This window comes from Triticum urartu, chromosome 1, assembly GCF_003073215.2.
Source record: "Triticum urartu cultivar G1812 chromosome 1, Tu2.1, whole genome shotgun sequence".
NCBI classification, from domain to species: domain Eukaryota; kingdom Viridiplantae; phylum Streptophyta; class Magnoliopsida; order Poales; family Poaceae; genus Triticum; species Triticum urartu.
This window is the reverse complement of record NC_053022.1, coordinates 370,065,692-370,137,780: the sequence shown is the minus strand read 5'-3', so window position 1 is coordinate 370,137,780 and position 72,089 is coordinate 370,065,692. Positions and strand designations below refer to the sequence as shown.

The window sequence follows — 72,089 nt, the reverse complement described above, 5'->3', positions numbered from 1 at the left end:
ACCGTGGCCGAGTAGGAGCGGCACGTGTTGAAGTAGAGGCGCCGACGTAGCATCTCACGCAGTCCCGTCTATATCGTGTACACGTACGTACGACCACACTGCAACATAGTAAATACGGCTACGTACGTACATATGGGCGGGGTCTCTAATGCGTACATCGACTAATCATGTTCATCAGAAGCCAACCAGCTGGGTCAGAACGGAGAAACTGCGACGTGTTCATGGGGAGGCAATAGAATGTGTCGTGTTCATCGGGAGGCAGCGGAATACGTCGTGTTCATCAGGAGCCAACCGGCTTGGATGGAACAGCCGATTGAAACGAGGCCTGGCATACCGCAGAACGGAGGAAACGGCCTTGTGTTCGATCGGCCACGGTTGAAACGGAATCCTGTTCATCGGGAGGGGTCTGGCGTACCGCAGAACGGAGGAAACAGACTTCTCTTCGACCTCCTACGATTGAAACGGGGTCCTATTGATCGGGAGGGGTGTGGGTGTAGTGTACCGCAAAACGGAGGAAACGGACTTGTGTTGGAGCACTACGGTCGAAACAGGGGTCCTGTTCATCGGGAGGGGTGTGGCGTACCGCAAAACGGGACTCCACGGGATACTGTTCATCTCCACCGTCGACCTCCTCCAGCCTCCACCTGCAATTGTTCATCCATGGGCTCCTGTTCATCCAGCCTCCACCGCTCGTCCACGGGCTACTTTTCATCCAGCCCTCCACCGGCTACTGTTCAACCACCCCTCCATGGGGTCCTGTTCATCCAGCCCTCCATGGGGTCCTATTTATCCACCCCCAACCGGCTCGATCGGGGTCCTGTTCATCCAGCGGCAACGGCCTCTACTACCATGGGGTCCTGTTCATCCACCCCCCACCGGGAACTGTTCATCCAACCCCCTCCCCCCCCAACAACGCTCACTGTTCATCAAGAGGCAGCATCGATCGGCTTCAGTTAGCAGCAGTAGCGAAGGAATCACTCGAGTTCAGTTAATAGCAAGGGATCGATCGGGGTTCAGTAACGTAGCTAGTGCAATCTTTCGGGTTTAGTTAGAGCCCAACGCCTTGCTCGGGTTCAGTTAGAGCGCAACGCCTTGCACACACGCGCGTACATGTATGAGAGAAACACGCAAACCTCCATGCATCGCTCATGCCCGACCACGCACCGTAACCGGGAACTCCTCGATATTTTCCTCGCCCTCGCTTCTACCAGGGTTTTTTCTGTCATGGACGGCCCAAAGAATGTCATGCAGCTGTGTCTCCAGCCCGCCCAGGATGAAAAGCCCATTTTTTGTCATAGAAGTAGGAGCCCACCACATCTATGATGATACTGGGTTTTGTCACAATTATCATCATAGAAGTGTCATAAGCATGTTCGGCCCAAAATGTCACGGATGTGTCTTTTTTTGTAGTGTCATCGTGAGTAAAAAAGGGTGGCTATGTCATTCAACTTAGTAAGATGTGCCACAACAGTTTTAGTTTCATAACCATGGAAAGGATCAGATTCAACCAAAGTAATTAACTCTGAGTTGACAAAGAATTCATAATCCTTATCATCAATAAAGATAGGTGAATTAGCAAACTTAGGATCATATTTCATTCTAGCATTCAGAGATTTTTCTTTATACTTGCATAATAGTTTCTCTAGATCATCTCTATCCTTACAAGCAAGAATATCTCTAGGTGTCTCCTCATTCATAACATAAACTTCCGGTACCTTAGGCAATTCATATCTAGGGAGGCTAGTTCTATAAGGTGTTTCACGAGTTTCAGTTTCAAGCTCATCATTAGATTCAACAACATCATGTTGTATTACTCTAGCAATTTGTTCATCAAGAAATCTCCAAATGGCACATCATTACCATCAATCAAGGTACTAGCATCATCATAAGTACCATTCAAAGTAGAAGTAGCATCATCAATAACTTGTGACATATCAGGATTAATAGCAAGTGGTGGTGTTGCAAGTTTACTTATAACAGAAGGTGAATCTAAAGCAGAACTGGATGGCAATTCCTTACCTCCCCTCGTTTTAGAGGGATAAATCTTGGTCTTAGCATACTTCAGATTCTTCATAGTGATAAATTGATAATAATCCCAAGTGACTCAACAAATATAGCTATGCTCCCCGGCAATGGCGCTAGAAAAAGGTCTTGATAACCCACAAGTATAGGGGATCACAACAGTTTTCGATGGTAGAGTATTCAACCCAAATTTATAGATTCGACACAAGGGGAGCCAAAGAATATTTGAAGGTATTAGCAGCTGAGTTGTTAATTCAACCACACCTGGAGATTAATTATCTACGGCAACGTGATCAGTAGCAAAGTAATATGATAGTTTTGATAGTAGTGATAGTAGCAATGGTAACGGTAACAGTGATAGCAATAATTTTGTAGCAAGTACAATTGTAACGATAGCAGTAGTAACTTAGCAAGAACAATAAAAGATAAATTCGTAGGCATTGGATCGGTGATTTGTTGGATGATATTCATCATGTGATAGTCATAACCTAGGGTGATGCGGCACTAGCTCCAGTTCATAAATATAATGTAGGCATGTATTCCGTAAATAGTCATACGTGCTCATGGAAATAACTTGCATGACATCTTTTATCCTACTCTCCTGTGGCAGCGGGCTCCAATTGGAAACTAAGGGAGATTAAGGCCTCCTTTTAATAGAGTACTGGAACAAACATTAACACATAGTGAATACATGAACTACTCAAACTACGGTCATCACCGAGAGTGGTCCTGACTATTGTCACTCCAGGGTTGCCGGATCATAACACGTAGTAGGTGACTATAACTTGCAAGATCGGATCTAGAACATGGATATAATGGTGATAACATAAACAGTTCAGATCTGAAATCATGGCACCCGAGCCCAAAGTGACAAGCATTAAGCATGGCAAAGTCGTAGCAACATCAATCTCAGAACACAGTGGATACTAGGGATCAAGCCCTAACAAAACTAACTAGATTACATGATGAATCTCATCCAACTCCTCACCGACCAGCGAGCCTACGAAGGAATTACTCACTCCCGGTGGGGAGCATCATGGAATTGGCGATGGAGAGGGTTGGTGATGACGTAGAACGAAGATCTCCCTCTTTGGAGCCCCAAACGGACTCCAGATCTAGCCTCCCGATGAAGAACAGGAGGTGACGGCGGCTCCATCTCGTGGATCATGATAATTCTTTCTCCCTGATTTTTTCTGGAAAAATAGGATTTTATAGCATCGGTTTCAGGGTCTGTGGGGCCACCAGGTGGGGACAACCCACCTGGGCGCGCCAGGAGGGGGGTGCGCCCTGGTGGGTTGTGCCCACCCAAGTGCCCCCCTCCGGTGGATCTTGGCTCCAGAAATTCTCTTTGTTGATATAAAAAATCCTCGCAAAGTTTTGTTCCATTCTGAGAACTTTTATTTCTGCACAAAAACAACACCATGGTAGTTCTGCTGAAAACAGCGTCAGTTTGGGATTAGTTTCATTCAAACCATGCAAATTAGAGTCCAAAACAAGAGGAAAAGCGTTAGGAAAGTAGATATGTTGGAGACATATCATTAGTCCCAAACAATGATATAAATTTGCTATAAAATGATTGTAAAACATCCAAGAATGATAATATAACATGATGGAACAATAAAAAATTATATATATGTTGGAGACGTATCAGCAGCCCCAAGCTTAATTCCTGCTCATCCTCGAGCAGGTAAATGATAAAAACATAATTTTGGATGTGGAATGTTGCCTAACATGTTCCTCACATATTCTTTTCTTTTGTAGTATGGACATATGGACAATTATATGGTTCAAAGCAATAGTCTAGTTTTGACATGAAGATTTCAATACTCAAGCATATCAACAAGCAACCATGTCTTTGAAATATCAACACTAAAGCAAGTTATCCCTAGCCCATCATGCTCAATCATTGATCCATTCATGAAATACACTCGCAGATTAGCTACATCCAATGCTCAAGTACGATCATAGTGCCCCTTAGTTGGTGCTTTATAAGAGAAGATGGAGACTCAAATAAAAATAAAAATTACATAAAGTAAATAGAAGGGGCCTTTGCAGAGGGAAGTAGGGACTTGTAGAGGTGTCTGAGCTCAAAGAAAAAATTGAGCGATAATTTTTTTTGAGAGGTATACTTTTCCCGTCAAAGAAAACGACTGAGTAGTTCCCAACACTTTCCATGCTAGATATATCATAGGCGATTCCCAAACAGAAAATAAAGTTTATTCGTTTTACCACCATTCTTTCACATTCCATGGCTAGCCTTATCCACGGGTGCCATCCATACCAACACTTTCCAAGGAATTTATTATTTGACTACATAAAGTAAATTTCTTTTTCATTTAGGGACTGGGCATCCCTATTACCGCCATACTCTCGTGCAATGACAAGTGAATAAACACTCATCTTGAGAATAACACATCTAGCATAGAAAATATTGGCCACCCCCTGCCGCTTCATGAGTGGTACGGGCACACAAAAAGGAAATTTATGTTGAAAATTAGAGATGGCACATACAAATTTGCTTAGAATGGCACAGAAATACCGCATATAGGTAGGTATGGTGGACTCATATGGCAAAATTGGGTTTAAGGATTTCGGATGCACACGTATATTTCTACTTAGTACAAATGGAGGCTAGCAAAATATTGAGAAGCAACCAACCAAGAGACAAAAAATCATGTAAGTGAGCATTAAGCATAACTGATACGTCTCCAACGTATCTATCATTTTTGATTGTTCCATGCTATTATATTATCTGTTTTGGATGTTTAATGGGCTTTAATTTACCTTTTTATATTATTTTTGGGACTAACCTACTAACCGAAGGCCCAGTGCAAATTGTTGTTTTTTGCCTATTTCGGTGTTTTGCAGAAAAGGAATATCAAACGGAATCCAAACGGAATGAAACCTTCGAGAGAGTTATTTTTGGAACAAACAGAGACTTGGAGTGGACATCAAGAAAGAAGCGAGGAGGCCACGAGGCAGGAGGGCGCACCCAGGGGGTAGGCGTGCCCCCCACCCTCGTGGGCCCCTCGCAACTCCACCAACGTACTTCTTCCTCCTATATATACCCATATACCCCGAAAACATCAAGGAGCACTACAAAACCCTATTTCCACCGCCGCAACCTTCTGTACCCATGAGATCCCATCTTGGGGCCTTTTCCGGCGCTCCGCCGGAGGGGGATTCGATCCCGGAGGGATTCTACATCAACACCATAGCCTCTCCGATGATGTGTGAATAGTTTACCACAGACCTTCGTGTCCATAGTTATTAGCTAGATGGCTTCTTCTCTCTCTTGGGATCTCAATACAAAGTTCTCCTCGATTCTCTTGGAGATCTATTCGATGTAATTCTTTTTGCGGTGTGTTTGTCGAGATCCGATGAAAAGTGGGTTTATGATCAAGATTATCTATGAAAAATATTTGGTTCTTCTATGAAATCTTTTATGCATGATTTAATATCTTTGCAAGTCTCTTCGAATTATTAGTTTGGTTTGGCCTACTAGATTGATCTTTCTTGCAATGGGAGAAGTGCTTAGCTTTGGGTTCAATCTTGCGGTGTCCTTTCCCAGTGACAACAGGGGCAGCAAGGCACGCATTGTATTGTTGCCATCAAGGATAAAAAGATGGGGTTTATATCATATTGCTTGAGTTTATCCCTCTACATCATGTCATCTTGCCTAATGCATTACTCTGTTCTTATGAACTTAATACTCTAGATGCATGCTGGATAGCGATCGATGTGTCGAGTAATAGTAGTAGATGCAGAATCGTTTCGGTCTACTTGTCGCGGACGTGATGCCTATATACATGATCATGCCTAGATATTCTCATAATTATTCGCTTTTCTATCAATTGCTCGACAGTAATTTGTTCACCCACCGTAGAATTCGCTATCTTGAGAGAATCCACTAGTGAAACCTATGGCCCCCAGGTCTATCTTCCATCATATTATTTTCATATCTATTTACTACTTATATCGTTGTTTATTTTGCAATCTTTACTTTCCAATCTATACCATAAAAATACCAAAAATATTTATCTTATTATCTCTATCAGATCTCACTTTCGTAAGTGACCGTGAAGGGATTGACAACCCCTTTACCGCGTTGGTTGCGAGGTTCTTGTTTGTTTGTGCAGGTACTAGGCGACTTGCGTGTTACCTCCTACTGGATTGATACCTTGGTTCTCAAAACTGAGGGAAATACTTACGCTACTTTGCTGCATCACCATTTCCTCTTCAAGGGAAAACCAACGCATGCTCAAGAGGAAGCAAGAAGGATTTCTGGCGCCGTTGCCGGTGAGGTTGCACCAAGTCAAGTCAAGACTTGATCTCCTAGCTTCTAGTCATCTCTGGCGCTGTCTACGCACAATTCAAGACATACCAAGTACCCATCACAAACTCTTGTCCCTCGCATTACATTATTTGCCTTTGCCTCTCATTTTCCTCTCCCCCACTTCTAAAACGATTTTTGAAAACCTTTGCCTTTTCTTCGCCTTCTTCCCGTATGTATCTTTGTTTGTGTTTCCATGTGCCTTCTATTTGCTTGCATCTTTGCTTACTAAAAATCTATTGATATGGATCCACTTAAAGTGTTCTACTTGGATCATCTTCGATCCTTATGCGCTCGTGCTGAATCCCCAACTAGCCTAGTTGATGGGAAATCTTTAGATGAGCATGCTCATTTTGTGCGTCACCGTTTGTCTGAAAAAGGGAGACTCTTATGGGATCAAATAAAAAGATTACTGTGTTATGCTTGGGATCTTTGTGAAATTTATGATTTTACTTGTTGCTCTAAGAACCCTAAAAAACACCTCCCTACCTATGTGAGTTTAATGATAATGAAATATTATCTTCTTATGCAAAGGGTGTTTATAGTTACTACAATATCGAACAAATTGAAGAATTTGTTGCTTTTAAGGGTGCTTATGAAGTTTCTTCTTTGATTGAAAAGTATGATATTACTCTTTACGAATCTGAAAATTTTGACATACTTAAATATTGCTATGAAAACTATGCTCATAATGTCTATGTCAAAGAATTTATTGAAAGAATGACCGTTGCTTGGGAAGAAAATAATGATATGCTTGAATCTATAGATAATTATGATTCCAATGATTTTATTGAAATATCCCTTGATGAACATGATGCTTGCTATTCTTGTGGCCATGATGCCAATATTTATGAAGATGAGTTTGCTATAGTTCCTTATGTTAAACATGAGATTGTTCCTATTGCACCCATACTTGATAGTTCCTTCGATGAAAAGCATGATTGCAATGATGTTATTATAAATTCTAATAATGTCAATTGTGCTAACAATATGCAAAACCCTTAGCTTGGGGATTCCAGTTTTGCTATGACCACTACTTGTTGCAATGATCATGATTGGGGTGATTCTTCTTATGATCTTGAAAATTTATTTAACCCCCATGATGAATATGAGATTGATAATAGTGTTTGCAATATTATTGAAAGTGGGTTTGGAAGAGTGTCAACTTTAGATCCCACATCTTTGGAGAATGTTCAATCTCATGTAATTTTTGATAAAATTTGGTTTGGAGACGTCATGACTTTAGTTAATGTTAATCCCACTATTTGGGAAGAGTGTCAACTTTGCATGCATGTGGGTCATGTTGAAAAGATTTTATGTTATAGCTATTTTGTTGAATTTTCTTATGATCCCACATGTAATTATTATGAGATATGGAAATATGGTTGTACAAATTTTCATGTTACTAAATTACCTCTCGTTATGTTGAGATTGCTATTATTTCTTTCCGCTTCCTTGCATATGCTAGTTTTTCCTTGCCTTGATAATTTGTTTGCCTATAAGATGCCTATGCATAGGAAGTATGTTAGACTTAGATGTGTTTTTCACATGTTTTATGATGCTCTCTTTGTGCTTCAATTCTTGTCTTTCATGTGAGCATCATTGAAATCTCAATGCCTAGCTAGGGGTGTTAAACGATAGCGCTTGTTGGGAGGCAACCCAATTTTATTTTTGTTTCTTGTTTTGTGTTCCTGTTTATTAATAAATAATTCATCTAGCTTCTTTTTATATATGGTTTTATGCTTTTAATTAGTGTTTGTGCCAAGTAGAACCGTTGGGGAGACTTGGGGGAAGTCTTTGCGATCTTGCTGTAAAAAAACAGAAACTTTAGCGCTCATGAGCTTTGCTGCCATTTTTTAATGGGGAGGGCGATTAGGTTGATTATTTTTGAAGATGATTAATAGACAAATTCCTCACGTCCACCAATTTATTTCAGAATTTTTGGGGTTACATAAGTATTCGAAACCTACAGATTACTACAGACTGTTCTGTTTTTGACAGATTCTGTTTTTCGTGTGTTGTTTGCTTATTCTGATGAATCTATGGCTAGTATCGGGAGGGGTATGAACCATAATAAGTTGGAATACAGTAGGTTTAACATCAATATAAATAAATAATGAGTTCATTACAGTACCTTGAAGTGGTGATTCGTTTTCTTATACTAACGGAGCTCATGAGATTTTCTGTTGAGTTTTGTGTTGTGAAGTTTTCAAGTTTTGGGTAAAGATTTGATGGATTTTGGAATAAGGAGTGGCAATAGAATAATCTTGGGGATGCCCAAGGCAACCCAAGGTAAAATTCGCGGACAACCAAAAGCCTAAGCTTGGGGATGCCCAGAAGGCATCCCCTCTTTCGTCTTCGTCTATCGGTAACTTTACTTGAGGCTATATTTTTATTCACCACATGATATGTGTTTTGCTTGGGGCGTCTTGTATGATTTGAGTCTTTGCTTTTTAGTTTACCACAATCATCCTTTCTGTACACACCTTTTGGAGAGACACACATGAATCGGAATTTATTAGAATATTCTATGTGCTTCACTTATATCTTTTGAGCTAGAAAATTTTGCTGTAGTGCTTCACTTATATCCTTTAAGAGCACGGCGGTGGTTTTATTTAACAGAAATTATTGATCTCTCATGCTTCACTTATATTATTCTGAGAGTCTTCTAGAACAGCATGGCAGTTTGCTTTGGCTATAAAATTAGTCCTAATATGATAGGCATCCAAGATGGGTATAATAAAAACTATCATAAAAAGTTCATTGAATACTATGAGAAGTTTGATACTTGATGATTGTTTTGAGATATGAAGATGGTGATATTAGAGTCATGCTAGTTGAGTAGTTCTGAATTTGAGAAATACTTGTTCTAAAGTTTGTGATTCCCGTAGCATGCACGTATGGTGAACCGTTGTGTGATGAAGTCGGAGCATGATTTATTTATTAATTGTCTTCCTTATGAGTGGTGGTCGGGGATGAGTGACGGTCTTTTCCTACCAATCTATCCCCCTAGGAGCATGCGCGTAGTACTTTGTTTTGATAACTAATAGATTTTTGCAATAAGTATGTGAGTTCTTTATGACTAATGTTGAGTCCATGGATTATACGCGCTCTCACCCTTCCACCATTGCTAGCCTCTCTAATACCGCACAACTTTTTCCGGTACCATAAACCCACCATATACCTTCCTCAAAACAACCACCATACCTACCTATTATGGCATTTCCATAGCCATTCCGAGATACATTGCCATGCAACTTACCACCGTTCTGTTTGTTATGACATGTTACATCATTGTCATATTGCTTTTCATGATCATGTAGTTGACATCGTATTTATGGCAAAGCCACCTTTATAATTCTTTCATACATGTCACTCTTGATTTATTGCACATCCCGGTACACCACCGGAGGCATTCACATGGAGTCATATTTTGTTCTAGTATCGAGTTGTAAGTAAATAAAAAGTGTGATGATCATCATTATTAGAGCATTGTCCCAAGTGAGGAAAGGATGATAGAGACTATGATTCCCCTACAAGTCGGGATGAGACTCCGGACGAAAAAAAGAGGCCATAAAAAAGAGAGGAAAATGCCCAAATAAAAAAATGAGAGAAAAAGAGAGAAGGGACAATGTTACTATCCTTTTACCACACTTGTGCTTCAAAGTAGCACCATGATCTTCATGATAGAGAGTCTCTTATGTTGTCACTTTCATATACTAGTGGGAATTTTACATTATAGAACTTGGCTTGTATATTCCAATGATGGGCTTCCTCAAATTGCCCTAGGTCTTCGTGAGCAACCGAGTTGGATGCACACCCACTTAGTTTCTTTTTGACCTTTCATACACTTATAGCTCTAGTGAATCTGTTGCATGGCAATCCCTACTCACTCACATTGATATCTATTGATGGGCATCTTCATAGCCCGTTGATATGCCTAGTTGATGTGAGACTATCTTCTCCTTTTTGTCTTCTCCACAACCACCATTCTATTCCACCTATAGTGCTATATCCATGGCTCACGCTCATGTATTGCGTGAAGATTGAAAAAGTTTGAGAACATCAAAAGTATGAAACAATTGCTTGGCTTGTCATCGGGGTTGTGCATGATTTAAATACTTTGTGTGGTGAAGATAGATCATAGCCAGACTATATGATTTTGTAGGGATAACTTTCTTTGGCCATGTTATTTTGAGAAGACATGATTGCTTTGTTAGTATGCTTGAAGTATTATTATTTTTATGTCAATATTAAACTTTTGTCTTGAATCTTTCGGATCTAAACATTCATGCCACAATAAAGAAAATTACATTGCCAATTATGCTAGGTAGCGTTCCACATCAAAAATTCTGTTTTTATCATTTACCTACTCGAGGACGCGCGGGAATTAAGCTTGGGGATGCTTGATACGTCTCCAACGTATCTATAATTTTTGATTGTTCCATGCTATTATATTATCTGTTTTGGATGTTTAATGGGCTTTAATTTACCTTTTTATATTATTTTTGGGACTAACCTACTAACCAAAGGCCCAGTGCAAATTGTTGTTTTTTGCCTATTTCGGTGTTTCGCAGAAAAGGAATATCAAACGGAATGAAACCTTCGGGAGAGTTATTTTTGGAACAAACGTGATCCAGGAGACTTGGAGTGGACGTCAAGAAAGAAGCGAGGAGGCCACGAGGCAGGAGGGGGCGCCCAGGGGGGTAGGTGCGTCCCCCACCCTCGTGGACCCTTCGTAGCTCCACCGACGTACTTCTTCCTCCTATATATACCCATATAGCCCGAAAACATCTAGGAGCACCACAAAACCCTATTTCCACTGCCGCATCCTTCTGTACCCGTGAGATCCCATCTTGGAGCCTTTTCAGGCGCTCCACCGGAGGGGGATTCGATCACGGAGGGCTTCTACATCAACACCATAGCCTCTCCGATGATGTGTGAGTAGTTTACCACAGACCTTTGGGTCCATAGTTATTAGCTAGATGGCTTCTTCTCTCTCTTTGGATCTCAATACAAAGTTCTCCTTGATTCTCTTGGAGATCTATTCGATGTAATTCTTTTTGCGGTGTGTTTCTCGTGATCCGATGAATTGTGGGTTTATGATCAAGATTATCTATGAACAATATTTGATTCTTCTCTGAAATCTTTTATGCATGATTTAATATCTTTGCAAGTCTCTTCGAATTATTAGTTCGGTGTGGCCTACTAGATTGATCTTTCTTGCAATGGGAGAAGTGCTTAGCTTTGGGTTCAATATTGTGGTGCCGTTTCCCAGTGAGAGCAGGGGCAGCAAGGGACGTATTGTATTGTTGCCATCGAGGATAAAAAGATGGGGTTTATATCATATTTCTTGAGTTTATCCCTCTACATTATGTCATCTTGCCTAATGCATTTCTCTGTTCTTATGAACTTAATACTCTAGATGCATGCTGGATAGCAGTCGATGTGTGGAGTAATAGTAGTAGATGCAGAATCATTTCGGTCTACTTGTCGCGGACGTGATGCCTATATACATGATCATGCCTAGATATTCTCATAATTATTCACTTTTCTATCAATTGCTCGACAGTAATTTGTTCACCCGCCGTAGAATTTGCTATCTTGAGAGAAGCCACTAGTGAAACCTATGGACCCGGGGTCTATCTTCCATCATATTATTTTCATATCTATTTACTATTTATATCGTTGTTTATTTTGTAATCTTTACTTTCCAATCTATACCATAAAAATACCAAAAATATTTATCTTATTATCTCTATCAGATCTCACTTTCGTAAGTGACTGTGAATGGATTGACAAGCCCTTTATCGCGTTGGTTGCGAGGTTCTTGTTTGTTTGTGCGGGTACTAGGCGACTTGCATGTTACCTCCTACTGGATTGATACCTTGGTTCTCAAAACTGAGGGAAATACTTACGCTACTTTGCTCTATCACCCTTTCCTCTTCAAGGGAAAACCAACGCATGCTCAAGAGGTCGCAATAACTAACACCGAATAATGCACCACTAGTAGGATGTAATTTCATTGCATAACTATTGATTTTCGTGCTTGCATAGGGAATCACAAACCTTAACACCAATATTCTTACTAAATCATAATTACTCAGCAACATGACTCACATATCATTATCATCATATCTCAAAACTATTACAAAGAATCAAGTTTATTTTGTCCAATGATCTTCATGAAAATTTTGATTATATCCCTGTTGAATATCTATCACTTTGGGACTAATTTCGTATGTTACTTTTGCTTTGGATAAGCTCAAAGAAATTTAAGTGAATAACATGAGCATAAAATTTTTCGTCTCCCAAAATAATATAAGTAAAGCATGAGAGAATTTCTTCAAAAATTTACTAACTCTCAAATAAATCTAATTGAATAATGAGAGAATTTCTTCAAAAATATTAAAGCACACCGTGCTCAACAAGATATAAGTGAAGCACTAGAGAAATTCCATAGCTCAAAATTTTAAGTGAAGCATCAAGAGCAATTCTAACAAATCATAGCCTAATTTTGGCTCTCTCAAGTAGGTGTGTCCAGCAAGGATACTTGTGACAAACTAAAAAGAAAAAAAAGCAAAGACTCGTACAATACAAGACACTCCAAGAAAAACTCATGATATGTGACGAATAAAAATATAGCTTCAAGTAAAATACTGATGGTCGTTAGAAGAAAGAGGGGATGCCACTCAGGGCATCCCCAAGCTTAGTTGCTTGTTCCTCCTTGGATATTATCTTGGGGTGCCATGGGGCATCCCCAAGCTTAGGCTCTTCTTACTCCTTATTCCTTCATCCATCTTGATCTCTCCCAAAACTTGAAAACTTCAATCACACAAAACTTAACAAAACCTTCGTGAGATCCGTTAGTATAAAAAAGCAAATCACTACTCTAAGTACTGTTGCAAACCCATTCATAAGTTATTTTTGCATTATATATACTATATTTAAACTTTACCATGGCTAATACCCCCCGACACAATCCATAGATTCATCAAAATAAGCACACAATGCAAACAAAACAGAATTTGTCAAAAACAGAACAGTCTGTAGTAATCTGAAAACTTCGGGTACTTCTTTAACTCCAAAAATTCTAAAAAATTAGGACAAAGTGGGACATGTGTATATCAATCTTGTGTTAAAAATTCAGAATTCTATCACGCTTCTGTGATTTTTAACAATTCTGCTACTGAAACACAAAGTTTTTGTTTTTCAACAAGATCAAATCAACTATCACCCAACATGATCCCAAAGGCTTTACTTGGCACAAACACTAATCAAAACATAATAAACACAATCATAACAGTAGCATAATTGTGCAAACACTCAAGAACAGAAAGAAAAAGGCAAAAATAAATTTTATTCATTGGGTTGCCTCCCAACAAGCGTTGTCGTTTTATGCCCCTAGCTAGGCATAATGCATAGTTTTAAGTGTTGTCATCTTTAGTTTTGGATCCATAGGATGACCTCATGATTGATTCATATGGTGGCTTAATTCTTGTTCTAGGGAAGCGTTCCATACCCTTTCTTAATGGAAATTGAAATTTAATATTACCTTCTTTCATATCAATCACGACACCTATAGTGCGTAGAAACGGTCTACCAAGTATAATTGGACAAGATGGATTGCAATCAATATCAAGAAATAAAGTCTATGGGCACATGATTTCTATTTGCAAGAATAAGAACATCATTAATTCTTCCCAAAGACTTTTTAATAGTAGAATCCGCCAAGTGCAAATTAAGAGAATATTCTTCAATATCGGTAAGACCAAGCACATCACATAAAGATTTCGGGATTGTGGAAACACTAGCACCCAAATCACATAAAGCAAAACACTCGTAATTTTTAATCTTGACTCTAATGGTAGGTTCCCATTCAACATGCAGTTTTCTAGGAATTGAAACTTCAAATTCCAACTTTTCTTCAAAAGCTTTCATCATAGCATCAACAATATGTTTAGTAAAAGCTTTATTTTGTTCATAAGCATGGGGTGAATTTATCATGGATTTCAACAAAAAATATAATCAATAAAGGAGCAACTATCATAATTGAAGTCTTTGTAATCCAAAAGAGTGGGCACATCACTAGTTAAGGTTTTGAGCTCTCAAAACCCACTTTTATCAAGATTTTCACCCTCTGAATTATTGAGACGTCTTCTAGATAAAGTTGACTCTTCTTCAGTCCATTTATCATCAATTTTAATCTTACTAAACAAAGAATCAATAGACGAAACACCAATCACTTTAAGATCTTCATCACTTTTATCTTCCCAAGAAATTGGCTTACCGACCATTTGATTCACTAAGGTAGCTTGTGCATCAGATATTTTTCCTAGCAAATTTCAGCATGAGCATACTTGGATTGAAGATTACAAACTTCTCTACTAATACCATCAAGTTGTTTTGTTATAGCATCCAACACAACAGAGTGTTCCTTAAGTTCTTTGGTAAAATATTTATTGTGCTCAAATCATGTAGTCATATATTCCTTAGTACTTTTCCTGATTTCAAGCAAAATATTGGGGTAAGGAACTTCATAATATTTTGTTTGAGGCATCATGACTACGCAAACAAGATTGCACACAAAAACAAATCTGACGAGAAAAAGGTGAACGAAAAAGAGGGTGAATAAAATGACAATTTTTTGTGAAGTGGGGGAGCTGAAAACGAGAGGCAAATGGCAAATTATGTAAATTGCAAGGAGATGAGATTTGTGACTAGGAACCTGATAGATATTGATGATGTCTCCCCGACAACGGCGCCAGAAATCCTTTCGTGATTGCTCGTGTCCGCGTCAATATCGAGGAAGGGACGATGCAGCACAGCTACGATAGGTATTTCCCTCATGAAAGCAAGGTTATCGAACTAGTAGGAGAACCAAGCAACACTATGTAAATAGTACCTGCACACAAAGAACAAATACTCGCACCCGACGCGTAAGAGGGGTTGTCAATCCCTCTCGGGTAAAAGATTGGTAAAGAGATAGTTTGGTAGATGCAAATAAACTAACGGCAAATAAAATTCAGCGAGGTATTTTTGGGTTTTTGGTAATATAGATCTGAGAATAAAATATGCAAATAAATAAAAAGGAAAATAGCAATATAGATATGAAAAGATATGATAAAGGATAGACCCGTGGGCCATAGATTTCACTAGTGGCTTCTCTCGAGAAAATAGCATACAGTCAGTAAACAAATTACTGTTGGGCAATTGATAGAACCTCAAATAATTACGGTAATATCCAGGCAATGATCATTATATAAGCATCACATCCAAGATCAGTAGACCGACTCTTGCCTGCATCTACTACTATTACTCCACACAACGACCATTATCCAGCATGCATCTAGTGTATTAAGTTCATGGAGAAATGGAGTAATGCAATAAGAACGATGACATGATATAGACGAGATCTATTCATGTAGGAATAGCCCCCATCTTGTTATCCTTAATAGAACCGATACATACGTGTCTTGCTGCCCCTTCTGTCACTGGGAAAGAACACCGTACGATCGAACCCATCACAAAGCACCTCTTCCCATGACAAGAAAAATCGATCTAGTCAGCCTAACTGAGCCAAAGATTCGAGGAACAAATACGAGGCTATAGGTAATCATGCATATAATAGATCAAATAAACTCATATAACATTCATGGATAAATAGATCTGATCATAAACTCAAAGTTCAACGGATCCCAACAAACACATCGCAAAAAGAGTTACATCAAATAGATCTCCAAGATACCATTGTATTGAGAATCAAAAAGAGAGAAGAAGCTATCTAGCTACTGCCTACGGACCCATAGGTCTACATTGAACTACTCACGCATCATCGGACAGGCACCAATGAGGATGATGAACCCCTCCGTGATGGTGTCTAGATTGGATCTCGTGATTCTGGAACTTGCAGCGGCTGGAATTGTATGTTTCATCGACTCCCTTAGGTTTCTGGAATATTTGGGTATTTATAGGGCAAAGAGGCGGTGCGGGAGGCCACTGAGGTGGGCACGACCCACCAGGGCAAGCCTGGGCCCCCAGGCGCGCCCAGGTGGGTTGTGCCCCCCTCGGGGCACCCCTCTGGTACTTCTTTGACCCAACACGTGTCTTCTGGTCTAGAAAAATTCTCCAAAAAGTTTTGCTGCATTTGGATTCCGTTTGGTACTGATATTCTGCAAAGTAAAAACCAGCAAAAATAGCAACTGGCACTGGGCACTATGTTAATAAGTTAGTCCCAAAAAATGATATAAGTTTCTACAAAAGGATTGTAAAACATCCAAGAATGATAATATAACAACATGGAACAATCAAAATTATAGATACATTGGAGACGTATCAGCATCCCCAAGCTTAATTCCTGCTCGTCCTCGAGTAGGTAAATGATAAAAACAGAATTTTTTATGTGGAATGTTGCCTAACATGTTCATCACATATTATTTTCTTTTATACTATGGACATATGGAATTTTATATGGTTCAAAGCAATAGTCTAGTTTTGACATGAAGATTTCAATACTCAAGCATATCAACAAGCAACCATGTCTTTGAAAATATCAACACTAAAGCAAGTTATCCCTAGCCCATCATGCTCAATCATTGATCCATTCATGAAACACACTTGCATATTAGCTACATCCAATGCTCAAGTACGATCATAGTACCCCTTAGTTGGTGCTTTATAAGAGAAGATGGATACTAAAATAAAAATAAAAATTGCATAAAGTAAATTGAAGGGCCCTTTGTAGAGGGAAGTCGGGATTTGTAGAGGTGCCAGAGCACAAAGCAAAAATTTAGAGATAATTTTTTTTGAGAGGTATACTTCTCCCGTCAATGAAAATGACTGAGTAGTTGCCAACGCTTTCCATGCTAGATATATCATAAGCGGTTCCCAAATAGAAAATAAACTTTATTCCTTTTTCCACAATTCTTTCACGTTCCATGGCTAGCCGTATCCACGGGTGCCGTCCATACCAACACTTTCCAAGGAATTTATTATTTGACAACATAAAGTAAATTTCTTTTTCATTTCGTGACTGGCCATCCCAATTACCGCCATACTCTCGTGCAATGACAAGTGAGTAAACACTCATCTTGAGAATAACACATCTAGCATAGAAAATATTGGCCACCCCCTGCCACTTCATGAGTGGTACAGGCACACGAAAAGGAAATTTATTTTGAAAATTAGAGATGGCACATACAAATTTGCTTAGAACGGAACGAAAATACCGCATATAGGTAGATATGGTGGACTCATATGCCAAAACTCTACTTCGTACAAATGGAGGCTAGCAAAAGATTGAGAGTTTGGTGGTGCAATAATTTGCCTACTTATGTTTTGGAGTTTGTTGACATCGCTGACTAGCCTCCTTATGTTGGAGTTTGTTGACATAAACAGTATGGTACTTATGTGTTTAATAGTGCACACAGAGTAACAGGTCCCTAGAAAAGAGGAGTTTGGTTCAAACGATGAAGATAATCTCCTACGTAGCGGTTAAGGTTATCACCGAAGATTATGTTGACAAGAGTGACCCCTCAAAAATTGCTGACGTGGAGCATTTGTTCGGTGCTTGTCCGAAGGAAGTGACTGCATCCGAGAAGAATGAAGATGAAATGAAGACGTAGCATTTATTTCGTTGTTTCTCTTCTCCTTATTGCGTCATAGGACCATCGTACTATTAAGGTGGGTGTAGAATTCGAAACTTTGATTCTCTGATGCTAAACCCAAATCCTATGTAAGTTGCGAGAGAAATCTCTTTGTGCTCCGAGCAAATACTTGCCAGCAAGAGACTGTGATCTTCTTCCCTGCGAGAGATTTGTCTTAGACCGAGGAGTTAGCATTACTTGTTCCTCAAGTAATGTTACCATTGCTCTTTGAAATCCTACCTTTGAGAATGTGTCGGTTGGCCATTGGCCGGACCGCGTGTCCAAAATGCTCATTCCCACCAGGGAAGGTTGTATCTATAAATAGCCACCCCGCGCCGGTTTTGTCCGGTGGCTGCTTTGTTTGATTCTGAGAAGATTTTTGAGAAACCCCCTCTCCAAGTGATTTGAGTTTAAAATCTACCGAGAGAAAACCCCTAGAGCCAAACAATTAGATAGTTGTTCAACATCACTCGAATCTAAGTCCAGTACGCCTTGCCTATTACTCTTGAGAGTTGCGAACTCTCTAGACGGTTAGGTGTCAATTTATTCAGAGACCAAGAGTGATTGTGGTTCTTGAAGAAGAAGTCTATAAAGGTTCGGAGATCGCCTCAAGTATCTACCACGAGTGATCGGCGTTTGTTGATGAACCAATTATCGAGGACAATAGGGCGAAGAGAGTTTATCTTCCGTGTTAAGTCACAACCCCTCCAACCAAACGTAGTCCTTGTGCAGAACGACGAACTAGTCTACCAAGTACCTTGTCACCATCAAGCATCACCAGTTACCTCTGTTCTCCTTCGTTACTTTCAAACATTTTCAATTATGTGATTTGTCTCGATGCTTGCTTTTAGTTTCCATTTGGTAGCTTGTATTTGCTTGTTGTACTATGTTTTCATTCACTCTGCTGCTGGGATCTCAGAGTTTTGAGATTTTTGAAAGAAAATTTAAAACTCCCATTCACCCCTCTATGGTAGACATACTTCATTCCTACAATTGGTATCAGAGCAAGGTACTCCTTGACTCTGCTCATTTTGGTCTAACAACCTTGGAGTTTAAGTATGTCTTCAGTGAGCTACAAGTGTATCTCAATATTCCCATCTTCTATGGGACGGACTATCCCTTCTGGAAAGAGAAGATGAAGATCCATCTTCGATCTATTAATGATGATATCTGGAATGTGGTGTAGTTCGGGTGCCCCCGGACTGCCTCTTTACTCTATAAATACCCCAATATTCCAGAAACCCTAGGGGAGTCGACGAAAATCAATTCTAGCCGCCGCAGAGTCTGGAACCACCAGATCCAATCTAGACACCATCACGGACGGGTTCACCACTTCTATTGGTGCCTCTCCGATGATGCGTGAGTAGTTCTTTGTAGACCTTCGGGTCTATAGTTAGTAGCTAGATGGCTTCCTCTCTCTCGTTTGATTCTCAATACAATGGTCTCTTGGAGATCCATATGATGTAACTCTTTTTTCACTGTGTTTGTTGGGATCGGATGAACTTTGAGTTTATGATCAGATCTATCTTTTTATCCATGAAAGTTATTTGAGTTTCTTTGATCTCCTATATGCATGATTGCTTATAGCCTCGTATTTCTTCTCCGATATTTGGGTTTTGTTTGGCCAACTTGATCTATTTATCTTGCAATGGGAAGAGGTGCTTTGTAGTGGGTTCGATCTTACGGTGCTTGATCCCAGTGACAGAAGGGGAACCGACACGTATGTATCGTTGCTACTAAGGATAAAATGATGGGGTCTATTTCTACATAAATAGATCTTGTCTACATCATGTCATCGTTCTTATTGCATGATGACCCACAAGTATAGGGGATGAATTGTAGCTCTTTTCGATAAGTAAGAGTGTTCAACCCAACGAGGAGCAGAAGGAAATGACAAGTGGTTTTCAGTAAGCTAATGTCTGCAAGTGCTGAAATTGTAAGTAGCAGAGTAGTTTGATAGCAAGATAATGTGTAACGAGCAAGTAACGATAGTAGTAACAGCAAGGTAGCCCAATCTTTTTGAGGCAAAGGATAGGCCGAAACAGTCTCTTATGATAAGCAAAGCGTTCTTGAGGGTACATGGGAATTTCATCTAGTCACTTTCATCATGTTGGTTTAATTCGTGTTTAGTACATTGATAATTTGATATGTGGGTGGACCGGTGCTTAGGTGTTGTTATTACTTGAACAAACCTCCTACTTATGATTAACCTTCCCGCAAGCATCCACAACTACGAGAAAAGTATTAAGAATAAATTCTAACCATAGCATTAAACTTTTGGATCCAATCGGTCCCTTACAGAATAGCGCATAAACTGGGGTTTAAGCTTCTGTCACTCTCGCAACCCATCATCTAATTGCTACTCCACAATGCATTCCCTTAGGCCCAAATATGGTGAAGTGTCATGTAGTCGATGTTCACATGACACCACTAAGGGAATCACAACATACATACTATCAAAATATTGAACACATATCAAATTCACATGATTACTTGCAACATGATCTCTCCCGTGACATCAAGAATAAAGGTAACTACTCACAAATGATAAACATGATCATGATCAGAGGGGTATTAAATAGCATATTGGACCTTAACATATAATCTTCCACCAAATAAACCATATAGTAATCAACTACAAGATGTAATCAACACTACTAGTCACCCACAAGTACCAATCTATAGTTCATGTAACAAGATTGAACACAAGAGATGAACTAGGGTTTGAGAGGAGATGGTGCTATTGAAGATGTTGATGGAGAATGCCATCCCCAAGATGGGAGAGTTGTTGGTGATGATGGTGACGATGATTTCCCCTCCGGGAGGGAAGTTCCCCCGGCGGAATCGCTTCGCCGGAGGGGAAAAGTGCTCCTGCCCCCAAGTTCCGCCTCGAGGCGGCGGTGCTTCATCCCGAAAGTCCTCCCCTTATTTTTTTTCTAGGTAAAAGTGACTTATATACCAAAAGATGGGCACTGGAGGTGTGCCGAGGAGGGCACAACCCACCAGGGCGCGCCTGGGCTCCCTGGCGCACCCAGGTGGGTTGTGCCCACCTGATGGGCCCCCTTTGGTCGTTATTTGCTCCAATAATTCTTAAATAATCCATAAAAAACTCCGTGGAATTTCAGTTTGTTTGGAGTTGTGTAGAATAGGTGGCCTGACGTAGCTTTTCCAGGTCTAGATTTCCAACTGCCAGAATTCTCCCTCTTTGTGTATACCTTGCATATTATGAGAGAAAAGGCATTAGAATTACTCCAAAAAGCATTATTATGGATAAAAACATTATAAATAACAGTAAAAAAACATGATGCAAAATGGACGTATCATTGCATTACTCTGTTTCTCCATGAACATAATACACTAGATGCATGCTGGATAGCGGTCGATGTGTGGAGTAATAGTAGTAGATGCAGGCAGGAGTCGGTCTACTAATCTTGGACGTGATGCATATATAATGATCATTGCCTAGATATTTTCATGATTATTTGAAGTTCAATCAATTGCCCAACAGTAATTTGTTTATCCACCGTTTGCTATTTTTCTCGAGAGAAGCCACTAGTGAAACCTACAGCCCCGGGGTCTCTTTCTCATATTAGTTGCCTTTGCGATCTATTTTATTTGCCTTTTATTTTCAGATCTATTAAACCAAAAATACAAAATACCTTGCTACAATTTATTATTATTTATTTTATTTGGTGTTCGACCTATCAATCTACAATAATTATTTCACGCCCGTTTGCCAATTTCTGACGCCGTTACCCAAAAGGGATTGACAACCCCTTTAATATGTCGGGTTGCGAGTATTTGTTATTTGTGTGTAGGTGTTGTTTATGTGTTGTTGCTTGGTTCTCCTACTGGTTTGATAACCTTGGTTTCATCACTGAGGGAAATACCTATCGTTGCTGTGCTGCATCATCCCTTCCTCTTTGGGGAAATACCGACTTAGCTTCAAGCCGCATCAAAAGGAATTTCTGGCGCCGTTGCCAGGGAGGATCATCTACATCTACCAGGTTCCTAATCACAAATCTCATCTCCTCACAATTTACATTATTTGCCATTTGCCTCTCGTTTTCCTCTCCCCCACTTCACAAAAAATTGTCATTTTATTCGCCCTCTCTTTCGTTCGCCGTTTTCTCGTCAGATCTATCCTTTGCTGGCAGTCATGAGTGATTTCGGTATGGCACCAATAGATGATGGCCTAACTCCTAAGATTGGATGTACGGGCAATTTGGATGCTAAAACTTTTATCTTGGGGAAAGGGAATGTTATGGGAAAGGAACGTATCCAAGAATTTTTCAATTGTGTGGGAAATCTAAGTCTTGATGATGCTCATATACTTAGAACTAGTAGATCTTATGTGGATGCTATTTCAGCACTAGTTCTGAAACTTGAAAGAAAATTTATCTGTACCCATCCTACTTTGCGAAGATTGTTTTTTGAGCTCCCCGTTATAAAGAATCCTAAGGCAAAAAAGTTGGCCACTCTCGTTCTTATGAATGAGTTTGACTATATCATACAGGAAGCTAGGGAAATCTTTGATTTTTATGGTATGAATCGTGAAAAGCCCGTAGTAGATGAAATTCTTTGCAATAGTGATTATGCATTAAGACATGTGCTTGGGGATAATAAAATCTTTGATGAGAATCTTAAGGAAGTCCCCATTCTAGATGTAATTCAACAAGTCTTTAATAATGTTAATCAACATTACTCTTGGATTGTTGCCGGAAATCAACGCAGTTATGATAATGGGCAACTTAATAGTGCTAAAGTTTCTATGGATAATATGGTTTATGTTGTTTTTACAAAACCCCATGATGAAAACACCTCTAAGGTAATTAATAAGAAGGATGATAAAACTTAGATCCTTGCTTTATGCCTAGCTAAGGGCGTAAAACTATAGCGCTTGTTGGGAGGCAACCTAATGAATAAAACTTATTTTTGTTTTCTGCTTTCTGTTCTTGAGTGTTAGCACAATTATGCTACTGTTATGTTTGTGTTTTTTATGTTTTAATTAGTGTTTGTGCCAAGTAAAGCCTTTAGGATCTTCTTGGGTGATAGTTGTTTGATCTTGCTAAAAAAAGTAACTCTTGTGCTCACGGAAACAATTTTCATTTTTAACCAGAGAGCTATAAAATACCAATTCGTTTGAAGAAGATTAATATAAAAAATTTCCCAAGTCTTCCTAATTTTTCATAGTTTTTGGACTTACAGAAGTATTTGAAATATCCATATTGCTACAGACTGTTCTGTTTTTGACAGATTCTATTTTCTTTGCGTTGTGTGCTTGTTTTGATGATTATATGGTTTTCTTTGATGAGTTTTTGCCATAGAAAAGTTGGAATACAATTGATATAATGCAAGAACAAAATATGTGTTGGTTTTACAGCACTTATAGTAGTGATTTGCTTTCTTATACTAACGGATCTCACGAAGGTTTTGTTGAGTTTTGTGTGATTGAAGTTTTCAAGTTTTGTGTTATCTTACGATGGATGAAGGAATAAGGAGTAAGAAGATCCTGAGCTTGGGGATGCCCTGGCATCCCAAGCTATTATCCAAAGAAAGCAAGCAACTAAGCTTGGGGATGCCACTCTATCCAAAGAGAGCAAGCAACTAAGCTTGGGGATACCCCGAGTGGCATCCCCTCTTTCTTCTAACGACCATCGATATTTTACTCGAAGCTATATTTTTATTCGTCACATACTATGTGGTTTGCTTGGAGCGTCTTGTATTATATGAGTCTTTGCTTGTTTTATTTTGTGTCTTAAGTCTTGATCCCTTGCTGGACACACCTATTTGAGAGAGCCAAAATTATGCCATGACTTGTTAGAATTGCTCTCGATGCTTCACTTAAATTTTTATGAGCTATGGATTTGCTCTAGTGCTTCAGTTATATCTTTTTGAGCACGGTGTGCTTTAGTATTTTTGAAGAAATGCTCTCTTGCTTCACTTAGATTTATTTGAGAGTTAGTAAAATTTTCAAGAAATTTTCTCTTGCTTCACTTAAATTAATGAAGAGAAAGAAATATTATGCTCATGATCTTCGCTTATATTTGTTTCAGTTTATCAAAAGCAACACATGAAAATTAGTCCCAAAGTGATAGATATCCAAGAAGGATATAATAAAAACTTTCATGAAGATCATTGGACAAAAATAAACTTGATTCTTAGTAATAGTTTTGAGATATGATGATGTGATATGTGAGTCATCTTGATGAGTAATTATGCATTAGTAAGAATAGTGGTGTTAAGGTTTGTGATTCCCTATGCAAGCACGAAAGTCAATAGTAATGCAATGAAATTATATCCTACTTGTGGTACATTATTTGGTGTTAATTATGCTTAATGCTCGCTTACGAGATTATTCGTTTCTTGGTTGGTCGCTTCTCAATCTTTTGCTAGCCTTCATTTTGCACTAAGTGTGCATCCAAAATCCTTTAAACCAGTTTTGCCACATGAGTCCACTATACCTACCTATATGTGTATCCTTTTGCCATTCTAAGCAAATTTGTATGTGCCATCTCTAATATTCAAAATAAATTTCTCTTTTGTGTGCTCGTACCGCTTGTGAGGCGGTGAGGGGTGGCTAATATTTTCCATGCTAGATGTGTTATTCTCACGATGAGTGTTTATTCACTTGCCATTGCACGAGAGTAAGGCAAAAGTATTAGGATGCCTAGTCCCGAAATGAAAAATGAATTTACTTTATGTTGTCAAATAATAAATTCCTTGGAAAGTGTTTGTTAACCATGGAAAGTGAAAGTATGGTGGAAAAAGGAATACACTTTAATTTCTGTTTGGGAACCACCTATGATATATCTAGCATGGAAAGTGTTGGGAACTCTAAGTCGTTTTCGTTGGTGGGAAAAGTATGCCTCTCAAAATGTTTTTATCTGTCAATTTTTGCTTTGAGCTCTGGCACCTCTACAAATCCCTACTTCCCTCTGTGAAGGGCCTTTCTTTTCCTTTATGCAATTTTTATTTTTGAATTTGAGTCTCCATCTTCTCTTATAAAAGCACCAACCAGGAGGCACTATGATCGTACTTCAGCATTGGGTGTAGCTAATATGCGAGTGTGTTTCATGAATGGATCAATGATTGAGCATGATGGGCTAGGGATAGCTTATTTTAGCGTTGATATTTCGAAAGACATGGTTGCTTGTTGATATGCTTGAGTATTTAAGTTATCATGTCAAAACTAGACTATTGCTTTGAACAACATAAAAGTCCAAATGTCCATGCTATAAAGAAAAGAATATGATATGACATGTTAGGCAGCATTCCACATCAAAAATTCTGTTTTTATCATTTACCTACTCGAGGACGAGCAGGAATTAAGCTTGGGGATGCTGATACGTCTCCAACGTATCTATAATTTTTTATTGTTCCATGTTGTTATATTATCAATCTTGGATGTTCTATAATCATTTTATAGTCATTTTATATAATTTTTTGGTACTAACCTATTGACATAGTGCCAAGTGCCAGTTGCTGTTTTTTTGCATGTTTTTTACATCGCAGGTAATCAATATCAAACGGAGTCCAAACCCAGCGAAACGTTTTGTGGATTTTTTTTGGGACCAAAAGACAACCAATGGGCCGAAGAAGCACCTGGGGGCTGCTCCGAGGGGAGCACAACCCACAAGGGCGCGCCTGGAGGCCCAGGCGCGCCCTGGTGGGTTGTGCCCACCTCGGGTGCCCCCTGGACCGCCTCTTTACTCTATAAATACCCCAATATTCCACAAACCTTAGGGGAGTCGACGAAAATCAATTACAGCCGCCGCAGAGTCCAGAACCACCAGATCCAATCTAGACACCATCACGGAGGGGTTCACCACTTCCATTGGTGCCTCTTCGATGATGCGTGAGTAGTTCTTTGTAGACCTTTGGGTCCGTAGTTAGTATCTATATGGCTTCCTCTCTCTCGTTTGATTCTCAATACAATGGTCTCTTGGAGATCCATATGATGTAACTCTTTTTGCGGTGTGTTTATTGGGATCGGATGAACTTTGAGTTTTTGATCAGATCTATCTTTTTATCCATGAAAGTTATTTGAGTTTCTGTGATCTCTTATATGCATGATTGCTTATAGCCTTGTATTTCTTCTCCGATATTTGGGTTTTGTTTGGCCAACTTGATCTATTTATCTTGCAATGGGAAGAGGTGCTTTGTAGTGGGTTTGATCTTACGGTGCTTGATCCCAGTGACAGAAGGGGAACCGACGCGTATGTATCGTTGCTACTAAGGATAAAATGATGGGGTCTATTTATACATAAATAGATCTTGTCTACATCATGTCATCGTTCTTATTGCATTACTTCGTTTCTCCATGAACTTAATACACTAGATGCATGCTGGATAGCGGTCGATGTGTGGAGTAATAGTAGTAGGTGCAGGCAGGAGTTGGTCTACTAATCTTGGACGTGATGCCAATATAATGATCATTGCCTGGATATCGTCATGATTATTTGAAGTTCTATCAATTGACAAACAGTAATTTGTTTACCCACCGTTTGCTATTTTTCTCGAGAGAAGCCAATAGTGAAACCTACGGCCCCCGGGTCTCTTTCTCATATTATTTTCCTTTGCGGTCTATTTTATTTGCCTTTTATTTTCAGATCTATTAAACCAAAATACCTTGCTGCAATATTTATTATTTATTTATTTGGCGTTCGATCTATCAGTCTACAACAATTATTTCACGTTCCTTTGCCAATTTCTGGCGCCGTTACCCGAAGGGGATTGACAACCCCTTTAATAGTCGGGTTGCGAGTATTTGTTATTTGTGTGCAGGTGCCGTTTACGTGTTGTTGCTTGGTTCTCCTACTGGTTCGATAACCTTGGTTTCATCACTGAGGGGAATATCTACCGTCGTTGTGCTGCATCATCCCTTCATCTTTGGGGAAATACCGACATAGCTTCAAGCCGCATCACATGTTAGGCAGCATTCCACATCAAAAATTCTATTTTTATCATTTACCTACTCGAGAATGAGCAAGAATTAAGTTTGGGGATGCTGATACGTCTCCAACCTATCTATAATTTTTTATTGTTCCATGTTGTTATATTATCAATCTTGGATGTTCTATAATCATTTTATAGCAACACTACTGCAGGATGGTCCAAACGCGATAGACGAATCAAAGACCCTTCGACGAAACAGTGTGCGATGCATCAATCACAAATGGTGATGTAATAAAACCGTCAAAAAAGATGCAAAATGTTTGCGATGAAGGCGGCATCAAACACGGTTCATATTAGAGTTGCATGTGCGGTGAGTGGCAAACGATTAATCCAGAAGAACTGTTTGCGATGATGCAGAACAACAGAAACGGGCAGGTAGATGAGGGTGTGTGCGATATACGACATACAGTTCACTATGATGAAGTGTGTGTGATTAGGCAACACAATGGAAACGTTTCAAATGAACAAGATGTGTGTGATACGCGGCAAACAGGCCCGTAATCAGAAATGTGTGCGAAGACCAATAATAACACAGACGATTGCTGCTAATAAGCCGTGTGATTTGCTCTGTCTACAGAAGAATAACATGTATATATATAACTAAAATAAACATCCAATTACATAAGTGACTATACAGATCATTCGCACACACCTCAATAAAAAATTGCATGCATTCTAAACTAGGAGAAACGGTTGTCTAGTCATCTACTTCTTGTGATGCTCCCGCCACTGCTCTATGGCTCGATCCCTCATCTGGGGCAGGAAGAAGACACTCCCTCATGTCAACGATCCGCATGTACATCTCGTAGCTTGTGTACGCATCCTTGGCTACGTACTTGACGTGTTGTTCATCCCGTCTCTCATGCCGGACACTGTGCCAGGCGTTCTTGTCCTTCTTGCTCTCATCCTACATCTTCATGTAGTAGGAGTCGATGATGGCCGAGACGAGGTCAACCAGGGAGTTCTGTTTGTTGTTGTCGCTGCCCCAGACCTTGAAGTGGTCCTGGATGTTGACAAGATTCTGGCATTTCAAGACCGAAACTTTGAGCGCTTTTAGATCGTTGGTGGTGCCCACCTTAGCAAAACTGTAGTCGGAGCTGTTGGTAAACCTGGAGAAACACTCGAAAGGCCTTGCGGCCAGGTGGTATTGGTAGACGAGAACGTCATGTCGCACGCACAACAGGGCGATGGCAACCTTCTGATCGTGCCCGGCACGACCGATGGTGTACTCGAGGTCGAAGCCGAGCACTTCGTACTTGTCCTCAGCAAGCAACTGCTCCATAGTTTGGATGGAGCTCTCCACCGAGACCGGATCGTTCGTGTACACCACTGAGAGGGCCTTCCCCTCACGTGGGTGTCCACTACGTGATGTGTGGTGAACTGCCCGCCGTTGTCGTCGTCGGCCATTGGGAGAGCAATTGGAACCACGGGGAGCACCATTGGAACCGCTCGATGTCCTCTCTGTATGTGTCATCGTGGGTATGCTTATTGTGTCGTGTGGCGCGAGAGATGAAGATATGGCCGTAGGAATAAATGGGGGCCGGGCGGCCTGGATTCTCGACGCGTCCGCATGGCAATTTTTGTAGTAGATGACTACATCGTGGCGTCGCGCCCGGCGCGACCGCATGCACACGAACGTGTGTGATCATGCACCGGCCACAAACACTAGCAGCGCGTGTGGAGGGGCGAGGGCAGTGTGCCCAGAGGGACACGAGATTAGAGCGGCGCGGCGGGATGCGAGCAGAGCGCGCCTCGGCCGCCTCAACCGCAAGCAACCACACGCATAGAGCAGTTGAACACGCAGGAAAATGGTCGTCTACAAGCCAGCCGACAGTTGCATCACTGCGTAGAGAGCGGTCGTGTGCTACTACCGCCGTCTTGGTCTATTAGTCCCCTTTATATTCTATGCCATATTTTGACCTTAAATTTAACCAACAAAATGTTAATGCATGTTACAAAAATTATATAATTGGAAACTATGTTCAAATACGAATCCAATGATATAATCCCTGGCAACATGCATTCATATTTTATTAGTTAAATCTATAGTCAAAATTTGGCACAAAAATACATAGATGACTTATAAACCAGGACGGGGTAGTACATAATTTAATCACAAACGTTTTTATTGTATTAATCATATGTGTACGTGTCCTTTCGTCCTCCCCTTGTATGTCTTGTCACCCCGCTGCCGCAGACGGCTTAGAGCGCAAGCTTGAGCAGCGCGCGGGGGCGTTCTTTTGGCCAAATGGTGGTGAGCCCATTCCTGCGCAAGCTTCCCGCCCGAGTCGGACAAATCCCCTAATCCAATGCTTACCGACCTGCTATATAAACCCTCACGGTCGGCGAGTCATGCGTCGCATTTTGCCATCCCTCCCTGTAGTTTATCTCGTCTGCTTCTCCCACAATCGCCAATGGTTCCAGTTCGTCATCGTCGCTCAGTCACTCCGTCGTCATCAGAGGACAGCTCTAGCTGGGAGGCTACACCGTGGCGGCGGCGTAGTCCTCGATGTAGTGTAGTGCGCATGGCCTCCCTATTGGGCATGTGTGGAACACCCACTACACGCTCCGCCGCCATTGTCCTCTACATATATATATATATATATATATATATATATATATATATATATATATATATATATATATATATAGTTACTATTCATCACCCAGGGTGCAGAATAAGTTATTCTTCACCCGAGGTAATCTTACAATCATTTCATAATTAAATTACATGTGGAATTCAAATAGTTACATTCTTATTGATTCACTACGTAAAATTTGGCATAAAAATAAAAATATAGGGCATAAGACAAGAAATTTTGCAGTTTATGTGTATTTTACACTATATTTTTACGTTTGTAATTTTATATAACATAAAATATTTTTTAGGCGATTATATATTTTTTAACGGTCTCTTTTTACGTCAGAAATAAGACAAAACTTACGAAACGTAAAATTACGGTGCATTGATGGTAAAATAGAGGGGGGGTGAAGAATAACTATTCCTCACCCAGAATATATATACATCTGGGTTATTCTGTTACGCGTAACAGAATATTATTCTGTTACCCTACTTGAACTGATGAATTCAAGCGGTTAAACTGATGCTTTCTGTTGCTGTTAAAAATCATCTTCTTTAGTTCAAATATTTTTGCAATTTTTTTGTCGAAACGGGGCGTGTAATATATCGTTGGAAAGCTCTTGACATCCACATTACAGTCTTATAAATTGTTTTTGCAAAAAAAATATGATTTAAGAGCAGTTTTAAAAAAAACCTTTTTTTTCAAAACCGAAAACGCGAATCGTATTTTAGACTTAATTTTCAAATGGTTTGTCGGAATTGAGCAAATGAGATGGAGTTGGAAAGCTTGTGAAAATCCGCATCTTCCATATATCTACTATTTTTTAAAATTCTATATGATTTAAAAGTAATTTGAAAAACGGTGAAATTCTGGGCGAAACGTTTTTTCACTATTTTTTGCAAACGGTTTGTCGGATTGACACAAATGATACTGCGTTGGAAAGCTATGGAAAATGTGCAACTTTTGTGTATAGAAAGTTTTTTCTAATTCCTTACGGTTTAAATACGAATTCAAATACGGTTAAAATTGGTTTTGAACGCGGTTTACTTAAAAAGTTTGTCGAAATGGGGCAAATAATATACTGTTGGATAGCTATCGAAAATGCGAAACTTAGTCATGTTGAATATTTCCTCAAATTCGCAACTGTTAAAGAGTAATTCGTAATACGATGGGACCCATCACATTGTTTTTTTGGTTGAAAAACAGAGCACTCATATTGATCTATTTGTGTGTTTGTACTGAGGTATTTTTCCACAGTAGTTTTGAATGGTTCCGAAAAAGAGTACTTGAACAGATGTCTATATGATTTTGTACTGAGCATGTTTTCACATACTAGACTTTACAATGTATTTTTGGTATAATTTTCCTCCTAACTTTTCAACGGTTCACGGTATCATCATCCCCAAACTTGCATTGTTTACATCGTTGAACTGAATGACAATTTTTTAAAAGAAAATGTTTTGTGTGTGTTTTTTTAACTAACATTTTTTCAACGATGTTCTTGACTTCTCTCATTTTACGACTTGAACTTTTACCATTTGAATTTCTGTGGGGTTTCTTTTTTTTAGCTTTTTCCCCAAACATATCTTGGACGTCGTGTTGAACTTACAATATTTTGAACGATGGACGGCTCGCACATGCAGCCTTGAACTGCTTGCCCGCTGCCACTTATGGCTCTCAATGATGCAAAATCCTGACTAGAAAATCACATTATTCTCACGAAACAAAACTCTTGGAACTTGCTACACGACAACCTTTGAACCTCCAACAAGAACATAATATATATCATACATCACTTTTTTCTCATGTTCAATCATGCACCCAAAAAATTAAAACACAATGAAATATCAGTTGTTTGGCTCAAAACCTCCTGCATAAATTCTTTTGAGTTGATGTTCTTTTTGTCATTGAACTGTTGTTGAACTAACCACAACCGTTGCCAAGTCTACACCTTCAAATACCTACATGAGTAAAATATTTTTAGACCATAGTACAAGGAAGCAACGTTACAAGTTCAAACCGTCAATGGACCAAAACATGTTTAAACACAAAACATGCATACATGTTTGATACGCAGCAAAACCTCAGCTTTCTCGGATTTCTTTGGTGCGCCACCTTGGCTTTTTCTGTCATTGAATTTTTATGAGACTATCTACCCAAACAGGGATAGGAGTTTGACTACGTCGGACATTTTTCTGCGCTAGATAGTGTGTAGACATGCTACCAAGGTCTCACACATGGTTTGCTAGAACAATTTGAACTAAATATCTTTTTCATTTTGAACTTTGAAAGAAGCTACAACTTCGGCAAATGTACACAGAATTTTAAATTTCCGAGCACATACCTTCTGTTCTTGTTTGTTGACGGGCACGCGCGCTCCTACTCCTGTGGACTGACGGCGCCGACGAAGTCGAGCTGAAGGAGCGGGGATCACGAGCGGCGGCTGGGTGCGCCTGGATTTTGCCGCTGTAGGGGGATCCCAGCTACTACCAAGTCATTCCAGAGGAGCTTGTAGAGGCGGGGGCAGTTGGTCGCAGGCCAGGTGTAAGTTTGAACTATCAGGTGTGCCGGGATTTGGCCGTTGTAGAGAAACAAGAAGTCAGAACAAACAGGAGTTATATAGGTTACAGATTTTTGCCATCTATAATGACGTGCTTCCAGGGCAGTCCAAAAGCAGCAGCCGCACAAGTTCAGTAGCCGCTCAACACGCGCACCTACTCGATGGAAATTTACAATCTGTTTGGAATTTATACAAACTTTTAAAACATGAACTCTTTGTTCCAAAACTTAGTTTTTGAAGTAAAATGCATGTTTTAACTAAGTTGCATGATAGCTCAAAATCGAAATCAAATCATTCAGAAATTGCACCAAATATATCAGATTTTTGCAAAGATGAAATGTATCTAGTATTGCTAGCAAGTTGATTACTATTTAATAGAACGACTCTATGTATCTCTCTTATTTATGTCCATGATGGTATGGTAAGTGATAACAATATACAATGTACAATACACACATGTACTACACAAGACTCTACGTCTGTACTGCCCAGAACAACAAATAAACCAAAAGAAAACTAATTTATGAAGGAAACGATTCTTGAACTCTTGCAGTAGTTATACCTGAACTTTGCGCTACACACTTCTTATTCAGTTGAGAGCGTCTGATATTTTTGCAACACCAATAACATTCTAACCCTTTTAGCAAGTTGTAACAGAGCTAAAAGGCGTGTATGAGAACTTGTTCCGATAATCTGAAATCTATAAGTACTATATAAATTTCTTTATCTCGCAAATTATGAAATAGATCTTAATGCATTTTAGAAGATGGTCTTTGTGTGCAACTTTTCTGTGAGTCGATTTGATCCAAACAAAATCACATCAGATTGGGGGGAAAGTTAGATCATGCTGTCATATGCACAACTGAGCTAAGTTGATATTTGCACCTGTAATATATTTATTTAGGTTGTCATTTCATCAAGCAGGTTCTAGGCACCTTGACTTCTCAACTTTCATGATCTTTCGAGATGAACAAGTGCAATTTTTTATGGAACCAAACTTCTGAACTTTTTCCAAGACACTCTTTGAATGTGTGGCGGCGTGCACCAGTGCCAGAAAAAGCTCATACGTGAAGGAGCATGGCAAGAGGAGCTCGGACGGATAAGGGAGGAATAGTTGGACTGATGTTAGCCCCATACCTGGATGAGGACCAGAGGAAGTAGTCCGTGTGGGCGGAGGGGGTTGTCTGTAGAACTGAGCTTTTCTTTCTTGCAGTCCGTCCAACCTCCCTCGTGCTGCAGTACAGAGAGAAACAAATTAGTGAGAGAAAAGAGCAGTAGAGAGAAAAGAGATGTATGTATTGCTGCTGTTCTTTTTGTTGAACCGCAACTGATGCTTCATCTTGTGTTCCATTCCCGTGTACCGGAAGCTGACCTTCAGGGAGGTGGTGAAGAAGAACGGTCAACGACTAATGATGACCAATGGCCGTAGCCACGCATAGCATTACGGCTAGTGAAGATGGCAGCGCCCAACAACTCCCCTGTCCACTCATTGTGGGACACTGGGACATGCACTGGACCAACAAGAGAAAATGATGTGAAGTGATATAGGCAACAAACTCAAGATGACTGAAAATGTTGTTAGAGCATAGGTGCAAATCAGCATCTAGCTTCTTATACAACAGAGATCTACCCTACTAATCAACATATGCAAGTCTGTACATACAAAATTGGTTGAATATGATGAACATAACAAAATGGATGCTATTTTCATATTTGAATTTCTATTAATTAGACTTGCGAAGGGGAAGTAGATGAACTGAAAAGCAGGAACTATTGAAAATTTTCTATACAATGAACTACCGTACAATATAAACCTAATTTTTTTAACACACACACTGCACTGATTCAGCTTTCCTTTTAAGAACTAATGATAAAATACATGCTGGGCTGCTACACCAGCATCAAATCCATGAATACATGACATTTTTTGGATAGCAATCTAACAAGTGTTATAGCAAAGCAGGAAACAAGCACACTTTTTAAACTACTCATGAACACGCAAGCAAAAAGTACAAACTGCTTCTCATTCACTAAAACATGAGCTAATTTTCAATAGAGATTCACAAAAACGGGTGATAGCAGTGAACCTGTGACGAAGAATTGAACTGAAAAAGAATATTTTTGGAGGTAGAATACGACGTCGGAGATCGGGTGGACCGGCTACACCTCCTCATTTGGACCGATAGCTTTGGTGAAGTGGAGCTGATGGAGGCGGAGATCACGAGCGGCGTCGGGATTTGGCCGCTGCAGGGAATCCATCAGTGAGCACGCATCACAAAAGCAAATGTTTAAAGAAAAATGAGATCGAATTCTCACTGTGTGGATGCTCAATGGGTGCAACGCTTGGTGAAGATGTTGGTCGCATTTCGGCTTGGACTACAGCCAGAGCTCGACTTGGACCGCTGATGGTGATCTTTATGCTGCTGATCGATTGGTCTGATGGTACATGTGAATGCCAATAGATAAGCGAGCATGCTGCTGTGAAGCTAACCTATTTTATAAATTTATGGTTCAGATTCAGTATCTCCATTACCTATATGCAGAATCAACATTGTCCATGGTTTAGACTACTACTATTTTTTCGAGAAAACGCAAAAACCTTGTGTTTCAATTGTAATGCACAGTGGCTCCCTTATCTATTGTTCAGGTACCGTTTAGCAATTAACAATCGAGGAGTTGCATGCCCAGCAATTCAGAACTAAGATCACCAATTTTTTTGGGCCATAGCCTAAGTCTGATTGCGCGGAAAAATCTCATCTAAACATGCAAGGGATGAAGGGAGCACAAGGTGCAGTACTATACAGAAGAAATTACTCTGAGACAAACTACTAGATCTGATTTTTTGCAAAGAAGTCATACCATTTCAGCAGTCTTGCTGGATGAGCTACCCGAGAGATCAAGTTGAGCAACAGCAAGTTCTAGCAAGTTCGACTTGGTGAAGATGGTGCAGCGGCAAGTTCGACTTGGTGCCACAACTTTGCTGTCCTTGAAACTAAAGGTTTTTGCCTGGATGATGATCATGGACAGGATGAATACTAAGGACATGGTTGAGAGAAGGCATTGGCATATTGAAGATGGGATCTCTTGTGTGCTATGTCATTTGCAGGTCAGGGAAGATAGGGATCACCTCTTTTTCAATTGTCTCTTTAGCCAGTGTGTGTGGAATTACCTTCAGATTGATTGGTCTCAAGGTACCAACATGACTGAAATTGTAGTCAATGCCAAAAAGGATTTCAACAAGCCTTTCTTTGTTGAGGTGGTGTTCACTGCTTGCTGGAATATTTGGCTGATCAGGAATGCAAAAGTCTTTAGGCATATTAGACCCAGCTTCAATCATTGGAGGAGAACTTTTTGTTCATGACATGTCTCTTCTCTCCTTTAGGATTAAGCCTAGATTCAAGGAGAGCCTTGTTTGTTGGGTAACTTTTCTTCCCCCTTGATGTATTTTTCTTTCACCTTGATGTACCTTAGTTTAGGCTTTTTCTTTGGGGTTATTCTTCATAACCTTGTACATATTGTATCTTTATGAGTTGGAATAAAATGATAGGCTGTGGGGGTTTTCCCTACAGTGCACAGTCAAAAAAACTTTGCTGTCCTTGAACTGCGGGAAGCCCATGTGCTTACCTGGCTGAGCGAGCCGGACAAGCTTATCTACTAGAACTGCAGGAAGCTCGAGCCTCTTTCGGCCCTGGGATGGCTCCCATGCCTGGGGTAACACCGGTGCATCGGGGTGCAGGGAGAGGAGCAGCGCCGGAGTCCAGGTTGTACCAGTCTATGCTCGCAGAGCCCGGCCAGATCCGTGCGCGGGGAGCACTCGTGGCAGGATCTGCGCCTGGAGTAGCTCGGGGAGGGTGCTCGCCCTGGATTCGCCGGGGCAGGCTGGTCGGCATCATCGGAGGGAGACGGGCGGCGCGGGGAGGAAGGCGGTGGCTGGCGCGTGGAGGAAGGCGGCGCCCGACGCGCGAGAGGGAGGCGATGACCGGCGCGGGGCACGGTGGTGGCGCATGCGAAGGAGGCGGCGACAGGCGCGCGGGAGGGAGGCGGAGACCGGCGCGGAGGATGGCAGTGGCGCGCGGGAGGGAGTTGACGGCCGGCGGGAGGGAGGAAGTCGGCGGCCGGCTCGAGGGATGAAGGCGAGGAGTGGGTTGGGGCCAGTTGCGGGAGGCAGATGTGGGGCACGGGTGGATCCGTTGGCGGCCAGTCACGGCGCCGCGGGCTCCCTCGCTCCGGCTGACACCGTCGCTCGCTCGCCCGCGACGACTGCCTCCGATGATAGGAGGCGGTTTAGGTTGGGGTGGGTCAGGCGGGGGACGTAGGTGGGTCGCGCTTATAGGGGCGATGGTAACAGAATATTATTTTATTATGGGTAACAGTCCAGTCCTATATATATTATTCTGTTAATATTATTCTGTTATCCCTCGCCTCTATAAGGGCCCGATCCATTTTACAAGGTGGTCCACCCCCCACCCGAAACACAGAGAAAGCCCACCCACTCCCCAGCATCTTCTCGAACCACCCCTCCCCGACGGCTCCGCCCCCTGCTCCAACGCGCCGGCGGCCGCCGCCTCCTGCTCCCACGCGTCGTCGGTCGCCGGCCCCTGCTCCCACGTGTCGCCGCCCGCCTCCCCCCTGCTCCCACGCGCCGCCGCCCGCCGCCCCCTGCTCCCACGCGCCGCCTCCCTCTCCCCCACGGTCGGTCGCGTCCCTTACCCCAGCGTCGGCCTCCTCCTTCCCCCACGTCGACGACGGTCGCCTAGTGGATGCAAACCGTCTTCTTCCCCGCCGCCGGCCACCTCTTCCCCTTGCTCCGGCCACCTCCTTCCCTCCCTCCACTGCGCGCCTCTTGCTGGATCGCGCCGTCGAGCGCGTCGGCCGCCCTGGCCATAGCCGTGCCTCGTCCTCCCCCGCGGCTACCCCTGCCAGGGGCTTCCCAGCTCGCCGGATCCGATGGGTGCACGCGTTCCTCGCCGCCGTGAGTGTGAGGTCCGGCCGCCGCCTCTGCTCAAAACTCCACGCACGCGAGGGCATCCCAGCTGCCGTGTCTTTAGCTGCGGTTCAACAATAAAACCAGCAGCAGTCCATGCATCCGTCTTACCTCTTCCCTCTCTACTGCTCTTCTCCTGCTAGTTTTTTTTCTCTGAACTGCAGCACAAGGGAGGTTGAACGGGCTGCAGAATGCGGGTTCGGTTGCCGCTCCATCCAGCAGTCCAACCCTATCGCCCCTGGCCGTCCAGCGACCTGTCGGTCTATGGTATTCCGTTGCAAGTCAGCGAGCAACATTAGCGACCGTACTCTCCAACCGCCCCATGTTCGTATCTCCTCTCTCTCACCCATACTTGCAGCATGTATGCCATGGATTTTGTGAATGGAAGAAATCCCTCTGTAATTCTCTCGATTCCAATAATTATTTTAGATTGCGATAGGCGTGCATTTGAATTTTGGTTAGCACATGTGCTCTGCTGCCCATAACCTCTTTGTTGTTATGTTTCTGAGAATTGGACAATCTTTTTAGTTTTAATTTCACAATAACTAGTCCTAGCTAAGTGTATATTGATGCATCCAGAGGTACTTGCAAATCAGGATTTTAACTCCTTTGATAATGATGCTGAAATTAGGATTGAGCATGAACACTAAAATGGCAGAGGATTCGCTATTGGCACTGCAATTATTTCCCTTAATCTTTTACTGAACTTTGAGTAAATATTTCTAGCTTTTCCTTAAAAAAGTTCATGCAAAATAACTGAGCTGTGTTACAGCTGGCTTTGAAATATAGTATGATCTGAAAAATGGGAAGGTGCATGAAAAATATAAGTTCACCTTAAAAAAAGCTCAGTGGTTCAAAATGTGAAAGAAAAATGAAAAAAGCTCATTGGCTTTTGTGTTGTGTGACTTTAGAGTTCAAAGTACATAAGAACATAAGTCCACTCTGCAAAAACAACAGTACACACATAAGAATATAAATCCTCCCAAAAAGTTCATTTACGAGCATGTTCTGCTCATCCATGAGCGGGGCTCCTCCTTGCGGCTATTGCTCATCCATGAGCGGGGTTCCCGAGGATCCCATTGGCGGCGGTCCGTTGATGGTGGCTCTCGACATTGTTTCCTTAACGATGCTACAATTCTGAATTTATTGTTGAGTCGTACTAGTACTGATGAAATGGGAAGCAAGTGTCACATGGAACCTCAATTGAAATGAGATGTAAGGTTCCACCTCCACCCTACCCAAAACAACCATGTCATCAGTTTAAAAGTCCTGGGGTGTACCTATAGAATTCTGAAGATGTGACTACAGAATTGTTTTCTTGTGCTACTAATCTACTATATCATCAGTTCAAAGTGTACTGAAGATACAACCCCAGGTGTGTTGCAGTGCGTGCTTAATTGGTTAATGATGTGTGTAGGGTACGACCGGCGACAACGAGTAGGTGGCAAGTGTACCACAGCGAGCAACGAGACAGAGGTATGAAGCAGATGCGTGGTGTGCTGCCATTTCATAAGTTCAAGTGTTTATCCCCTATAAAGTTTAGAGAAAAAATATTATGTTGCTTATTGCTCAGTTCATGTGTAAGCACTGGAGGAGTTCAAAAAACCAGAACTCATGCGGTTTCATAAAAATACGGTGTTTCTTCCGTACCATCAGAATGAGAGAAAAACATTAATTCAATTTTTTCATACCATCGCTTTTATTGCTAAATGATTTAGACACTTGTTTTCGTGATGCCATCAGGTATTTTCTTAAGTACTTCAGCTCAACAAAAATCTCCAGAAAAGTTTAGAGTTTGTTTTCAGAAAAGCTCCATGGTGTTTCTTCGGCTACAGCATCCATGCATCCAAGTTGAGCTCTGACCGCAGTCCAAGTGGAACTGCGACCACCATCTTCACCCAGCGCTGCACCCATTGAGCACCCACACAGTGAGAACGCCATCTCATTTTTCTTTGAACATTTTCTTACCTGCAAGTAATAGTTCAGAGTTTGCTTTTTCACTATGTCTGCACTTCATTATAGTTAACCATTGGTCCATTTCTCAGCTGCAAGTAAAGAATGATCTTGCACTTCATTATAATGCCCTCCTCCTCTATTTCTCTTCCTCTCTAAATCTCCTTTCTATCACTAATTTATTTTCTCTCTGAATGCAGCACGAGGGAGGCTGGAGCAACTGCAGACTGGTGAAGAGAACCACTTCAGTTCTGTTGTTCATGTATTGGAAGTACGTATCCTCTATCCAAGCAGGAGGTAGAGGTAATTTCTCCCCTAATGCAACCTATTTTGAAAGTAGCTTGAGACCCATCATGTCCTATATACAGATTCAGAGTATAACACATCAATGGAAGTTTGTTCTGAAAATTGAAATTGTTCCGGATGTACTAATAGATTAGTTGTTAAGTATTGGAGTGTTTCCTTCTTGTTTTGGACAAATGGAAATCTACAAGACAAATGTACTGTTAGATTCAGAATGAACCAGTACACCAAGCAGAAAAAAGCAAAAGAAAAAAACTCACTCTAGGCCACTCCACCAAATCCGAAGCGGGTCAACCCCCGACGCAATGCCCGCCACCACCCTCGGGCCAACCTTCCACCACCTCCACCGTCGCCCCACTCCACCTCCCGGCCACACGCCCGTCGCCGTGCTCCTCCTTGCTGTTCAAATTCTTGTTTTGGTTATGTCCAAAGAAACTCGTAATTTTGATAAATGATGAATTGTGTTTTCTCGTAGAAAAATGATGCTCTGTAGGTGGTATAGCAGTTTGCCATGTATATCTACCATCAGTCCGTAAAAGGACAAGTATGTACTGATGCTAGAAATGATGCTCTGTAGAATTTCTTCTAATCTAGTTCAAATTTGGTCTACTTGAGTAATTCTATCAGTTCATGACAAGTATGTACCGATGCTAGAAATGTAGGTCATTTGTGAATCATGCTTTTTTCAGAGAGAAAAGGAGTTTGTAGTTACATCACATGGTGTACTAAGCAACATAAACATGGTTTCCTTCATAAATTAGTTGTTTTTGGTTAATTCGTTTACATGGACAGTACAAACGCACATTGTTGTGTAGTACATGTGTGTATTGTGATTGTAATTTTGGTTTTTAGTTAAGAAAAAAAATAACAAAAAGGTTCATAAAAGAACCCAAAACATTTGCTAGTCCTGGAAGTCCAAATTTCAGTTCAACATGTTTTGTATCATCAGCTCATTAAGAACCCCAGAAACAGGCAATGTGTGTGTTAAAAAATGTGTGTTCAAAATGGGAAGCACGGTACATAGGGGTGTTGTCCATCATCACTGATTGATTAAAGCACATGCGCGCACGCACACATATGCTACCAGGTAGTGCTATTAAAAAGTGAATTTATTCCTTGCATGGATGAACCAGTGACACTACTCTTGCATAAAAAAATTCCTTTTGCAAAAAGTAGTTCGTACAAAAAGAAGCAAAAGTCATGTTTATCTGGTTGCAAAAATGATGCTTGATAGGTGTTTGTTCTAACGAGTAATGCCTATTGTTAGAGTTATAATATAAGTCATGTACCCCTTTGTATTTATCCCGTTGTATGAGGGGTTTCCTGCATATGTTCCACACCTGTACATGTATATATATATCGGCCTATGGCCTCATGGGAATACAAGTTGCTTATTCCTAACATGGTATTAGAGCTAGGTCAATTTTTTGCACGCCGCAACTCGTGCTGATTGATCCGCCTCGCGACGCCACCGTCCTCTGTGGCCGTCGCTCTGTCACGACCGCACGATCGACTGCAACGCGCGCGAACTACGGGTAGCCGGCGACTTGAGCGAGATCGCGAGGAGCAGGCGTACGCGGGGCTCGGACGGTGGAGCAGCGCCCGCTTCGATCCGGGCTACACACGGCAGGCAACAGCTGTCTCCACGCGCGGGACTCCAGCCCAGGAACAAGTTGGCTTCATCGATCTAGCAACCAACCATCGAGTCAACGACGTACGCTGGATTCTACCGCCGTGATCTCCCTGGTTCTGATCCAGTCGCCAGCGCCCTCCTGCCCAAGCTACTCCCGATCCCGATCTCGCGCCTGATTCTGTTGGTGCTCTAGTCGGTTCTAAAAAAAATGTCTGCTGCATCGGGCTATGTTGCTGTCCCTCGCTGTCTGGTGATCTTTGATGGTACTAACTACACCGAGTTTACTGGCTTCATGCGCATTCACATGCGTGGCATCCGTCTTTGGGGTGTTCTTTCTGGCGAGGTCTGCTGTCCGCCACGTCCAGTTCCTCCGGTGGCCCCTACTCCGCCCACTCCATCGGTTCTTCCTACGGATGCTAATCAGGTCGCCAAGGATGCGGCTAAGCTTGCTGATGAGGCTGCTGATCGTGCTTATGATGAGAGGGTTTTGGCTTATGAGGAGGCTCTTCAGATGTATCATGGTGCTCTGTCTGTTTACACCCAGTGGCTTGATGATGATGCTCGTGCTGCAGCTGTTCTCATTGCTAGTGTTCTGCCTCAGTTTGCTTCTGAATTTCTGGGTCTTCCTACTGTCTTTGAGATGTGGACCCGTCTTCGTGAGCGCTATCAGCCCTCTGGTGATGCCTTATACCTCTCTGTGATCCGTCAGGAGCATGCTCTTCAGCAGGGTGACTCTACTGTTGATGACTTCTATGCACAGAGTTCTGCTATCTGGCGCCAGCTTGATTCTCTCCGTAGTGCTGGGTGTCGTACCTGCCCTTGTTGCCAGGCTGTCCAGGCCAATTTGGAGTTTTATCGCGTCTATGAGTTCCTGTCTCGGCTCCGTAAGGAGTTTGAGCCCCGGCGTGCTCAGTTGTTTGCTCGTGGCCGTATTTCTCTCATGGAGGCGCTTTCTGAGATCCGTGCTGAGGAGACTCGCTTACGTGGTGCTGGTTTGCTGGAGGTTCCCTCTGTGCTTGCTACTCGCGCTCCTACGCCACCTGCTCCATCGACCACTTCTCGCTCGAGTGCTCCGCCGCTCTTGCCCACTCCTTCTGGAGGCTCAGGTCGCCCCCGTCCACATTGCGCCTATTGCAACAATGATGGTCATCTTGAGTCTCAGTGCTACACGAAGAAGAAACACCTGCGCAAAGCTCGATCATCATCTTCAGGGACTTCGTCATCTACCTCGACAGCTTCAGCCATTGCTTTGACTGAGCAGGATATTCTGAGACTTAAGCGTCTGCTCGCGGCTTCAGGTTCTTCCTCGACGGGTACTGCCGGTTCTGTGACTGATGCTTCCCGCACTGAGCAATCACCCTCTACACAGTCAGGTACATCCCCATGGGTTCTGGACTCTGGAGCTTCTTTTCATATGTCTTCTCATTCTTCCACTTTGTCCTCTCTTCGATCACTGGATTCTCCTATTCATGTCTTCACTGCTGATGGTACTCCACTTTCTGTTGCTAGTAGAGGCAATCTTACTACTCCTTATTTTGTTCCTGATGTTGCTCATGTTCCTCGACTTACCATGAATTTGTTTTCTGCTGGTCAACTTACGGATTCTGGTTGTCGCGTCATCCTCGACGTTGACTCTTGTTCTGTACAGGACCGTCACACGCACACTCTGGTTGGGGCTGGCCCTCGCCGCCGTGATTCTCAGGGTCTTTGGGAGTTGGACTGGCTTCATGTTCCTTCTGCTGCCACCACCATCGCCAGTTCTTCCGCTTCTGTCGCTTCCGTCACTGGTTCCTTCCAGCAGTGGCATCATCGACTTGGTCATCTGTGTGGTTCTCGGTTGTCTTCTTTAGTTCGTCGAGGCCTTCTGGGGTCTGTCTCAGGAGATGTCTCTTTAGAGTGTCAGGGTTGTCGTCTTGGCAAGCAGATTCAGTTACCATATTCACATAGTGAGTCAGTGTCTAAGCGTCCTTTCGATTTAGTCCATTCTGATGTATGGGGTCCGGCCCCTTTCGCTTCGAAAGGTGGTCATAAATACTATATTATTTTCATAGATGATTTCTCTCGTTACACATGGCTTTATTTCATGACTTCTTGTTCTGAGGTGTTGTCTATTTATAAGCGTTTTGCTGCCATGGTTCATACTCAGTTCTCTTCACCCATTCGTGTTTTTCGTGCTGACTCCGCTGGCGAGTATATCTCTAAGATGTTGCGTGGTGTTCTTGCTGAGCACGGGACTCTCTCTCAATTCTCTTGTCCTGGTGCTCATGCTCAGAATGGTGTGGCTGAGCGAAAGCATCGACATCTTCTTGAGACGGCTCGTGCATTGATGATTGCTGCCTCTCTCCCGCCTCATTTTTGGGCTGAGGCCGTCTCCACATCCACCTATCTTATCAATATACAGCCTTCCGCTGCTCTACAGGGTGGTGTTCCTTTCGAGCGACTTTTTGATCGTTCTCCCGATTATTCGATGCTTCGCTCGTTTGGTTGTGTTTGCTATGTTCTTCTTGCCCCTCGCGAACGCACCAAACTGACCGCTCAGTCTGTTGAGTGTGTCTTCTTAGGCTACAGTGATGAGCATAAGGGCTATCGTTGTTGGGATCCTATTGGTCGTCGGATGCGTATCTCTCGAGATGTGACTTTTGAAGAGTCTCGTCCCTTCTACCCACGCCCATCTTCCTCGACTTTTTCAGTGCAGGATATCTCTTTTCTCGCTTTTCCTGACTCACCTATCACCCCCGCCGAGACTGTATCTCTCTGTTCCACTTCCTCTCCTTCTCCACATCTAGTTGATTTGCAGCCACCATCCTCCCCGGTCTCCTCGCCTAGCATGTCACCGGGTTCTCCACCTTCATCTCCGGTGACTTCCTCCCCGGTCTCCTCTCCCAGTCTGTCACCGGATTCTACACCTTCATCTCCGGTGACTTCTTCGTCGCCACCCCCTGATTCTACCTTGCCGATTCCTCCTTCTATTATTCCATCTCTTCCTCAGCATTACACTCGTCGTCCACGACCAGTCGATGCCTCTGTGGATGGGTCATCATCTTCCTCTCAGCCTACTTATGGCTTGCGTTCTCGTCCTCGTCCGCCTGTTGATCGCTTTGGATTTCCCACCGCTGGTGCTGCTGTTCTTGAGCCGACTTCTTACCGCCAGGCTGTTGTTCATCCTGAATGGCAGTTTGCGATGGCAGAGGAGATTGCTGCTCTTGAACGCACTGGTACCTGGGATCTTGTTTCTCTTCCTCCCGGCGTCCGTCCGATCACTTGTAAGTGGGTCTACAAGGTTAAGACTCGCTCCGATGGTTCTCTTGAGCGTCACAAAGCTCGTCTTGTGGCTCGTGGTTTTCAGCAGGAGCATGGTCGTGATTATGACGAGACTTTTGCTCCTGTGGCTCATATGACCACTGTTTGTACACTTCTTGCCGTTGCCTCTGCACGCCACTGGTCTATATCTCAGCTTGATGTTAAGAATGCCTTTCTTAATGGTGAGCTGCGTGAGGAGGTGTACATGCAGCCACCACCTGGGTATTCTGTTCCTGATGGCATGGTATGTCGTCTTCGTCGCTCTCTCTATGGCCTTAAACAAGCCCCCCGCGCCTGGTTTGAGCGCTTTGCCTCTGTGATCACTGCTGCTGGTTTTTTAGCAAGTGCTCATGATCCAGCATTGTTTATTCACCTTTCTCCTCGTGGTCGGACTCTTCTTCTTCTTTATGTTGATGACATGATCATCACGGGGGATGACCCCGAGTATATTGCCTTTGTAAAGGCCCGTCTTAGTGAGCAGTTTCTTATGTCTGATCTTGGACCTCTTCGCTACTTTCTTGGGATTGAAGTCTCTTCTACCTCTGATGGCTTTTTTATATCCCAGGAAAAGTATATCCAGGATCTTCTTGCTCGTGCTGCTCTTACTGATGAGCGCATTGTTGAGACTCCTATGGAGCTCAATGTTCACCTCCGTGCTACTGATGGTGATCCTCTCCCTGACCCGACGCGTTATCGTCATCTTGTTGGCAGTCTTGTCTATCTAGCTGTCACTCGTCCGGACATCTCTTATCCGGTTCATATTCTGAGTCAGTTTGTCTCTGCTCCCCACCTCGGTTCACTATAGTCATCTCCTTCGTGTTCTTCGATATCTTCGAGGCACGATCTCTCACCGTCTATTCTTTCCTCGCTCCAGTTCTTTACAGCTTCAGGCCTATTCGGATGCTACGTGGGCTAGTGATCCTTCCGATCGCCGTTCACTTTCTGCTTACTGTGTTTTTCTTGGTGGTTCTCTCATTGCCTGGAAGACGAAGAAACAGCTTGCAGTTTCCCGTTCGAGTGCCGAGGCTGAGTTGCGAGCAATGGCTCTTTTGACGGCAGAGGTGACTTGGTTACGGTGGTTACTTCAGGATTTTGGTGTTTCTGTCACTACACCGACTCTGCTTTTATCTGACAGTACAGGTGCTATCAGCATTGCACGCGATCCTGTGAAGCATGAGCTCACCAAGCATATTGGTGTTGATGCTTTCTATGTGCGCGCTGCTGTGCAGGATCAGGTTATTGCTCTTCAGTATGTGCCTTCCGAGTTACAGTTGGCGGATTTCCTGACGAAGGCTCAGACTAGAGCACAACATGGCTTTTATCTCTCCAAACTCAGTGTTGTTCATCCACCATGAGTTTGAGGGGGGGTGTTAGAGTTATAATATAAGTCATGTACCCCTTTGTATTTATCCCGTTGTATAAGGGGTTTCCTGCATATGTTCCACACCTGTACATGTATATATATATCGGCCTATGGCCTCATGGGAATACAAGTTGCCTATTCCTAACACCTATGTGAACAGAACACTTTATTTCTTGTTTTTTTATACTCAGAAGAAACCTTGTGAACGTTCAAATAAGGGAAACAGGAGTGCTCACCAACAAAAAGCCACTATTTTTTTTGAAATGATAGGTTCGTTCCATCTCTTGGAGCTGTATGGTTGACCATTTTTGGTCAAATTTGGCAATTGTTAACTTATAAAGCTACCGACTCGAGTGTTCATTTCATTGGTCAATTGCTAGATATAGGCTTTGAGATTGCTGAGACAATAATCCATGGATCAGTCTTCCAATGTTATCCTGTAGTTCAATTAGTCTTGAGGTTATTTAATGTCTAGAATGGGGTTTTGATTGCTGTTGGTCGAACCTACTGACAACATAGGTTTTGATTGCTGCTGGTTTTGTATCTCATGGTGGTTCGCAGGTAATTTTGGAAGGTTCACACATCCATATTAGAGAGATTCATCAGACATAATTTTGTAAGATCAGAAAAAGCAATTGCTCAGTACATCATAGCATCTCTTCGATGCAAAAAGGATGGCTCTTCTCAAGTCAGCAGCTAACCAAACTGGGTAAGTTTTCAGAAATTCATTCTAGTGTCAAACGTTGGTGAGATTCTGATCAAGACTTTTGTCCATTCCAGCAACTTCAGGGTAGCTCAGTCAAATATGGCAGTTGTGTAGTAAACAGTTTCAGTTGAGAAATCAGCAAGGTGTAATGCATACTATCTTCTATAACTCATTTCACTTCATGATTTCTTCACCTGTTTGTTGTTTCCTAGTTATCCTAATTCCTAAATGTTCTACTCAACTTCAGCGACATGCTCAGTCCAACCCCGTGGCTTCAGGGTGGCCGAGTTCGTCGCGACCATCAGTTCGGAGACATGCGTCACTGCGCGTGTCGCTACCATGGCCCCCTATGTTACTGCGTGCTCTGTCAACAGCCTCCTGCACAAGGAAAAGCAACAGGAGTAGAGGCGTTTGAGATGCTCTGTTCTAGCGAGGTGGCTGATTATGTTTGTCAGTTTGTAATACTTTGGCCGCAGTGTAGTTACGTATGTTTTTCTGGCCGGAGCACGACCAGAGCTTATGTCAGTATGAACTTTGATTGTGATGGTACTACAAACTCTATAAAAACACCAGTAATCCATTTTTGCTGGTACTTACCTTTTATACAATTCACATGGATTGTGCCCCTATTACCAACTGTGGTACAAAAATGCACTGTGCTCACCATTTTATTTTAGTTCATCAGTTTGTAATACTTTAAAAAGAGGAGGTAAAAGTGAACCATTCGTTTTTGTATTATAAAAAAGTGTTAATGTGAGAAACTTCAAAAACATCTTGTTTAATAAGTTCTGCTTGTTTTGTGTATAGTATTTATTGAGCTAAAAATGGTATGGTTCATACATTCTCGTCGATCTAGTTGTAATCGTCCTTGTTTTTGTGAGTTTCCTGATGCAAGTTTTGTGGTCAGTCCAGATGGGAGAGGGTGATCCGTCCAAAGTGTAATTCCATGACGTTGACATTCAAGTTCTACAAGTTCTACAACTGATCCGTACAAACAAAAACGGTGGTCCGATCTACAAAGGAAAATGGTTTAATTAAAAATATTGATTAGTACAAGTTAAAGACGGTGGTCCGTTCAGAATAAAAGAAGTGACAGAAATTCAAATTATAAAAGTTCAAGCAAAAAAGAAACACCATGCAATTCAAATGGTAAAAGTACAAGTCGCAAAATAAGAGAAGCCCAGAATATCGTTGTAAAAAATGTTTAGTTCAAAAAAAAGAATAAAAAACATTCTCTTGTTAAAAAAATATCATTCAGTTCGATGAGACAAACCATGCAAGTACAGGGGTGATGATACAATAACATTCAGTTCAACAATATAAACCATGCTAGTTCAGGGCTAGGATACAGTAAACCGTTGAAAATTTACGAGAAAAATATTACCCAAAAAATAAAGCAAAGTCTAGTTAGTGAAAACACGCTTAGTACAAACTCATGCAAGCATCAGTACAAGTACCCTTTTTTCGGAACCATTTAAAATTACTCTACAAAAAATAGCTCACTACAAACATACACATATATCAGTACGACTACTCTGTTTTTCAGACGAGAAAACAGCAGAATCCGTCATGCCGTATTCAAGATTACTCTTAAAAGGTTGCGAAGTAGAGAAAACGTCCAACATGACTAAGTTTCGCATTTTCGATAGCTATCCAACGGTATATTATTTGCCTCACTTCGATAACTTTTTTCGGAACCATTTAAAATTACTCTACAAAAAATAGCTCACTACAAACATACACATATATCAGTACGACTACTCTGTTTTTCAGACGAGAAAACAGCAGAATCCGTCATGCCGTATTCAAGATTACTCTTAAAAGGTTGCGAAGTAGAGAAAACGTCCAACATGACTAAGTTTCGCATTTTCGATAGCTATCCAACGGTATATTATTTGCCTCACTTCGATAAACTTTTTAAAAAAACCGCGTTCAAAACCAATTTTAACTGTATTTGAATTCGTATTTAAACTTTAAGGAATTAGAAAAAACTTTCTATACGCAAAAGTTGCGCATTTTCCATAGCTTTCCAACGCCGTATCATTTGCGTTAATCCGACAAACCATTTGCAAAAAACAGTGAAAAAACATTTCGCCCGAAATTTCACCGTTTTTCAAATTACTTTTAAATCATATAGAATTTGAAAAAATAGTAGATATATGGAAGATGCGGATTTTCACAATCTTTCCAACGACATCTCATTTGCTCAATTCCGACGAACCGTTTGAAAATTAAGTCCAAAATATGATTCGCGTTTTCGGTTTTGAAAAAATGGTTTTTTCAAAACTGCTCTTAAATCATAATTTTTTTGCAAAAACAATTATAAGATTGTAATGTGGATTTCAAGAGCTTTCCAACAATATATTACACGCCCCATTTCGACAAAAAAAATTGCAAAAAAATTAAACTAAAGAAGACGATTTTTAACAGCAACAGAAAAGCATCAGTTCAACCGCTCGAATTTCATCAGTTCAACCGCTTGAATTCATCAGTTCAACTAGGGTAACAGAATAATATTCTGTTAGCCCATATGTTACGCGCTATTCGTCACCCTGGGTGAGGAATATTTATTCTCCACCCCCTTTATTTTACCATCAATGCACCGTAATTTTATGTTCCATAAGTTTTGTCTTATTTCCGGCGCATTACCCAAATATATAATCGCCGTAAAAAATATTTTATGTTATGTAAAATTATAAACGTAAAAGCTATATGGTATGAAAGTTAATTTCATGATGCATCTAATAATATTGATTCCATATTGTGAATTTTGATAGTTTTTATAAACTTAGTTAAAGTTAACAAAGTTTAACTTTGACCAAATCTTATATGCAGACTAAAAAGAAACGGAGGAAGTATTGTTATGCATATGAGGAATAAATCAAATTTGGCTGTACTAAATACATGAAAAATATATACAATTGCTATATTTTCTAGTTCTTAATCATGTTTGATTTGGATAAATGGCTTTTCCATGTGACTCGAATTAATCTGTTGAATCTGTAATGTGTTTATTTTTCATCAACATATTTTACTGATAGTATGCCAACCCTCACTTAATCTGATCAATAACAACCTTATATGTGTTGCAGAAAAACAATGGGAAGCACTAAGGTTTACAATCGAGATTTGCACATGCATGGTCCTTTGTCTAATAGCATGTGTTGTAGTTTTTTTTCCTTTGTAACGTGGTGTATTATTATGGGAGTTGGACGCCGTGATTTTTTTCTTTCCTTTCTAACGCACGATTGTATGGGAGGAGATAAATGATGTGATATTATTTCCTTTGCAATGGGAAAAGCTGGATGGTTTGATATTTGAATTGAGTTGAGCTCAACAGCGGAAAGATTTGGGCCGTTGGCCGGAGGCACTTGAACGCGCGAGATAAAATGTATCGCAACAAGTTTGCTCTTTTATAAGTAGTGGAGATTTAAAAAAATGTCTAACATGTATTAAAAATTGTATAAGGTATATATATATAATGTTCAAAGTGTTCAAAAAACTGTTAATCATGTATTTGAATATGTTGAACATGTATAAAATGTGTTCCGTATGTATACAAAAATGTACAATATGTTTACAAAATGTAGATGTATGGTAAAAAAATTGTTAATCCTGTACTTAAAAAATGTTAAACGAGTATTGAAAAATTTATAACCTGTATGAAAATATAGACATAAATAATACAACTGAAAAATTGTTAATCATATATTCGAAAAATGTTAGACGTTCACAAGGAACATGTTTGTATACAAAAAATGTATATTTGTATGAAAAAATAGAATTAAAACATATATCTGATAAAGTCATCTATTTTAATTTTTAACAAGTAAACAAAAAATGTCCTATGGTAGACAAAACATGTATGATCTGTATGAAAAAATAGTCCTCAAAACATATATATTTTTAGAAAAGTTAATCATGTATTTAAAAAATGATAAACATGTATAAAAATGTTCTGATGAAGATGTACAACATACATTAAATAAAAGTACACATCCAAAACATATTTTTCTTATATGTTAATACTAAAGTTAAAAGATGTTAATCATGTATATATATAATGTTTCTAATGTATATGAAAATTGTACATTGTATGTGAAAAATTAGTTTTTGCTATTTAAAAAGCGTTTACCATGTATTTGAAAAAATGTCGACCATGTATTCAAAAAAGTGTTCAAAACATGTATTTAAGAAGAAAAAGTGTACATTGCTGATAGAAGCGAGGGTCCCAATCTTTTAGTAAGATGATAACTATCGATTTGGTGGAGTCGACTTTGACGATCCGACTACAAATGTGCATGACGTTGCGCCTTAGCAATCGCTAAACCAACCTCCGAAAGGTTACTGACGATGCGAGAAGCATGATCAGCCTGATCACGAAGGTCTATTCCTCCAAGCAATTGAAGAACTACAAAGAATATGATAAGGCAATCTGAATATTATGAATATATATGAAATATTGATAAAGTGGGGTTTCAAAAACGGTCTTGTCCTGGTCGTTGGACACAAACGAAGTACACGAAGTTACAACAATGGCTAACTTTTAACTAGATAAACCCAAGGAAAATGTCAAGGGGTTGATCTACTTATATATGGCTAAGGGGTGGTGGCCAAGGAGGTGGGAGGACTTCCCAAGGCAGCCTAAACCTAAGAGCATCTCCTGTCGCACCCCCAACAGGCCCTCCCTAGGCGTTTTTTCCGCGCCGGCGCCCAAAAATCAGCCCAGTCGCGCCCCCAGGAGCCCATTTTTCGCCGGTTTGAGCCGAAACTAGCGTCGGCGAACCCAGGCCGATCCGGCGCGCTGGGGGCGCCCGGGGGCACCGGGGAGAGCGGTTTTGGCGCGAAAGAGCCGCGGGCCAGCCGCGTTAGAGACACCGCGCCTCGTCTTCCCCCAGAACGCCTCAGTTTCCCGCGGGGAATCAATGGCAAGGCTGCCGCCGGTCAGCCTTGCCATTGATTTCTCACGAGCGGCGCGTCACGGGCGGCGCGTCACGGGCGGCGCCTCCCCTCCCACCAAGCGTACACACGACGCGGGCTATAAAACCAGCGGCTCCCCCTCGCCGCTGGCCACACCAGCTCGAGCCCAAAACCAGCCGCCGATCTCTGCCTCCTTCCCGTCCGCCGCCGAGCTCTGCCTCCCTTTCCTTCCTTTCCCTTCCCTTAGCGATGGCCGAACACTTCCCCGGCGACGCCGCGGTGGCCAATGTCTTCGGCCGCCGCTCGCTCCAGCAGTAGGAGGCTAACCTCCTCTTCGAGCCAACATCCCGGCGCCGCCAGACATGCGCGTCGGGCCGACAGGGTGGAGCCTCAGCAACGGGGGCGCCCCCATCCCCCCGGTGCCAGAAGTCGACGCGCGCCCTGGCATCTTCGCCGCCGAGGTCGACCGCGTGTGCGCGTCCCTGACGGAGGAGCACGCGCCCTCCCCCAGTACGCCGCCGACAACCACACGTCGTGGGAGGAGTACTTCCAGCACCGACAGGCACAAAGGCTGGTGTTGGGGATATTACTACTGGAGGTAAACCGGCCTTATGTAGCCGGGTTAACTCCTTGAAGATTAGAAGCCCATGAAGATGCAAGGATGATGGCGCTTCACGAAGGCCCAAGGCCCAAAGGCGGGTTAAAGCCTGTAAATGTAAACCGACCTAGTCATGTAACTTGTATTATAAGATAGGAAGGATAGAGACCGAACCAGATACGTTTATGATCCGTCTTCGGGACTCTGTAGCCCGGCGGGCGTCAACCTATGTATATAAAGGGATGACCCGGCCGCGGTTTAGGGACGGACAACAACTCGAGAGCCAGACAAAGCGGATTCACTCCCTGGCCTTCGAACCCTAGCAATACCAATCACAACTAGACGTAGGCTTTTACCTTCCTTGAAGGGGCCGAACTAGTATAAAATCCCCGTGTCCCTTGTCCGGTTTAACCCCTTTGAGCTAACCCGTAGCGATGGCTCCATGACTAAGTCCTTTCACAAGGACATATGCCGTGACACACCCACGACAGTTGGTGCCCACCGTGGGGCTATCGCACGATGGTTTTGAGTTCTTGAAGGGCAGCTTTGATGGACTTAAGGGATACGCTATGGGCCGGAGGACGAAGAGTCGTCGCGGCAAGCTCTACATCGACAATGCAGGATGGGGTCCCGAGGCCGATTCAATCGAGTACGGGTACCGGGTCCCCTTCGGTGGGATTCACGTCTTCATCGGCAAGATCGGCGAACCAGCCCCTGAGCTGGACATCTGCACCGACATCATCGAAACGGCTCGGCGTGCAAGTCCTTCGCCGGTTCAGCCTGAGGCAAGGCATGTTTTCGTAGGTGTCATCCATGGATCAAGATACGAGGATGGGCCGGTGTCCGATGGAGAGATTGTGGTCTATTCTGATGACGAGTCTTCTGGAGAGACCGAATCGCTTTATCAGTTGCAGGACGGCCGGATTGATGGAGGATCTGAGGGCAACAGTATTCCGGATTTCCCTGATCTGCCAAACCGGGCCGCCATCTACATGGCCGGCACACAATCAGCGCCTCATTCATCGACCGCCGCAGCAATGCTCTCCGGTTCAACAACGGCTACACCGGCAGGGGCAGGAAGCTCTACGCCGCCTCCAGCCCAAGTCCTGTCTGATTTGTTCGACGCTTTGGCAACGTTGATGGCCACAGAGGTGGATGCAGCAGCCAGGGATCAGCACAATGCGGAGATTGCAAAGGTGAAAGATCAGATAGCTCAGGCTAAAGTGGACCTGGCGACAGAGAACGCTAGGATGGCTACAGAGCGGGCTGAATTGGAAGCACAGGCCTACCGGATTAGGCTGGCTCAGAATGCTTCAGAGGAAGTCATGAGAAGAAGGTACCGATCGCGTCTCCCATCGGTTTATGAGCCGCAGAATCTCTTCAACACACCAGGAGCAGGAGTTGGTAACCAACCCATACTAAACTGGGCAGAGGCACCAGGAACAGGAGCGCCGGTTCAACCGCGCATGATGGACCCGCCTTGCCAGAACAACGTTGTGCCACAATATGTACCAACACCTCCCGGGCATTATTCCAACCCGCTGGACAATATTGTGGCCGCTGCTTCACGCCTGGTAGCCCTCCCAACCGACGACGAGTCACCAGTTGCGGTGGAAGCATGTCGGGCCAGGGATCTCCTTCAAACAGTGCTAAATCAACAGCAGGCATATTCACACAGTCGTGAGCGGATTCATTCCACTCCCCGTCCAAGCCGGAGCTATAGCAGACACGTGGAGGATGAACCATCTGTGTCCAGCAGTGCACGTCGCCGAAATTCACCGCGAGGAAACAACCCGGTAGGGGGAGGCGCTAATGCGCAGGATGTTGTGGACTACGGCCGCGCATGTCGAGAGGCCGAGTTGGCAGCTCGACACGGAGCACAACAACATACCCCGGTTCACCCTACGGCTTCAGTAGAGCCAGGTGTGGTGTTCAGTTCCTTAGGGGTGCCATGTCTCACCCCCGCTTTGCGTAATGTGAGACTGTCCAAGGACTTCAAGGGACCTCGTAAGGTACCAAATTACACCGCCGATTTGCAACCAGAGGCATGGGTGGAGAGTTATGAGATGGCAATGGAGATGTTAGATGTGGATGAGGCAGTGTGTGCTAAATATTTCACCATGATGTTGGAAGGAACAACTCGTACTTGGTTGAAGAGCTTGCCAACTAACTCTGTCGGATCATGGGCCGAATTGAAGCACCGGTTTATCCAGAATTTCAAAGATACTTGTAAGCAGCCAATTTCAATCGTGGATCTGGCCGCTTGTGTCCAAGAGGAAGGGGAGTCCACGACCCATTGGGTTAAACGGGTCTCAGCGATTTTGCACTCATCAGATCGTATCAATGCAGACACCGCAGTGTTAACATTAGAGGGCAATTGCCGTTTCAAGCCGCTCAAACAGAAATTAGGAAGGCTCAAACGTCACTGCAACGATATGTCAACGCTCATGGCCGCTTTGGTTAAATACGCCGATTCAGATAATACCAAGGACCCGGATTCAGAGGAGGACAAACCGAAGAAAGGGGAAAAGAATAGCAACGCCAAGGGTCAGCAGCCTAATCCGGCAGGCCCTGGGAACAGCAATAAGCGCAAGGCCGACAGCAGCTTGGACTTTGTTGCTAACACCAATGCTCGGGAGAATGGCCAGCGCCGTAAGGGCAAGCAGCCCAGAGGGGAGGAGGTCCAGGCCCCAATTTGGAGCAGCTGTTAAATCAGCCCTGTCCAAAGCATGGATCAAAGGAGAAGCCAGCATCGCATCTTTGGAAGGACTGTTATATCATGCGGGATTTCAAGAATTCCAATATGTTCCAGTATGATAATGGCCCGCCCGGCGGTTCAGGAGGTGGTTTCCACGGGTCGGGTTACGGAGGTGGTGGTTCCGGTTCAGGGTTTCAAGGCAACCAAACCGGACACATCAATCAAGGGCACCAAAGCAACCAGGGAGGCTACAACCATCAGGGGAATCAGTAGCAACAACAGCAGTCGGGTTACTAGAGCAATCCCAAGCAGCTAAATAGCGGGCAATATCATGTTTTCACCACTAGTTTGTGTAAGCGTGATCAGAAACTTCACAAAAGGGCAGTAAACTCTGTTGAACCGACAGTGCCTCAGTACTTACGCTGGTCTGAGCAACCCATTTTATGGAGTAGGGAGGATCACCCACCTCGGGTTGATAATCCGGGTCACTTGGCCCTGGTGGTAGCCCCGCAAATCGGGGGATACAAGTTTACTAAAGTGCTCATGGATGGCGGAAGAAGTATCAACATTCTGTATTATGACACATTCCGTCGTATGTGGTTGACAGATAAGAATCTTAAACCGTCAAATACCGTTTTTCATGGCGTGGTGCCTGGTAAGTCTGCATATCCTGTTGGCAAGATAGCCTTAGAGGTGGCTTTTGGAGATGCTTATGATTTAAGGTCAGAAACATTGATGTTTGAGGTGGTAAAAATCAAAAGTCTATACCACACCTTGTTTGGGCGGCCGCCTTATGCTAAATTCATGGCAAGGCCATGTTATGTTTATTTACAGCTTAAAATGCCAGGTCATAAGAGGACTATCACAGTACATGGAAGCAGAAAGATCACTTTGGAATGTGAGGAAGGTGATGCGGCTTATGCTGAGTTGGCTTGTGCCACGGAGGAGCTGAAATTCTATAAGGAGCAAGTTGATCCGGCAGAAATGACTTCTTTGAAAAAGCCAACTACGGAACACGATCCGGCATTAAAGTTTAAATCGGCCACAGATACTAAGATGGTTGACTTTGTTCCTGGCGATTCATCCAAATAGTTCAGCATCAGCGCTAACCTGGATCCCAAATAGGAAAGCGCGCTCATCGAGTTCATCCGTGAGAATCGGGACATCTTTGCATGGAAACCTTCTGACATGCCAGGTGTACCGAGGGAACTCGCTGAGCACACACTTAACATTGATCCTAAGTTTAAACCGTTCCGGCAGTTTCTCCGCCGCTTCAATGAAGAAAGGCGTAAGGCTATTGGTGAAGAGGTAGCCCGTCTGTTTGCCGCAGGGTTTATTGTAGAGGTCTTTCATCCAGAGTGGTTGGCTAATCCGGTGCTGGTTCTTAAGAAAAACGGCACTTGGCGTATGTGTGTGGATTATACAGATTTAAACAAAGCTTGACCTGCAGACCCCTTTGCTCTCCCTCGCATTGATCAGATAATTGATGCAACGGCAGGTTGTGACCGTTTGTGTTTTCTGGATGCGTATTCTGGTTATCATCAGATCAAGATGGCAGTTAAGGACTAGGAGAAGACAGCTTTCATAACTCCCTTTGGAGCCTTCTGCTATGTTTCCATGCCTTTTGGACTCAAGAGTGCCCAGGCAACTTACCAGCGATGTGTTCAGAATTGCCTTCATAAGCAAATTGGGCGCAATGTTCATGCATATGTGGATGATATTGTGGTAAAGTCCAGAAAGGAGGAGACATTGATAGATGATTTGAGAGAAACCTTTGACAATCTCCCGGTTTACAAGATGATGCTCAATCCGGAGAAGTGTGTCTTTGGTGTCCTGGCAGGCAAGCTCTTGGGTTTTCTGGTGTCAAACAGAGGCACTGAGGCTAATCCGGAAAAAATGCAGCAATTACATCCTTGGCTAAACCGGCATGTATCAACGATGTTCAACGTCTGGTCGGCCGGATTACAGCCTTGAGCCGGTTTATCAGTCGCCTTGGAGAGAAGGCCATTCCCTTATATCAGATGCTCAAGAAAATAGATAACTTTGTCTGGAGCGAGGCAGCTGATAAAGCGTTCGAGGATCTAAAGAGGCAGCTAGCCGAACCGCCCGTGCTTGCAGCGCCGATCGATAAAGAGCCGGTATTACTATATGTGGCTGCTAATGCCCGGGCTGTTAGCGTAGCCATTGTGGTAGAGCGCAAGGAGCTTGGCAAGGAATATCCGGTTCAACGGCCAGTTTATTATATCAGCGAGGTGCTCATTGAGTCAAAGCAGAGGTATCCGCATTGGCAGAAGCTGGTGTATGGAGTATTTATGGCAAGCCGGAAGCTTAAACATTATTTTCAGGACCATCCCATCACAGTGGTCATTTCAGCTCATCTGGGCAATATCATTCAAAACAGAGAAGCAACTGGCTGGATTGCCAAGTGGAGCTTGGACCTCATGGGCTCAAATATATACCCCACACAGCGATCAAATCCCAGGCACTCGTGGACTTCATCAATGATTGGACGAAGTTACAGGCACCTAAAGAGAAACCAGATAATACATATTGGACTATTCATTTTGATGGGTCCACACAGTTGGAGGGCTCGGGGGCTGGAGTCATACTAACTTCCCCACGAGGTGACAAGTTTTGTTATGTCCTTCGTTTATTGTTCCCTTTTACTAACAATGCAGCTGAATATGAGGCTTTACTCCACGGTCTTCGGATGGCTAAGGAGATGAATTTGAGCCGAGTTAAGTGCTTTGGCGATTCAGATCTAGTGGCTCAGTAGGTGTCTGGCACTTGGGATTCTAAGGACCCACTCATGGCTGCATATCGGCGAGAGGTGGACACAGTGGCTGGTCACTTTAAGGGTTATCAGGTAGACCATATAGACCGGCGGAAGAATGAAGCGGCGGACGCTTTAAGTCGTCTTGGTTCCCGGCGTAAACCGGTCCCGCCCAATGTCTTTCTTGATGTGTTGCATAATCCGTCAGTCAAGATGCCAATCGAAGAAGATTTGGCTATTCCTGATCCGGAGGCTCAGTTGGTGGCAGCTCTGCATGCCATACCGGATTGGACAATCCCATATCTGGCTTACATGAAGGGCCAGTTACCAGACGATGAAACGTTGGCTCGACAGATAATCCGGTGTTCCAAGTCCATGACCATACTCAACGGGGAGTTACATCGCGACAGCGTTTCAGGAGCAATTCAGTGTTGTGTTTCTCCTCAAGAATGTTGTGAGATTTTGCAAGAAATCCATGAAGGGGACTGCGGTCACCACGCCGGTTCAAAGTCTTTGGTTGCTAAAGCTTTTCGCCACGGTTTTTAGTGGTTGACGACGCATGCTGATGCGGAAGATTTAGTCAAGAGGTGTGACAGGTGTCAAAAATTCGCCCGCCGTGCGCATGTTCCGGCTCAAGAGTTGCGGATGATTCCAATTACGTGGCCGTTTGCAACTTGGGGGCTTGATATGGTTGGACCCTTCAAGCGATCTAAGGACAAAAATACCCACCTGTTAGTAGCAGTTGATAAATTCACCAAATGGGTGGAGGCAGAGCCAGTCAGCAGGTGTGATGCAGCCACGGCGGTTCAATTCATCAAAAAGGTGATATTCCGGTTTGGTTTTCCACACAACATTATAACAGATAATGGCACTAACCTGACAAAGGGGGAGATGGAAGAATTTTGTCAACATGAGCACATCCGGCTCGATCTAGCGTCGGTGGCTCACCCCCAGTCTAATGGTCAAGCAGAAAGGGCAAATCAAGAAATTTTACGAGGTATCAAACCCAGGCTTATGGTTCCCTTGAAGCGGACACTGGGTTGTTGGGTTGAGGAGCTACCTTCTGTGTTATGGAGCATCAACACCACACCCAATAGGTCTATGGGTTACACACCTTTCTTCATGGTTTATGGAGCGGAGGCCGTTCTTCCTAGTGACATCCGTCACGACTCGCCCCGTGTGACAGCTTATGTTGAAGCTGATAATGAGAAGGCACGTCAGGATTCTCTGGACCTGTTGGATGAAGAGCGTGATCTTGCAGCAGCACGATCGGCGATTTATCGACAAGATCTCCGACGTTATCACAGCCGCCAGGTTAAAACCAGAACTTTTCAAGAAGGCGATTTGCTGCTCCGGCTCATTCATGATCAGACTGATATGCACAAGTTATCCCCACCTTGGGAAGGACCCTTTGTGGTCAGCAAAAATCTGCACAGCGGATCTTACTACCTCATTGATGTTCAAGAGCATAAAGACGCACGTCAATCGGAGGAGGAGACCAAGCGGCCATGGAACATAGCTCTCCTTCGGCCTTACTATACTTGAAGCCATAGGCTCTTCATCTGTACATATTTATGATAGTGTATATATCATATAATAAACCGGAGCCTCCGTTATAAGCGGGGTATCTGTTCTTTTTACATCTTGTGTGTGTTATACGAGTTAACTGACAAAGCGGAGTTTTATTAATCCGGTCTTAGCAGTTGCACGGATATAAAGAATATCACTAGGGGGCTTGGTCATATTTGAACTACAGCTACACCTCTTGATCGGTTTTGAAACCACGAAGGGATATCACTAGGGGGCTTGTTGTTATCACACCATAGCTACACCTCTTGATAGGCATTTAGGCCACAAAAGAAAAATATGTGGAGCCAAAGAGAGTGTTGCACAAAGCACAGACTCAAACATGGGCACACACTGAGCACAGCTCACAAAGTTACTTGGGGGCTCTTTTTGCAAAGCAAAAAAGAGTTTGAAAGGACCCTTGTAATTGGCTATCAAGCCACGGCTTGGAAGCCTGGTGTATTCACCTAAAAACCCGGGTTAACCTTCCTTCATCAAGTAAGCCACTCCTGTCTAGGTAATCCTGGTATGACCCATCGAATGTTTAACATGTCAATCTTTTATAGACCCTGAACTTGTCAAAGTTAAAACGATGATTGGTTAATTGGAGGCCCATCTTAAAAGGCTTTGTTAAATCGATTAACTCAGAGGCCTGGCAGCCCATGAAAAGCTTCGATTTGGAGCCTGGCGGCTCGTAAAAAGCCTTGCATATTTTCCTTTTTGAGTTTTATTTGTTGAAGTTCATTAGTATTTTTTTGATAAACCGGCGTCCTTGACCCGGCTTGCTTTTCAACTACAACTTGTCGGCACATTACAAACCGGTGTTTATTGACCCGGTCTGGTTTGACTAAATCACCAGTGTTATAAAGAAAACCCGGTAGTTATCCCGGTCCGGTTTAATATATAGACCAGCATTGCAAGGATGGGGTTATCAACGTTCCGGATTGGTATTAACACCTTTGCCATATACACCGTTGGTCAGCCAATGAGGTATGTTATGTATATTGCTTTTTGTACAAACACTTCGATTATTTCATCTATGTCTTATACACTTCCTGGACATTATGACCCGTCTAGCGGTAAATCGCTAGCTACTTTTGAGTTGTTGTACCCAGGAACACAATTCATCATGGGTTATGTATAAATATATCTCAAAAGGTGGCAAAAGTCGTCATGAGGCATTACAAAACATGCTCGATGGCATGGCAAATAACGGATTTGGCTATCTTATTACAAGAAGCTTTCAAAGCGGCTCCAATGGCATAATTGTTTTTCACAAAGTCGGCACACAGTAGCCAGTAAACCAGCGACTGGTTTAAGACGCTTTGTCTGGGCGGTTTGATGGTTGAGGGTCAGTTGGTGTGGGCACTTCCCTCCCCAGACGCTAGAAATCAACCGTCGACCAATCGATTCCAGTTAAAGCTTGAAATACTGCTTCCTCATGGATAAGATTGGAGGGTTTGATATCAGGGGCATAAGTGTGCTTACGAATCGGAGGCACAAGTTCTTCAACTTCATGGATTTCATCCAGTTGTCTTTTCCCTTCAGCATCATAAACCGGTTGAAAATGGGACAAGTCTGTATCATTGGCCAGTTTGTTGGCTACTGGCTGCATCTGTTTGGTCAGCCGCCGGAGGTCATCGTTATCAAAGTTTGAACCGTCTTCCTTCACACCTGGATATCCTTTAATGATGTCATTCGCTTCAAGGTCTGGAATCCAGGCTTTGGCTCGAATAAGTGCGGTTAAAGCTCCAGACCTGGCAGCTGCCCTCTTCAATTCGGCAATACGGGCTAGTAACATGGCCAACTTCTCAATTGTTTCTTTAATCAAAGTTGTGGCCGGTTTGTTGTAAGTTGCCGTGCAAATAGCCCGCTGAGACCCAGAGTACAGCTGTTCAACCAATGTATATGCCGCTTTGAGCTTCATGCGCATATCTGTACCAAGATGAGCAATCCGGGTGCCTGTCACGGTTTAACATCAACATTCTTGTCAAAGATAAGGTTCCACAAGTTATACCAAATACATAAAGGATACACTTACCAAAGATTGCAGAAGTCATGGCGTTAATTTGCCGTTTCAAACCAGCCAGTTCCTCCACAACCGGTTTCAAGGCAGCCTTGGCGTCTTCAACACTCTTTATTAAACCGGATTTCTTGATCTCCCATTTAGCACGGTCTTTGTTGAAAGATTTTTTGAGTTTTTCCATGGCGGCTAGGGCTTTCGTCAGCTCCTCTTTGGTTTTGGTGGCTTCTTCTTGTTGGGACTTCACATTGTTTTGCAAATCAATGTTTCGGGCCTCTTTATTCCTCAGATCAGACTGCAAACATTGAAGATATATCAAATGACAGGATACGTACATATTTTAAGTACAAATCGCATAACAGTCTATGCACTTCATACTTGGGGCTAATGCCTATTTGCTCTAAATTGCTACAGTTTATACAAGTCTCCAGAACAATGTAAACATTATCCTTGACACTTGGGGGCTAATGTATGTTGATTCAAAAATGGATGCATGGATTAAAACGCGGATTAACTTGCTAGAGTTAAACCGGCCTTTGGAGGATACGCGGCAGAAAGCTATCTACTTGCTAAAGGGTAAATTTGGTTCTTATCAGTGGCTTAAAGTGTTACGAAGACCCGGGTTATGATTCACATTATAACCCGACCCTTGGGGGCTATTTGGGCTAGCATTTTCAGACTATGAATCAAGATACAACGGAGGAAGAAAATACATCATATCGCTCCTTCATCAAATTTACCAAACCGGCTTCATAATCCCGGTTTGCGTGCAAGCGATTCAAGAAGCCAGAGTGAAGCTCCTCTGTGTTGAGATGAGCATAACTTGCCAAATCACTGCTCCATTTGCCTTTTTCTCTAGCAGCCTGCTCTTCTTTGGCACTATGTTGAGCCAAAACTACGAGATGGCCAGGAGAGCTATGGCCTATTCCAGTAATAATAACGTCATCACCTTGGCCTTCAGGGTTTTTGGTTGGTGATATTGGAATTTTAGCATCTTTCACCGAACTAGTCCGATTTGGTTCTGCCGGTTCAGCATCAGGCGCGGCAGGCTCAGCGTCTGTTGGCTCGTCAGTATTTTGGCCTTCAAGGGGTGGGTCATCAGAAGTAGCTTCAGGATGAGGGCCTTCCGGTTCACAAGTTTGTTCCGGTTCACCTCTTGGTTCTTCTTCTTCGGCGACCGGGTCTTCGGACAGATTGGTGACCCGAGCTTTCTTGCTGGGTCTGGCTTTGGCCCTGCAAACAGGATAAAAGAGGATTAACATCCTATTCAAAGGATTTATGACGCATTGAAAGGAAAGGTTTTTACAACTTACCCGGCCACAGTTTTCAAAGGGGGGAGTTGAGTTGCTGTTGATTCACCAGAAGATGAAGGAGGTGTCACCTGATAATTTGAATCGGACGGATTAAGAGGCTGTCTGAAATAACCTGCCTTGGGGTAAGAATGGTCAGAAGTAGGAGAGACCTCAGACCGGCGCTTCCGAACCGGGGTATCAGGTAAACCGGCTGAAGTGACCTATTGGCCACTGTACCGGGTTGTCCGGCGAGCTTCATGCTGCTAAGTCTTCAAAATAAATGTTGGATCCAAGTGAGCAAGAGGATGAGAAAAGCTTACTTTTCGGACTGCTTGGCGGGTTTTTTGTGTTGGCATAGAGTCTGAACCGGAGGAAAGGGTAATTACCTCTACATCATCAGCTTGACTAGCTTCTGCATCCTCCTGAGGAAGATCATTGTTAATGAGATGCATGAAAAGAGAGCCAAGTGAGTCAAGTTCTACCTCAACTTCTGGATCATCAGTGTCATCATCAAGCTCCATGTTGATCCGGTCAGCCGTTTTCCATTTTGACGTCCGTTTTACGGCTTTGGTTTTGGGGCGAGATGTCTTGACCACTTTATCCCCAGTCGGCTTTGCCGCTTTCTCTATGGTTTTCCGTTTCCAAAAGGGGTCATCACCCTACATACACAGAAGAAGGATTACAGGTTGCATAAGCTAAAAATATTAGAGATGAACAGGAAGTATAATGCTTACAGCAGGCGGGTTGTTCTTGGCATAGAAGGGACTCAGACTGGTTTGACTACAGACCAGTTCCGATTCATTCAGAATCTTCTTTACACCTTCAGTGACTTCTTCCTCAGATAATTGAAGGTTGCAATGGTGTTGAGGGTCGTCAACCTCACCGGTATACTCACACATTAAACTAGAACGCCGGCTTAGCGGCAAGATACTCCAGGATATCCAACAGCGCACAAAGTCCATGCCTGTTAAACCGTTCACCATAAAGGCCCGGAGTTTGGCGAGTTGAGGGGCATATTTCGCCCTTTCTGAAGAGCTCAGGTGTTGTGGCATTGGATGGGTGTTGGATAGTCTGTGATCACGAAAGCCGGGGAGGGGATTTTCATCTTCAGGGGATGTATCTCTACAATAAAACCAAGTTTGGTTCCATTCCTTTGGATGGCTGTGCAATTTGGCATGAGGAAATTCAACCTCTTTCCGCTTTTGAATTGAGACACCCCCAAGTTCAGTGTTAGGGCCATTTACAAATTCTGTGCGCCGGTTTAAATGAAAGAAGTCCCGGAACAGCTCGGCGATTGGTTCTTCTTGTAAATATACTTCACAGAAGACCTGGAAGTTGCATAAATTGGAGACCGAGTTGGGACCAATATCTTGAGGATGAAGTTGGAAGCTGGCAACCACATCTCAGTAAAACTTTGACCCTGGCGGTTTGAAGCCACGGCCTATGTTGTCAACAAAGACAACCACCTCACCCTGCCTTGGGGTTGGAGGATTTTCTATTCCTGGAACTCGCCATTTGATTTTAGTTTTCTTAGCCAAAGTTCCAATGCTGACCATATCATTCAATTGTTCCTCTGTGACCCGGGAACGAGCCCAGTTGCAAGCGGTGAATTGCTTGGCCATCATGGAACAAACGAGCTGGAAAAAAGGTCGGTTTATAAATCACACAGGATAACATACAAGATGCAAGGGAGTAAAATATGCACTGATAGGTGACATGGCATAAACCGGAGATCAATGCAATAATGCATAAAAGGTAGTACCACGACAGGGGTACTTAGACACTGTTAAACCAGAATATAATTATGGAGGTAAAAGGCTCTTTCGATTTATCAGAGGGCTAATGGTATAGATTGCTTATACAAAATTAAATCGCCTATGATGGTGTGAGGAGAAACAGATTTCACAGAGGTATGTGAAATTTTCGGATCTAAGATAAGGCAGAAAAGTAAAAATAATTGGATCTAGAAAGGGTGAAGAACTGAAGCAACTTATGAAGGACCAGATTAGTTCTTTGCGCATAAGGGTTTGTGGTGATAGCAGAAGATTAGCTACGGCAAGGAGTACGTCAGGTACGAAGTGTTCACCTAAAGGCCAAGGAAGAACAGCACCGAAAGCTCTGATGAACCTCAAGAACAGCGAAGAGCAAGGAAACCCTAATGGATCTAGGAAAGAAGGGGGAAAGGACTTACTGCGACCGCGGAAGCAGCGGAAGGGCGCTGTGGAACTCTGGTGCGAACAGGTTGATGCAGCGGCCGACGGTGAAGCAGAGGCGAGGTCCGAAGATGACGGCGGCGCTCGAGTGCGGGGTCGTCGAGAAGAAGAAGAAGAGATGAATGGGTAGCAGAAAGAAAATAAAGGGGTCCTCTGCCCCTATTTATAAGGCAAAGCGATAAAACGGCAAGTGCGAGAATCGAGGAGCCCAAAAATGGATAAATTAATAAAAGTGTCGCCTCGGTGACTGAATACACATTAAATGAATGTAATCGTTGACATCAACGGATAGATGACATCAGGGCGGTTTATCATAATCTGGGAGTATGACGTCTCGGTGGTTTACAAGATCAAGGTGAAGATATGAGGGAAGAATTTTTCTAAGTGTAGAAGATTGACATGAACAAGTTCAAACCAATCTGGGGCCTAATGTTGGGGATATTACTACTGGAGGTAAACCGGCCTTATGTAGCCGAGTTAACTCCTTGAAGATTAGAAGCCCATGAAGATGCAAGGATGATGGCGCTTCACGAAGGCCCAAGGCCCAAAGGCGGGTTAAAGCCTGTAAATGTAAACCGACCTAGTCATGTAACTTGTATTATAAGATAGGAAGGATAGAGACCGAACCGGATGCGTTTATGATCCGGCTTCGGGACTCTGTAGCCCGGCGGGCGTCAACCTATGTATATAAAGGGACGAACCGGTCGCGGTTTAGGGACGGACAACAACTCGAGAGCCAGACAAAGCGGATTCGCTCCATGGCCTTCGAACCCTAGCAATACCAATCACAACTAGACATAGGCTTTTACCTTCCTTGAAGGGGCCGAACTAGTATAAAATCCCCGTGTCCCCTTGTCCGGTTTAACCCCTTTGAGCTAACCGTAGCGATGGCTCCACGACTAAGTCCTTTCACAAGGACATCTGCCGTGACAAACCCACGGCAGCTGGCGTCCATGAACGGGGCGCCTGTGTTGGGCGGCGTCAAGAACAGCGACGGGCGCCGCGTCTGGTGGCGCGTCCCCGGTCGCACACTCCACGAGGTGCTGGCGTACCTCGAGAGCGGCAACGTACCGCCGCTGGCATACCCTGCCGCGGCGGCCATCCCCCTCTCCCTCCCCCCCGCCAGAGTGCCGGGCCATGGGTGCCCAGGAGGTTCAGCTCCTCCTCGTCCTCCTCTCATCAGTCCTCCTCCCACTCCTCCTCCCACTCTTCCGGCTCGCTGGCGTTGTTCGGCATCAAGGCCAAGCCCGCCGCGGAGACGTCGCTCGGTCGGCGCACCCGCAGTGCTGGCATCATCATCAATGAGGGTGTTAGGTGCGTCTCCTCCTCGGCTCTTCCGCGCTACATCAAGCCAAAGACGGGGCTTGCCGGCAGCGTCAAGGAGGAGGAGCTCAACGACACGGCAGCCCTCAAATGGGCGCACGATGACTGGGCCCAGCTGGAGCGCCAGCGCCAGTGCCTCGCCTATGAGCACTTTGAATCTCGACGCTGTGGCCGTGACGAGGGAGGCGTCATCGTCCTCGATGACAGCGATGACGACGCGCCGCCGCCACCGGTCTGCCATGGCGACGCCGGGCAGGGGTCCAGCAGGGGCGGCCGCACCATCAAGAAGGAGAAGGCCGCCGACGACGAGGAGGATGGCGGCGACGTCGGCGACTTCGCCGCGCTCAATGACTTCTTCGTCCCTTAGTTGAGTTTTTTAAATAACTTATGTAACGTCAAACATGGCAAATATATGTCAAGTTTGTCGAATTTAGCCGAATGTCGTGGAATTGTCACGGCAGATGTCCTAGTGTGAGGACTTAGTCGTGGAGCCATCGCTATGAGGTTAGCTTAAAGGGGTTAATCAGGACAAAGGACACGAGGAGTTTATACTGGTTCAGCCCTTTACGGTGAAAGTAAAATCCTAGTCCAGTTGTAGGTGGTATTGCTAGGGTTTCGATGAGCAGGGAGCGAATACGCTTGACCCGGCCCTCGATCTGTTGTTTCTTGTCCTAAGACGCCGCTAGGTCGTCCCCTTATATACACGGGTCGACGCCATGCGGCCTACAGAGTCCTGGTCGGTTTATATAATGTATCCGGCTCGGTGACCTTTCTCATATGCCTTACAATACAAGCTTACATACATGGCGGTTTATAATTATGGGCCTTAAGCCGCCTTTGGGTCTGGGCCCTCTACCAAGCCTATCTATGAACCACCATATGATCTTGGGCTTCACTGAGATGGATCATCATAGGGATGACCCGGCCCCTCCTAGGCGGGTCATACCCAATAGTTATATCCCCAACATTAGGCCCAAGGCTGATTTGAACTTGTTCATGTCAATCTTCAAGACTTAGAAAAATCCTTCCATGTCTGCTGCAAAAACTTTGTAACCCGCCATGACGTCATCTCCAAGAATTTCGGATCTTTATATTAATGTCTTCCCGAAAATTGAGGCGTCCAATTAGCTGGATAACCATCATTTGGCCTCCTCGTCTTTCGCGCCTGCATGTTTCCCTGTCTCCTTATAAATAGGACCATAGGATCATCTTCCATTCTTCTCCTTCTCCTTTCTTCCTCCTTGCAACGCCTCATCCTGCACGAACCTCGCCGTCGTCGACCTCCGTCCTCAACCTCAACTCCGGCCGCTGCATCGCCCTGAGCAGACCAGAAAACTGCGGCGCTACTCCGCTGTTTTTAGAGCATCAGTAAGCCTTCCTTCCTTCATCATAGATCTGCCATTAGGTTTTGTCAGTGTTCGTCAGCGTTCGTCGCTGTCTTTATTTCTCTTTGTTTAGATTCATAGGTTAGATCCCAAAACCATAGGAAACTTTTGTGGTAGTAGTTTTAGCACTTGTTTTAATACCAGAATATATCCCCACCGCGACAGATCTCCTCTAGGACACCTCTGCTTTTCCACTGTCACAGATTTATTTTCTTTTTTCTGAACAGCAGTAGATCCAAATTTGTAACCTCAATCTGCGGAATCTGTTTGTCCCAATACTTAGCAAATTTTGCTTTTAGCAACTCTTGAATATCTTAGTCATGGCAGCTTACCCTGCCGGCTTATCTTTACTTCATATACCATTAGCCCTCGCTTAAGCCGCCATTATAAACATGTACTGTAATTGTTAACTTGCAATCCCACCAACTAACTTGAGCCGGAAAATTATTTCCTTTTAGATTGTCCTTTCACCATGCCGCCGAAGATGATGACAACTTGTAACTGGGTTTCTTCCACAGTCACCGAGAGCACCTTGAAGGATTTTGTCACTGTTGGATATTTACCAGAGAAAAGTGTCATGCATTATTGTGCTCCTGACCCGGCTGAAGAGAGACCTTAGCCAAAGGACGGTGAAATTATTGTCTTCACTGATCGTATGACCCGGGGCTTCTCGCCGCCCGGCTCGAAATTCTTTAGGGATGTTCTGCACTTTTTCAAACTGCATCCGCAAGATATCGGACCCAACTCCGTATCAAACATCTGTAACTTCCAAGTTTTTTGTGAAGTATACCTTCAAGAAGAACCTAGTATTGAGCTCTTCAGGGAATACTTCTACCTGAACCGCCAGAACAAGTATACCAATGGTCCCAACTTGGAACTTGGCAGGATTTCAATTCAACGCAGACGAGATGTCGTCTTCCCTCAAGTAGTCCTGCCAAGCCATCCCAAGGACTGAAATCAAACATGGTTCTACTATAAAGATATCTCGTCGTATGATGAAAATCCGATGTCGGGTTATCGTGCTGAGCGTCTCGACGCCAAATACCAACTCCCTGATAAACTTACCCCTGTCGAATGCAAGAAACTTGTCCCTACAATCAGAAGAGTTCAAGCCTTGCTAGGAAATGGCTTAACTGGAGTCGACTTAATCCGCTGCTGGGTCGCATGGTCGATTATACCTTTAAGCCACCGACCCGGCTTGATGTATTCATACACCGGAGGAACTGATGATCCCTTACGTCATAGCTCTTTGCGTCTGACTGAAGAGGCCATGGTTGAAATGGCAACCACGCTTGTCAATAGCAAATATGAAGACTGCAGTTTAGTGGGTTTGAACCCTTTCTGCAAGCTTACCCCGGTGCCAGAGGTAAATCTTTTGACTTCTTTTTCCCTCAGTAGTTAAGTATTGCATGAACTTCAACATATTATCCTTCCACAGGCTAAATCTAATTTCTGGAAGGCCAAATATGACCATGAGGCTGCCAAAAAGTCTAAAGCTGCTGCGAGAGCCGACAAAAAGACCGTTAGGAAGTCTAAGAAGAAACCAACTGCCTCTGAATTACTTAAGTTGGATGATACCTCTGAGTCGGAGGTAACCCTTGACTCTCTTGGCCTATTTTTTAACAACCTTATTGACACTTACTATTGCCAGGATGACACGCGGGCCAGTCAAGCAGTCGAAGAAGAGGTAACTATTATTTCCTCCGACTCACAACCTTTACCAAGGCAGAAACTTCGGCAGGTAACCCGGAAAGTAAGGTTTTCACACCCCTTGGCTTATTTAGATCCTCATTTTTTTTGAAACGACAGCAACATGAGAGCCGCCGCCAGACCCGGTCCGGTGGAGATGATGATTTATCCTCTGGCTTACCGAACACTCCTCGAAAACGCCAAAATGAGGTTCTTTTTAACTTAACCCTTGTATTTACCAACAAATTACTTTTATTAATCACTCAGTTTTGATTCCATCCTTGCAGGAGATTTCCCATTCTTCCTCTGGCGACTCATCACAAACTCAACTGCCGGCTTTCAAGACCACCCCTGGGTAAAGATAATTATCTTTCTTCTATACCTTTATATCTTTATCATTATACTGACTTGCCCAAAATTCTCTTTAGCGGTCAAGCGAAGCCCAAAAAAGCAAAGGTGACAAGACCGGCCGAAGATCCAGAAATTGCTGAACCAGATCAGCCAACCCTTGTACCGGAACACTCTGAAGCACCGAAAGATCCTGCTGTCAATGCTCGACCGGATTTACCTAAGCCGTCTGTTGATGAAACCATTCTTTATCCATCAACTGTTGAACCGTCAAGCTCAGCTAACCCGCCAGAGACTCACGGCGATGATGTTTTAATCACTGGCACCAGATTCATTGAACCAGGGAATCCAACTGTACTAGCAAGACACTCTGCCAAACAGGAAGTCATGGAAAGACAGAAAGTGAGGTTCGATGTCTCCCACTATGCTCAGTTGAGTAATGGTGAAGTGCTATCTGGTTATCTCAGTCAAGTGCACTCCAGCCGTGATTTAGAAATTGAGATGGTCAAACAGATGCACCAAAAGTATGAGGTACGTTCTCTGGCTTATATAAGTTATATATCCTGCCAACCCCCAAGTCTTCTGATTATGATAAACTTGAATGATCTGTAGGCTTGAGATGTTTATAAGCTTCTGTTCTAGACTTCCTCCAAGTCCGGTTAAAACCTTTAAACCGGATTCTGATGATAGCACAATTTTGCATCTGTAGTCCCCAAGGGCCGGCTTAATCAGTATGAATGAGCCGGTACTATTAGTCATTATGTAAGAGACCAAAACTTAACTTCATATCCCTCATGAGTCGGCTGGGTCTGTCAATAGCACACCCGGCTCATCCTTAACAAGAAAACAAGCAATATGCATTAGCCCCCAAGTGCCAAGTGTTATTGCTTGCAAAGCACTTGGGACTTTTTAGAAAGAGCTAATTCGTTTGAAAATTTTTGTTGACAGACATTAGCCCCCAAGTGCCAAGTGTTGTTGCTTGCAAAGCACATGGGACTTGTATTTTGTAATACGCCATGAAACTTAACCAACTTATGTTGTATGCAGGCTGCGACCACATAACTGGAAACTCAATTGTCCGAGGCCAAGACCCGGCTGGAAGCTCAGGAGATTGAGACAAAAAGGCTGAATCAAAATTCCAGTTGAGTGTGTCTGAAGCAGAGAAATTGAAGACCAGCTTTACTGCAAAGAAAGAGGCTTGGGCTAATGAGAAGATTGCCTTGACGCAGCGTGTTGAGAAAGTCGAGGCGGCTCTGGAAGAGGTTACCGCTGAACTCACCGGTTTAAAGAACCGTGTGTCTCAGATGGTTTCTTCAATCTTCGGTAAGTCACCTTGTTACTTACGTCAAGTGAGTATTCATCATCATAATATAAGTCGCCACTTAACCAATTGTGTAAACTTTACAGGTCCTAGGAGCAGCAATCTGAGCCGAGATACACTAGTAAAGCTCAAGGCGGCTTACACGCTTGTTGAGAAATTATACACTAGAGCTCAGCGGACTCTTGCCACTATCTCCCCCAGCAAATCAAGGGCCAAATCTATTAAGTGATGTCTTGAAGAAGTTGTCCATCTTGCCCACTAGGTTCCAAGAAATCAAGCGATCTTGTGCTAGAGCCGAAGCGGTGACAGCCTTGAGCCGTTCAAAAGCCTGGGTACCGGAATTAGACCCGGCAGACGTAGCCAGTGGGTATCCTAGTCTCAAGGAAGATGGAACCCCTTTTGACCAACAAGACTTTGCTGCCTGCGTCAAAAGGATCCGCCCTCATGCTACAATCATCGCCGAAGAGACCAACCTCACCAAATATCAGCCGGGTTATGATGCAGATAACAAGAAGATGCCGACTCCTTCATATAAAGTGATGGATTTAATTCCACCCATTCGTAAGCACACTTTCACCCCTAATATCGATCCGTCTGATCTGATTGATGATGAAGCTGAATTCGTCGCCGTACGTGGCTTTGACTGGTCCAAACCCAACTTCTAGATGGTGGAGGAGGAGCACGAACCGGCAAGGGATGAGTCACAACCTTCAAGTCAGCCAGGCCAAGATTCATGAACCGGGGCTGGTTTATTGTCTGCTCATTTGCGATGTTTAAAAACAATCATATTTTTGGGCAGCAAGCGCCTTGTAATAGGCTAGCTTTAAAACTTCTTGTTCTGTTATGCCATCGTGCATATTGTGTTGTTCATAACACTATTTATCCGCTATGCGAAGATATGCCATATATGCTTGATGATATTATCAATTTTGAATCTGTTCCTGCATACAACAGGTGAAAAGTGTCCTGGCGGTTTACCGATGGACGGGCTATAAGGCCCCAATATAATCTTATCAAGATTTATAATCAAGACTGGACTAAATAATAATCATATATGATTAAAAATATGTCATACCTATGATATTTGATCACCCCTGTTGGTTTACCAAGTCAGTGCAGTAAAGGCGATAACCCAAGACTTTGGACACTAGTAATTATCAGAGATTGCCGGCTTATGAATAAAGCTGGACTGGGTTAATAAACACCAGATATTATCTTTATTTCATATTGGTGACTTATAGTCGAAGACCAGGTCAGGTTAATGAACACCGGTTAATGTCATATATGACTTAGAAGGCATTATAAGCCTTATTGGTTTTCAACCATGTATTATTATGTCACAAGAAAAAATCTCAAAAAGACGTTCAAATCAAACAACAGAAAATCCAAGGCTTTCATAGGCCGCCAAGCCAAAATATCTTCTTCAATGAAACTAGCATTAGCCACTGGAAGGTACGCGCTTTCTGTTAGCCGGCACTCACATTACCCAATCGACATTTTAACCCAGATAAGTTCAGTTCTTATTTAAAGATAGACTTATCAGGAGTACACAGGGTCAGAGTAGCATCATGCATCACAGGCCGATTTATCCAAGTTTG

At 43.2% G+C, this 72,089-nt stretch overlaps 1 protein-coding gene and 1 long non-coding RNA gene across 12 annotated transcripts; one reads left to right on the top strand and one right to left on the bottom strand.

Annotated features, from left to right (window-relative positions):
* Positions 1-31,272: 31,272 nt before the first annotated feature.
* On the bottom strand, positions 31,273-36,253 carry LOC125513080. 9 transcript variants are annotated; one of them, XR_007285680.1, is made up of 6 exons: positions 34,960-36,253; positions 34,417-34,536; positions 33,473-34,344; positions 31,885-33,333; positions 31,603-31,666; positions 31,273-31,501 (listed from the first exon to the last, which is right to left on the bottom strand). It is a non-coding gene; the product is annotated as an uncharacterized LOC125513080 (long non-coding RNA). The 9 variants fall into 9 exon arrangements; XR_007285668.1 differs by lacking the exon at positions 31,603-31,666 and having other exon boundaries at positions 31,885-32,276; positions 33,238-33,333; XR_007285661.1 differs by lacking the exon at positions 31,603-31,666 and having other exon boundaries at positions 31,885-32,095; positions 33,238-33,333.
* Positions 36,254-36,670: 417 nt separating this feature from the next.
* Positions 36,671-49,580, top strand: LOC125513068. 3 transcript variants are annotated; one of them, XR_007285652.1, is made up of 7 exons: positions 36,671-37,408; positions 38,502-38,560; positions 38,828-39,012; positions 39,238-39,340; positions 46,198-46,345; positions 46,417-46,485; positions 46,590-46,992. XR_007285652.1 is itself a non-coding variant. In XM_048678118.1 (5 exons), exons 4-5 carry the CDS (start codon positions 41,182-41,184, stop codon positions 42,666-42,668), a joined length of 1,212 nt encoding a protein of 403 aa, XP_048534075.1. In that variant the 5' UTR covers positions 36,671-37,408; positions 38,502-38,560; positions 38,828-39,012; positions 39,238-41,181; the 3' UTR covers positions 42,669-43,052. The 3 variants fall into 3 exon arrangements, 1 of the variants encoding a protein (XP_048534075.1); XR_007285653.1 differs by lacking the exons at positions 46,198-46,345; positions 46,417-46,485; positions 46,590-46,992 and adding an exon at positions 49,435-49,580; XM_048678118.1 differs by lacking the exons at positions 46,198-46,345; positions 46,417-46,485; positions 46,590-46,992 and adding an exon at positions 42,622-43,052 and having other exon boundaries at positions 39,238-42,346.
* Positions 49,581-72,089: the final 22,509 nt, after the last annotated feature.

Bases quoted from the DNA above. Each gene is read 5' to 3' on its own strand.
- LOC125513068 (XM_048678118.1), top strand. From the start codon at position 41,182: ATGTCTGCTGCATCGGGCTATGTTGCTGTCCCTCGCTGTCTGGTGATC. The intron at 42,347-42,621 runs GTACATCCCCAT...TGTTCTGTACAG, and splicing joins ATCACCCTCTACACAGTCAG to GACCGTCACACGCACACTCT.